The 67,081-nt window shown below is 48.4% G+C and overlaps 2 protein-coding genes across 2 annotated transcripts; both read right to left on the bottom strand.

The window, feature by feature from the left end:
- Positions 1 to 910: 910 nt before the first annotated feature.
- On the bottom strand, positions 911 to 32,022 carry WNT8B (Wnt family member 8B; the record flags this gene model as incomplete). The annotated part of the gene is made up of 8 exons (XM_082054185.1): positions 911 to 1,468; positions 1,897 to 2,039; positions 4,114 to 4,239; positions 5,614 to 5,752; positions 7,048 to 7,130; positions 29,713 to 29,846; positions 31,666 to 31,747; positions 31,977 to 32,022. The coding sequence occupies 8 exons, from the start codon at positions 32,020 to 32,022 to the stop codon at positions 911 to 913; spliced, it is 1,311 nt and encodes a 436-aa protein (XP_081910311.1).
- A 6,952-nt stretch (positions 32,023 to 38,974) lies between these two features.
- On the bottom strand, positions 38,975 to 60,460 carry SCD (stearoyl-CoA desaturase). Its single transcript, XM_082052307.1, has 6 exons — positions 60,010 to 60,460; positions 55,955 to 56,240; positions 49,110 to 49,240; positions 45,474 to 45,679; positions 43,970 to 44,202; positions 38,975 to 42,736 (listed from the first exon to the last, which is right to left on the bottom strand). The coding sequence occupies exons 1-6, from the start codon at positions 60,034 to 60,036 to the stop codon at positions 42,537 to 42,539; spliced, it is 1,083 nt and encodes a 360-aa protein (XP_081908433.1). The 5' UTR covers positions 60,037 to 60,460; the 3' UTR covers positions 38,975 to 42,536.
- Between the last annotated feature and the right edge of the window lie 6,621 nt (positions 60,461 to 67,081).

A 67,081-nucleotide genomic window follows, 5' to 3' on the forward strand; every position in this document is an offset into this window, starting at 1 on the left:
GTAAGAGTGCTTGGCAAGTACACCAGGAGGCGGGGAACGGACTCAGCTGGCAGCTCCTCTCTGGGAGAGATTTGGGAGGAACGAGGGACTGGAGAAGCGTGAGGGCATCTTTATGGCACCAATCAAGGGCTTTGGCAGGGGTGCAGGGGTGAAAAGGGAGACCAGACCTGGAGGCTTAGAAGATACAGAGTGTAAAAAGCAAGTGATGGAACTCCTTTTTCAGATGGCAGTTCAATAGGCAGGTGAAGCAGCAGCTTCAGTCTTGCTGTTGCCATCTCAAATGCAAAGTAAGCACTGAAGAGCTTAGCAAAGCTGTCAAAGGATGGGGAGCAATGCTGTGGCCTCCTGGAGGCTGGCTTACTGCAAGAAGGAACTTCATACTTTTCTCTCATAGTGTAGGGCTTAATAAGGGACAATAACAATTTTATCTGAGTGCCTCTATTTTTTGGGGGGTACTAGATGCCTCTTCTGTTTTAGGGATTACCACTCTGAGTTGCCATCTCGGCTTCCTTGTGCTTTCCTAAGTGTTGATCTCACTCAAAAGCCCAGAGCAGGTGCTTGTCTGGGGAACTGACAAACTCAAAAGAGCAGGAGCCACCGAGACCAGCTGTGTTTTCAGCCATAAAACGATACTCACTGGATAGAGTGACTCTGAGTTGAAGGGACCAAATCTCACCTCGTTTTGTCAACATTTGAGGGTCTTCCCAGAAGTCATCACCCACTGCACTAATGGGAAATGCCCTGTATGGCCAAGGGCTATGGCCTCATGCAAGCCCTTTTGCCTTGCCCCAGCCCCCGTGAGGTGCAACGGGAATAGCCAAAACTAAGCCAAAGGGAACTGGTGCCGGGGGCTGGTGGGGAAGGCAGGAGAGGAGAGGGGCAGACAGGACCGTGGAGGAGCAGAGGCAAGCTAGAGTTTTCTCTTGAGCTTGCGGCTGGCCCCGCCACCCCCGCTCCGCTCCCGCTTCTCCTTGCGGACGCAGAAGTACTTGGTGACCCTCTTGCGGCACTGCTCGCACCGCACAGCGCAGCACCAGTGGAACTTGCAATTGCAGCTGGACACCATCTCAGCTCGCCGCTCCTCCACCGCCAGCCCGCAGTCCCCGCACAGCCGCCGGCAGCTCCGCTTCTCCCACTTGCTGAGCGCCTTGCCCCTCTTCAGGCACTCCCTGCCCTCTGTGCCCAGCAGCCCCAGCGTCTTGTTCTCCAGGCAGTAGTCGGGAGAGTCTTCTAAATGGACCAGCTCCTTCTTGGAGATGGAGCTGAAGGTCTCGGCGATGGCACCTCGGTTAGCAGCGCTGTTCCCCGCCCCCTGCAGCAAGTCCACCTTCAGGGCTTTGTGGTACCTCTCCTTGAGGTAAGTGCCAACCTCCCGAAACTCGGGCAGCTGTAGCCAGCAGGTCTGGGTGGTGCAGCTCCCTGACACTCCATGGCATTTGCAAGTCCGCTTCATGGTCCCTTTCACAGCCTACAGGGTGAGGAGAGAGAGGGGGTTCAGGAAAAAGCCCAGAGGGGTCATTTCTGTACTGCAGCACATGGAGAAACATGGCTCAGGTCTGTGGAGGAGTTTGTCATGGACCCTCCCTGTGCAGTAGCCCTGTCTGGGGTGGTTGGTTTAAAGCTCACAGATTTGCTTCTCCAAGGTACTCCCCAGTTTGAACTGGGAGAAAGAAAACGACTGAAGCCATTAACAGTGTAATCATGGAAAGTTCTATACCGTGGACCAAACACCACGCACCATGTCAGTATTGCTGCCATGCCCCACTTTCTCCTCAGAGGGGTAGTTGTTTCTTCTGGACACATGCTTGTAGCCACAGCAAGTTGTGACTCTTCACAGTGAACAGCCAGAGCAAATCTGGTAGGTGCTGTCAGGTCTGGAGGGAGGGAAGAGCTCACCTTTCTACCTGCCTCGTTGTTATGCAGGTTCATAGCAGCTCTGGCATCTTGTCCAGTCTCCAGGGCATCCACAAACTGCTTGGAAATGGCTTCCCCAAAGCCCACGTTATCGCTGCAGCCTCCCCACAGCCAGCCTTGCCCCCCTATGAAAGGAGATGAGATGCGCACTGTGAGGGAAACAGCCCCTCGCCCGCCTGGCTTGTGGCTCTGGGGATAAGACGGTGTCTCAGAAGGGATGGGAGGGAACAAAGGCTGTGGGGCAAATCCAGCCATTCGCCTTGCAATGCTCTCCGAATTTCCCCCGCTTGGGATTTCTGCCGAGGCCTGGGCAGTAAGCAGCAGCTCATGCCGGCAGTGAAGGGCTATGTCCCACATGACAAACAGGGATTTATGGACTAGAGCAGGATTCCTAGAGCAGGATTCAGAAGCTGTTTATTATGGATTAGCAGTCATCTAGACGAGACTTTGGGTCTTTAATCACCTTCACTCAAACCCTGACTTGAATTGATTCCGTCTGACTTGCAAGGACAGCATCTTGCTAATGTGGGTTAGCAAACTGCAGCACGCGTCCTGGTCAGAGGGGACAGATTCCCCTCTGCTAGGAAACAGCCCAAGTCTGGCACACATGTATCGAGGAGGTCCTCTTTTTTGTACACCCGGAATCCTGGGATGACCTTGGGCATTTCAGAAGGGTCTGATTTTGCAGTTATCATAAAGAAACAAAGGAGTCAGCACAGAGCGGGGAAACTGCACAGCAAGATGTGGAGGGTACTTTTCTTAACTGCATGAGAGGTTGATAACTTAGCTCAGCTGCCTAGAAAAACATCATGTGGTTTGCTGCTTTTCCTCCGAGAGAAAAAGGCCAAATTCTTTATGAAGATTTTAAATCTGGAATATTCTGACCCTAATGTGCCTTGGCGGTACATCTTGGGATCTGTGTCTTAATGGCCTTGTGCCTCTCTTCTCCCTGAAAGACATGGCCATTGCTCAGACGTCCCCAGAGCATTGCAGTCCCCTCTTCCCAGAGAAGACAGTGCTGTCTCACGGGAGGTGGGTAGTAGCAGCAGATGATGAAGTCCTAATGAAGAACCAGGGCCAAAGGGAGAACGGAAAGCTTGTAACCAACCTGGGGTCAGCACAACAGCATGTAAAATTGAATCACGCTGTTTCAGACAAGCCCAAAAGTTTCCTTTGCCTTCCATGGTTTTTAAGTTTATGATGGAAAATTTTCATTAAAAATAGATATTTTTGGGGAAAAGAATTGTAGTGTGACTAACTCAGTTTTCCGGAGAACATAAAATTTGGTGTGTCATTGCCTGAACATCTTGCTCTGCTAGAGATGGGCCATCCCATGCCTTGGACACCTAAGAAGCAGAGGCTGTTTTTAAAACTATTAGCCAATAAAGCAAATTACTAAATAATGGGCGCTCTAGCAGAGTTTGTCATAAACTGACATGTACCAACTGTCCAGTACATCTGGGCAGGGAAGGGCTTTTAAAACATTTTGATAATTTGAAATGTGACTTCTGTCCATTCAAAACAAAACACCAAAATGTCAATGTTTTCTGTGAAAGTGGAGCAGAGAGCTTGAGCGGTGCATCTGGGGGTTCCGCACCCAGGGGTGCCTGGCAGCTGTGGGCCTGGGCACCGCTGCGATTGACAGGGTGAAGGCCTTGGGCTGCCACAGTGGTTCTCCTGGTTGTGCTTTCGTGTGCCTGCCATGCCGACAAACACTGGCGGGGTCTTATAGGTGCCACCCTGCTTTGCCTCCTCGTAATTCTGCTCTGTGGCCACCCTGGTCCTGCAGACCCTGGAAGCCCCGAGGTCCCTGATCAGTGCTGCTCTAACCAGACTTGCCATTTAGATGCACAGCATCAGATCTTCTCTGCCTGTATGATGTGGTCATTCCACCCAGCAGCTTAAACAGAGTTGCTCTTGATATGAACCAGGGAAACAGCAACCCCTTCTACTTTCCTTCTCATTTACAAAGTAATGGTAGACATTAAGGGCTCAGCTTCAGCTGATTGTAAATTGAAGGTGGCCCCATTAGTGTCCACAGAGCTATTTTGGTTTGAGCCAGGCAAAGCTCTGCTCTGGGCATTATTTCCAGGTGTGGGGACCAGGAGAAGGAGTTGTTTCTGCATGCCTCAGTGGAGAGAGTAGCTGTCTCTTGCTGCCTGGGTCATGAGAGAGGGATGGCAGCTCGACTCTCCTTACCCAGCTGTCCATTGCGGGAGTCGTCACAGCCACAGTTGTCAAAGTCCCCCAGACTGCAGTTCCGGGTCAGCGTGTACATGACGCCCGCAGAGCTGATGGCATGGACAAAAGCAGTTTCTCGGTTTGCTGTCAAGTGGGAATACAGGGAGAGCAGACATACTAAATATTTCATGGCTAGACCAGTGTTAGAAACTACTCCTGCCATGCAGGAGGGTGTGTAGGAAGAGATTTGCAATAGGCAGGGCTTTGTGCGGTGGGGAGGAGGCTCTCCATGTCAGCTTAGCTTAGTCTTGGCTTGAACTGCATGAAGACAGAAGCTCCCAAATTGAATCCAGACTCATACCATTTCCAAGGGCATGGATGAGTTTAGCAGTGGAAGTTCGACAGTGGGGATACAGCACAGACAGCCAAATGTCCCCCACATTTCACTAATACATCCCAGAGGAGAAGGGGCCCTCTCCAAGGGTCAAAGAGCTCCTTCCCCACAGCCCCCTCAAGCCTTCCCTTCTGCTGGGCACTGTGCAGGGCTCAGGGCAGTGGCCATACCTACCACCAGCATCAGTGTGCTGATCAGCAGCTCACTTTGCTGAGCCTTTGCCTTTCACTTAATACCAGCAAGGTCTAGATTTGAGCAGATAACCTTGATGGGAACAGTTCAGGGACTCACTCCCAGTGACAGGGTGTTATTTTGTGGTGCAATTTCCTCCTCAAGGCCCCACTTTGAAACGTCTGCCTGGGGCCCTCGTCCCTTGTCTGCTGCCAGTCCCTCCAGGGGCTCTCCTACAAACTAAGATCCTGCTTATACAGGACACAGATGAGCTCAGCCCAGCAGCATACACAGGTCTAAAGGACCACATATGTACTGAAACATTTCCTGGCACCTGCAAATGGGTAAGGAATGGGATGCAGTGACAAGACCACAGCCCCACACCTTGTGGTGGGTCAGGTCATGGATGCTGGAGTTCTCCCCAAGGTGATTCTGACATCAGGAAGCTGTGGGAAGACTTTGCTCCTGCCTCTTGGCCAGAGCACAGCTGCTGATGAACTCTTTCCTGCCCTGTTTAGCCATATCCCTCTGCTTGCCACCCCACCACCCCGTGCTGGTTCTCAGCCTCCCTGGGACACCCTGGTGAGAGGCACCACTCAGACATGATGTGTCCAGCAGCTCATGTCACGGGTTGTGGTGATGCATCCTTGTGGGGAGCCAGTTTTGCAAGGCTTGGTGGGACACTCCTATCCTGCACCAGTTGGGGCTTGGCAGGTCTGGAGGTGACTCTGGCATTGCAGGGCTGCCTTGTCTTGAAGCCAGCTCCCAATGTGTGTCTGGGAGCTGACGGGTGAAGGGGTGTGCTGGAAAGATATCTCCTGGGCATTCCGGGGAAAGGGACATTCCGGGTGGGCATGGGGAAGAAAAGGAGGCACTTGGGAAGAGAGGAGGCGCCCACAGGCTCCAACCTGCAGTGAGGGGGTCCCCTTAGTGGTATCCAATGCTTTCCTTACCACTGCGCAGCCCACCATGGCTGGAAAGCTGCAGTGCCCTCTCAGGGCAGTTCCAGCGGTCCCAGGCGAACTGGAACTTGCACTCCTCAATGCCGCTCTGTGCCCCGGCTGCCACGCTGCTGGAGTAGATGAGATAGGCCTAGGAGCAGAGCAGCAGGTCAGGAGTGGGGACAATGTGTGCCCTACTTCAGCCCCCCAGCATTAGGCATTAGCTTGCAAAACCAAGTGAGGATGAGTTGGCCAGCAAGCAGGATCAGCCTTGTGAGCAACAGGCTGGGACTGTCCCAGGCTGCTCCCAGGGTCCAGGAGAGTCACTCAGCAGCTCTAGTTTCCATCACAGGCAGTGTAAAGCTGGTGTAGCCCCAGCTGCTGCCCACACAGCGCTGTGGCTGATGCAGGCGCAGCTTTCCTGTACTGCATATCGTGGGCCCTCCTGCTTTGGAGTCTAGAAGGATGTGGAAGCACAGTGCAAAACACGAGGGCCCAGGCTCCCAGGAGGCTGGCATTCAGCTGAAAATAACCTGCATGCCACCTTAAGGAGACAAGATGTAGAGAGCTGAGGAGGTCTCTCAGGCTTGGCTCCCCTGGGGAGCGGTGAGCAGCAGCAGCAGGGAATGCATTTTCTGCTGTGCTGGGTCAGAGTCTGAGCCTCCCTGGGAGAGAAGGCCAAGCAGAACTGTTGGCTGTTAGCCACATTAGGAGATGTGCCAGCCAGTCTCTGTGATGGGAAACCCTTTATCTCTCCAGTGTGAGAGGAGGCAGAGTCTTCTGCTCAGAGACCAGGGAGCCTACAGGCCAGCAGGTGCCCCAGCCTGCCTCCTCCTTCCCTAGAGCCCCAGGAGGACAGCCAGTGCTTTGGGGCAAGGTTGCTCCTCCACAGCATCGAGAGCTGTAGCAAGAGCTAGATGGGCTTGGGGTGTTCCTGGGGAACAGTCAGGAACAAAAATTGGGTGATTTTACAGTTAGTCCAAGCTAGGAGGAAAAAAAAAAATAGCCGCTGAACAAAGGGTGCAAGGAGGAAAGGAATCAGAAACACTGAAAAAGGTCCTGGAAATTCCAGTTGTGCTTCTCAGGGAAGTATGTTTTGTAGGACCTACAGAAAGTGGCCTTCCAGCTGGCTGAATGTGGGTCCTGATGCTAACCTGATCATCAGGAAGCAACAGATGACAGGTGAGATGCCGAGCTGCTGCCAATAGACACATCTGCAGAATCTGGCCCCAACCAGCTTAAAAGGACCCCAAGCCAGCTTTGCTGAGGGCTGACACAGTCCAGGGAGCTGCAGCTTGTAGGAGGTCATTTCTGGCTCTTTGCATTTTGGTGCTGGAAACCTGGGGGTGAGGGGAGCTCTGGCTCAAGAAGTGGAGCCTCTCCCTCCCTCCCTCCCTTCCCTGCTTTAGTGGAATCAGGGACAGAGATCAAAGGGATTTCTCTTACCTTGGGGCCCGTCATCAGGAAATTATTCACTGACCTGGAAGACAGAGACAGTGTCAGCAGGGAGGGGGCGATGGTGGAGGGGTCTAGGGAATGCCAGGCATCTCAGGGCTCTCCCCTCGCCCCCAACAGCCTGCCTGTCTCCTGCCTGCAGGCACCTTTGGTCTCTCCCCCTGTGTCTGCCCACTGCTCCCTGCAAGCCAGGATGGTGCATTCTCCATCTCCCCAGCCAGGCTGTACCAGTCTGCAACCCCCTCACCGCTCCCTCCTTTTGCTTTCTTCCGCACAGCTGCCTTTCCTACCAATCCCCTTTTTTTAGGGTTTTCCTGTTCCCTCGGCATTGCTTTTTGTCTTACCAAGCTGCTGCTCAGCTTAACTTAGAGTAGCATTGCCTCTAGCTCTGGGAGCGCCCCGGTTTGTCCCGCAGCCCCAGGAGATGAGCTGTGTGCCAGCACTGCGCTCCCCACGGGACCATGCCGAGAGAACAGGAAGGTCACACCGCTGCTCCCTCACAGTGGGTGTCCTGGCAGCAACCCCGCAGATCATGGTCCCTCGTTACCCTGTGGTGCCAGCTCTGGCTGCCCACATTCTGCTCTGGTCACGTTAGGGTGATGGCTGAGCACAAACACACTGGTCCTTCCCATCCTGCTGGGCAATGTGCGGGGAATAGTAGGGGCACAAGTGAAGTAGTCCTACCCAAAATTAAACTTTCTGGTGTTTTCCAGCTAAAACATGAAAAATTGATGTGAACAGTTTCCAGAAGTGCTTACTTTAAAGTATTTCTGTGAAATGTTTAACTCTGCCACTGTCCATGGAAAACTGTTCTACTGGAAATGCCAAGGTCTGTTCCAGTAATCTTAAATTTCAGGCTCCTGAAACCTCCAGCTCTGGGGGCCTCATGATCTCTCTCTTTGTTCTATAGGTCAGTAACTCCTTGTATGGAAGAGGAACACTGGAGGCCAGAGAGGTGGCACGAGCTGATTGAGATCTTGCAGTGAGTGAGTGATAGGGCAAAAGCTAGAGCATGCACTGAGAGAAGCTGGGCTCTTCAGCTTCCTCTTGAAATGATGTCCTACTTCAAAGGCTGGTCACCTCCCAGTGGGGAATGCCTCTTATTTTCAGCAAGCCTTAACTCACACTGTGTCCCCTCAGCAGAGCTGCATGCTCTGCTCTGCAGTTGGGCTACCTGGCATGCAGTGATGCCTGCTGCTTTTCTAGCTTCTCTCCAGTCCCTGAAAATCCCAAGGTGGACCTTGGCTGGATGAATGGGGAGAAAGGCGCAGGTTAGGGTAAGGTATTTTTCCTCCCTGTGTGTCTTCAAGCGACGTATCCCTAGTAAGGGAGAGAAAGGCGCTGTCCTGTTGTGCACGGACAGTGCAAGGGCATCCCAAGGTGGACTTGAGCACAGGCAAAAGCAGGCATAGCTGTCCCAAGCCAGGGGACAAAGCGTAGCTGTGCTGCAATCCTGCCATGGACACACACTGACAGGGTGTAGCTTGGTCAAAACCTCAAAACAGCTGGTCTTTGCTATTACTCACAGTTGAGAGAACTGGTTTGCAAAGTTTCACTCTGACAAGTCTAACTTTTCTTTTTGGTGGAATTGTGTCCATATTGATAAATCTTGTGCTGGGAAAGACTCCCTTGAGTCAAAACGGAAGGGAGAGGGCTGTCCCATGGTACCGCGAGAGCAGGAGATCCTTTCCCTTTGTTCCAGGCCTGGTATTCAGACCCGGCTGCGCTTCAGCCCCTGTGGGTACTTTAGCACGAAGTCGATGGCTGTTTTGCAGAGGAATTTTCCTTTGGGAGCCGCTTCTGCATTGTACAGCTAATTAAATATTTCCTGGGACTTGGAGAGACGGCATCTGTAGCCGAGTGATTAGAGCATCGGGTGACCTGAATCACACAGGGCCATGAACCTGGAGCTTTTCAGACTGTGTAAGCTCTGTGGGTCCCCATCCTAATGCAACTGGGTAGCAGCATGAACAAGTCATTTTTCCATCTGGTTTCCCTCCTGTCCTTTGCCTTGCCCTTAAGTGCTTTGCTATGGGGACCACACTCAGGATGGCGTCAGCGTGAATCTGAGTCCCTGCCAGTGGCTGTGAGAAAACTTTGGTAAAATGCTCCTGTGTAGGCAAGATCTAGAGAATTGCAAGTCCTCTCTTATCTTGCTTTTGTGACCAAAACAAGAGATACATCCCATCTGCATTGCTTCCCGCCTCGGTAGGAAAAGCCAAATTCACAGTGTGCAAGAAGGATTTGCTTCAAACTTTGCTGGCCTCATCTTGGATTAGGAACATCTGAGCAGTTGCAGGAGTGGTTTTAGGAGAGGACAGTAATCCACAAGTTCAGGGTTTACAGCAAACCAGCCTGTTAGCAGGTGTCATTTGACATAACTGCATTGAAGCATGGGATCTGTTCCTCCGGGATAAACCTCAAGGTTCACAAGAAGGCCAAGTTCAGGATATGCCAATTCTCCATCTGCAGCTGAGCAAATGGTACAGTAGCAATTTCCCAGCAGGATATTCTAAACATTTTTATTAAGTCAGAGAGACAGAAGGCATTTTGCCTGAGCTCTCTGATCAACAGGCAGGCACGCTGCTGGGCGGGTTTGTAGGACTTAGACAAGTGAAGGATTCATTTAGACTGGTATACTTGACCCCCCACATTTAACTCTTGCAGCTCCAAGTAGATTCAGGAGAAAGGGTGATAGAATTGCCATATGGCTGGAGGCTAGCTGAGACTTTTCTTATTTATGCTGAGAGAGAAGGAAAGATAATAATGGAGACAAAATCTGCACGCTTTTTCTTTGCTTCTCTAGCTGAGAAAAATGCATCTCTATTCTGGATATAGTCTTCAGCAAGGGCAGAGCGTAATTAAGCCACTTGTTTCACAGATGTAGTACAATATAGACAATGCCGTGAGAATCATCTCTGTGCTGCAACTAGGAAAATGAATTTCTTTTTATTTTTGCCTCTGTAGTGTGATTTTCTTTATTTATTTATTTCTACTAATTTTCTATACTACTTTAAAGGAAAGCAGAATGTAATCCTAACCTAACTAGCTAGCTACATCCACCATGGGTGTAAAGCAGCCCAATTCGATGACTTGGGTGTCACCATACTGATTTAAAACTTTTTGAAATCACATACATGAAAGGAAATGCTTGAAATTATTTCACTTCTCTGAGAAAGATACAGGGTTTCTAGCTATCTAAATAAACCCCTTTACGTCCACCTTCAAACTCCAGGACAGCGTTGCACAGACTGAAGTGGAGCAGAGACAGACCTGAACGGGTAGCGAGAGGGTCCCACTGAGTCCTGGGGCCCTGGGCAGGGCGCGCTGCTTCCCTCACTGCGACTCTGTGCTTCCAGGTAAAAGGCAAATCTCAGGCAAGTCATTTTTGTTGCATCCGGTATTAGCAAATTACCTCAAAGTTAATGAATATTTATAGCAGGAGTTCTGTATCATAGTTTTATTGAAACTGAAAGCAAATAACCATGCCAAGCAGCTGTCCCATTATATTTTACACATATCAAATACTAATAAGCCTCTGATAATTTCTGCTCAGTTATGACTTTAACCAATAACAGCACTCCGCTGCTTAGTTTAATATGCCCCAAGAGCCTTATTGAATGTCCCATTAAAGTATTTGTTTGATACCTGATCACCCACCCATGCTACTGTGCTGCCAGTTCAGCTCTTTAGAAAATTGTAAAGCTATATTTAGATCTTCACTGTCATTATTGTAAATAGAGAATGGGTACAATTTCACTTTGGATCTGAGTTTCGTTCTCAAGTACAAATGCCCCCAAGTTATTAGAAAACCAGTGACACTGGAAACTAAAGGCAATCCCACAGCTGAAGTGTAAAAATCCATCTATAAACAAGCTGCTGCATTAGAGATTTTTACATTATTCGCACAGGATAATAGACCAGGAGGCAGCTCATTAACATTTGGAGCTTTAACTTTTTGTTTTTCTTTTTTTCTTCTCCCTTCATTTCTCTCTATTTTATTCTATTTATTAGTTTTTTCAGTTCCTAAATGGAACCCTGACATTTTGCTCATCCAGAATCATGCTGACCATTCAACCTAGCTGACATGGCAGAATCCAATCCACACTCACAGAAGGAAAATGGCCGCATATATATAAAAAAATAAAATTGTTGATCTATATTGCCCCCCGCTCCCCATTCTCGTGATTAAATAACAGGAAAAAATAATCTTGTTGCATTTTAAGCTGTTGGATCAGATAAAGAAGACCAGCAAGAACTGCAAGCAGGATTATTGCATGTTTCCCACGAACCTCACTTTTTTCTCCTCAAGAGTTAAGGAACAGGGTCTGTAACATGATAATTTCAAATACAGTTTGCAGTTTTCCTTTCTTTCAGGAAACCATGACCTATGAACAACATGCAGAGAGAAGCAGAGCTATCTTGATTTATAAACTTTTCTCTGAGATAAAAAATTCTGAAAGGCAGATAGGGAATTTAGACATCAAATGTCCATTGAAAATGTCTGTGAATTCTGTATTTAAATCTACTTTGGGCTCTGAAATTTCTCTTCTTTGAACTATTTTTTTTAAATGCTAATTTCCACCCCCTCCCTCCTTTTAATATATTCTAAACCTGTTGAAATTGAGGAAAGCAAGAGACATATACAGAGCAGGAAATAAAGTCAGTGTGAGTTCTTGCACAACCGCTCTGCATAACATACATATTCACCTTGTTCCAGAAGGGAGTTTTATCTTGAGCTTGCTACTGTATAATATTTATACATATACAAACTGTTGCACATTCCTTTAACAAAGCGGGGAGAAAATCTCTGAAATAACATAAATTTCACTCCTAGCATAGCAGAAATGGGCTCCTGTTTAGCTGAGTTTCTCTTTCTGTAATTTTAGTTTCTCCATCCATGGTAATAACCCTAGTGATCTGCTATGGGGGAGGCAGGGGATTTTAATAATTGACCAGGAAGACACTCCTTGCTGTTCGGGATAAATCTGTAACCCACTGAGCAGATTCCCCAGGGCACCACAGAAATGCAAGAATAAAGTTTGGGTACTCAGTAAAAATTACATAGGAAAAAACACCTATAGAGGCAGGTCATTTGAGTCCATCTCCATCTGAGCATGGGATAGATACATTCCACAAGGAATGATACGAGATTTTGTGCAAGTGTAACCTCTTTCTGTTCACCCTTATAAAACATTTCTGGAAATAAATGTAAAAGCACATAGCAAGAGGCCCACAGGAGACAAGCACAGGTTTGTGCACAGGGGGACTGGTCTGACGGGACCCGGCCGGTTGGGAGCCAAGCCGTAGCAATCTCCATATCGAAAGCTTCTCCCCAGGAAATCCTAATACATGAATTTCAGACATGTGTAATCCTGACCCTGTGCCTGCCAAGGCGCCCGGGTCTCCAGCTGCTCCTCTGGAGTGACTCTCCTGTGGGTCTAACTCACCCCGCCAGCTCTGAGCTCTTAATCGGGGACTGTCCTCCTCAGGGAGTGTGGGAGAAGCCTCATTTGATTTGATTAAGACAAGAGACAAGCAGACTGAGAGCCTCTGGAAAAACAGAAATCCTTGTCTGTCCTGTTGGGTTATCTTCCCAGCTGGAAGTGAGGGGCTAGATCTTACACTCTCCTCTGCTCTGTTTTACTCAGGATTTGGCCCATGGAGTTATTGCTGGGAGGAGAGGGGGGAAAAGGGGACTTTCTCTGCTCAGATTTAATCTCTGCCAGTGAGTGTGTTGAGACTTAGTTAAATGTCTGGTCCCATTAAAGACCAGAACTGAGCTAAGTGGAAAAGAGGGGACATTTAGGAAGGTGAAGAGGAATTTCCTTAGGGTGTCCGGGAAGAGCACCTGCCTGTGATACAGACTGAGGTGCTCTTGATACTCACCAGGCACAGCAGGACTGGAAGAAGGGAGTGAGGAAGAAGATGCCCAGATAAGGGTCCATGTGAAATATAACATCCAAATAAAGAAGGAAAAAGGAGATTCTAAAAAACCCCAAACTTGGGTACCACCACCACCAGAGAAAAGGAAAAAAAAAAAAAAAAAAGAGAAAAAGACAACAAAACCAGGGAAGGGATGGATGGAGTTATTTTCCACCCGGCGCTCCTGGTGTGATGAAGAGGCGTATGCCCCCTGAATCCCAACTTCTGCGAAGGGTAACCAATCCTAAAGTAAGAGCTAAAGGGGGTTGGTGAAATGGAGCCGCAGAACTTCCTAAGAAGAGATTATCTACTTAATTAAAGATTTTTTTTTTCCCTAAGTCCTTCAGCCAATCAGGACTCAAGTGCCAGAGAGAGATTGAACTGATGAAAAGAACACCCCAGGTTCCTCGAAGACAAATGCACCACGAAAGGGATAAGTAAGAGGGAGGGAAAAGGGGAAAACAAAAAAAAAGAAAAGAAAAAGAGAGAGAGGGATAAGGAAAGAGACAGCAAATCCCTTAAAGTAATCACTAGAATCAATTTCCACCAGCACTGCCCTGCCTCTCCATCCCCTGGAAGGGCTGCTTTTGGCATGCCCTCGCCTCCTCCTGCCTTGGAGACATCGCTGAAGCTGGGGTGTGCTGGGTGCCACGGGATGGGGAGCTTGGGTTCGAGCTGTCACGCCTGCTTTGTGGAGGCCATGCAGCATACTTCAGGGAGAAGCTGGGAAGCAGATATGTGAACATCATCTCTGCCTCAGCCCCCCCCAGAAGGCTGAGAATTGGGGCCCTTCCTACCTTCATCTGCTATTCCTTCACCACGATGACCTGCTCTTTCTTCCCACCTCCTCTTTGCAACATGCCATCCTCACCCTGGGAGAAAGGCCTCTGACTGAACCTTAACTTTTTGCTTTTAAGGTTTCAAATAAAGTCCATGAGAGGGGTTCTTCGGTTTGGAAGCATCAGCAGTCTCCCAGTGAGAGCTACTTAGAAGTGCATCCAGACTGTCTATTCTGGCCATGTGGGACATCCCATTTATGACCACACTGCCCACCACAGCCACTCCGACCAGCCCCAGGGCAACAGGACCAATCTTGCCACCCTGTCCCAGAGCTGTAGGAGCATCCTCACCACGCTGCACAGCTGATTTTTGTGCTGTGAATGCTACCAGCTAAAATGTGGGCTGAGACCACTCAAACTCCTTCTACCAGGGGTGCAGCCACTGGGTAAAAAGGCCAGGCCAGGGCAGGATTTGAAGGGGTGTAAGACTGCATGGCTGGGTCATCAGGCAGGGCTGGCTGGAGGCTGAACTTTGCTCAGGACCACCTCAGGCAGATAAAATGTCCCTCCTGTGTTGCACAGTATCAGAGACAGAAACCTGCCCAGCAGAGATTTGCTCTCAGCTGGACTTTGGCCATGGCAAGACAAGCTCTGGCAGGGCACAGCACGCTGGCAAAACCCTACCCTTGCCGCAAGCACTGCCCACCCAGCCAGGGGGGACTCTCACCCTGGGAGGCAGCTGGGCAGTTTGCAAGCACACAGGTGAGGAGAAAATGCAGCCACGAGCAATTGCTCCCAGGGCCAGCTGTGCCTGTCAGCTGCATCCTATCACAGCAAGACTGATGGTATTTGCACTAATTAAAGCCCCAGATCCTGGAGCCATGAGCATTTTAAAGACCAAGGTGTTACACTGAAAAAAAGCTTGAAAATTTATCTAGTAGAAGATAAAGCCCCAGAAACTGAAAGGAAAGGGAAATAACTCCTTTAATTTTTTTTTTTAGTATTTGTTATATTGAAATAGTATTTCAATGCTGTGATGTTTATCACAGTTTAATAGCTTTGATGGGCTAATTCAAGTACTGAGGGTACTGTGGTCTCCCTGCCAGAAGAGGCTGTCCCTGGTCTGTTGTAGGGAGCAGCTGCAGAGGCTGATGCTTCCCTGGGGAAGCTGAGGGGCTGCTGAGAGGTTGCTCACCCTGTGGAGCTCAGCCCCACCAGGACAGTGCTGGTGGGATGCAGGGGATGCTGCCACTCTCCACTTGGCATTTATTTCTGATGGCAGGAAGAAGGATTTTCTGTTGTTTCTTGTAATTGCCCAAATGTCTGTTTCAGGACTCTTGAACCAGAGTTTTCTCATTCCTCAGGTCCAGAAGAAACAGCATTTTGAAATCATGCAACGCTTCAGACATGTCTTGACCAACAGGAAAGGAAGGACACACTGGGTCTGCTGGGGTGAGGTATTTTTGTTTACTCCCACACAAATTAAGTAAGGGGATTGCTAAAAATAGGAAAGAAATAATTGTGGGTGGGTCAAAAATAGAGAGGAGGAAATTATTTTTTATTAGCTGTTACAAGAGGCAGCCGGGCCTTCTTCCAAGCTTACAGAAGCACCGGCAGCACCAGGGTGCTTTGGAGCCAGCAGCGTCCCCAGTCAGCTTCTAATTTCAATTAAATGCTATAGTCACTTTCCTGGAAATAAGCAAGTTTTTCAAGCCAAAGAGGCTGGAGGCAAAGACTGAAACAAAACTGTCCCAAACATGTTTCAAAGCAATTAATTACAGTTTTCAAAGGCTGTTTCATAGACTCTATGAGTTACTCTCTAAAGAAATGGGATCCAAAAGTGTTTTATAATGTCCCTCAGATTTTCTTATTGTTACTAACAAAAGTTCTGTAAATTTTCTGAAATGGGCCCAGAGAGCATTAAAATACATTTTATGGCCAGAGGGACTTGTATATTATCACATCTGATCTGTTGGCCAATACAGATCTCTACTGACCTTTGCACTGAGTGCTGTAATATATATTTGACTATTTGCTCATCTCCCAGAATTGCAGACGTGGTTTGAGGACAACATAAGATAGGGAACCTACCACCATCTATGGTAATTTGTTCCAGATTGTTAAAAAAACAAATTGTTAATATAAGACATCAAGGTTTAACTTCCAGAGTACAAAGAAGATCTGAACTGTCCTAAATGACCTTGTACAAATAATCACAGAAAGACTAAAAAATAAAGCCTCTGTTGCTCTTCCTGCATTTCACCCTGGTATCAATGCAATGGATGGATATAAAAAATGAGGTTAAGAAGTTGGGGTAAAAATTCCAAACCTGGCTCACAGATATCCCAAAAATTTCTTGGTGTCAATGCAAAGTGCCCAAAGGGCAGATTTATTTAATTTTTTAATGACCATTATCTCTTATTTTAAAAGATATACAAAAGGTATGAGACAAAAATAAAAAGAAAGTAACCTTCTCTAGAGAACACACAGAATTCAACCTTGAAAGAGCTGAAAAAGTCTCAGGAAGATCTGGCTTCCCAGAGCAGTAAGCAGACTTTGACAGACTTGACTGTAGCTTTGCCTTCCACATCAGCTAAATGTGGCTTCAGTAGTACCTAATGCCTGCAAAAACATCTGCCAGGACCCTATAAAAGTGTAAGTGTTCCTTGCAGTCCTGTACTAAACATGCCCTGTGCTATTCTCCTCCTGCAGTCAAGTGGTTCCAGAAGAAGAGCAAGAAAAAGGCTGTGGGTGTTTTATAGCTTTTGTAAGAACAATTGATATGCAATGGAAGAAGCAGACATGTATTTTGAACATTTTTGCTCTGAAGAGGCATGTAAGGTGCTGGTGTGCCCAGAAGCCTGTCTATTTTTTATTTTTAGCTATATCAATGTGAGATTTAGCTGTCGAAGATGGTATTGACACACAAGGACATGCGAACAGCTGCGTGCCCACTTCACTGTAAGCTTGACTGTGTAACTTTCGTGTTCCCTAACACTGTTCTCTGCGTAGGTGATGCACACTGAGCAGCCTCCCATAAGGTCTGCTTGTGCATTACCAGTATGGAACATATCCTTACATTTGCAGGTTCTCCTTACGGCTCATGCAGGGACAGCTGAGGGGATCCTTCCCTACTGCAGTGAGCTGTGTGACTGGACACATCCATCACACATCTCCTAGGAAGTTACTTCTGTCAAACTGGGGAAAGGCAGGAGGGGCAGATGTTTAGGCTCTTCTTCAGTTGCTAGAGAAAAGCTTAAGGTGTGTGCAAGAAACCAATAAAATTATTTTATATTAAAAGAGATAGAAAAGTTACAGTGTTTACAGAGGCTCTGTTCAGGGTTCAGGGTGTGGACATTTACAAAGCAGCCAGTTTCAAGGAAAAGCCAAAGATCTCTTGGGAAACAACCTCTTTAGCTGTGATTCTTAGAAGCAGGTTGTGCCCCCAAGCAAGTGAGCTTAGAGCGCTTCAAAAGCTCCAGTTCTTACTTAGCCTGCACTACAATGGTTGCTTTATCGTATACTCTCATTTATAGTACCAGAGAATATTCACTCTGAATGGTCTTGACTTGCCATGGCAGTGACTTGCACAGGCTCATGCTGTGTTGCCCAAAAAATATTTCTTTTGAGAGTCCAGAAAGCAAGTATGGGTCCAGGGCGTCTTTTGCCAGCACCCACTGACCAGGTGGCTGAGGGCTGTGAGAAGAAGAAGGACAGAAGGTGGGGTATCTGGGGCTGAAAATGGAAGGAATGTGAGGAGGTGGTGTGCCATTAAAGGACAAGCAACATCAGCTTGGAGAGAAGGGACTGTGAAGGTGGGAGGGGAGTTATGGATAGCACTCCTGGAAGATATAATTAGGAGGAGCAGGACTGAGCGAGTCAAAGCACATTCTCACAGAATCTCATTGCTGGCTGACTGGCAGGAGGTGAGATAACCCTGCAGGTGAGAAGGACCATAGTGAGCTCCCAGGTCTAGCAACATACCGCTTGCCAGCCACACCTCGCTCCTGTCCCTGTGCACCTCAAAGGAAAGCCAGATTCCCATGCAGAGCAGCAGCTGCAGCCAGAGGATGAGGTGGATAAAGCAGGAAAATGGGTCAGCAGAGTGGTGTGAATAATTGCTAGTTTGGGTCTTTGGCAGATCTGAGGAACCCAAGAAAAATCTACACAGGAGCCGCTTAAATGGATCCACTGTTGCACCAGAGACATACATTTTGTTTCCTTTTCAGGCTCCCTGTGCTTCCCTCAATACTATTATTAATAGGAATATTTGGAAACAAAACCACATTTCAAACAGAACAAAATCAAGCCTTTTTATTAAGCAAACTGCCTAGTGACATGCTTTGATCTTTTTTAGTTGAAACCATCCATGAGCTCTGCAGTAGCTGTAAATAGCTCCAGCTGGCTTAAAACAGGATATCCTTCACCCAAGCGATTTTGCTCAGCTCTAGTGCAGAGAGACTGGTTTGGAGCCCCTTTTGTAATGCAGACAGAAGGAGGTTTAGCTGCGGATTTTACACAAACCTGTGGTCTTTTTCATCTGTAATTTGCTATGTGGCTTAATGACCGTGCAGCGGCGTACGGCATACGTAGCTCTGAATCACCCTGCAATTTGTCCCTCTGAGCCAGCTCACTGTTTCGCAGCCAGCAGATGGTGCTCCCGGCTCGGCTGGGGCTCAGTGCTGCTGCTGCAGAGCATCGCTGGATCCCGGGGTGCAGGGAAATGAGCCTGTGCTGGGCATCGTCACATTCAGCAAAGACAACAGGCTTTGCAGAGCATCCGGATTTAAAAATCTCCTCTCCTCCTCCCGCCTTCTCTAGACCAAACACCTTGAGGCCTCAGCAGGGGCTACGTCCAAAGACGATAATGAATGATTCCATGTTCATAGCAGAGGTGGAAAGGCCAGCAGTGCCCTGATGTGAGCTCTCTGCCATGGTGTGCCTTGGTGCAGCCACCACTCATGTACTGTGGCACATGTCCCTGTGGGCCAGCCACTGCGGCAGCCAGTGAGCCTCCTACCAACACCTGGCCCTGTCTCAGGAAGGATCAAGTGCTCAGCCACCCTCAGCAGAGATATGGATATAAAACCATCAGAGGCAGGCACAGAAGATCTGGATCCACCCTTTTTCACAGCTGTGGCCCCTAATAGGTCCTAGGATAAATCTGAAGGTCAAAGACCTGGCTTAGTTCTCTGCCCTAAAACAGCAATAAAAAAGGCACTGGTGTAAGTCTAGTGAGGTCCTTCCTCTTTGTCTGGAGATGACTAACATGACCAGCCCTCAGCATTTACCCGGAATGAGTCAGGCCTGCAAAATTATGAGACTGGCTTGAAAATAATACACAGTGGGAGCTATTTGTGTCCAAGACTTTATGGTACTCTTGGGGCTTGTTTCATCTGGAATCGGCAGGGCTGGGAACATGCTGTTCTCTCGCACGAAAGGTAAGCTGACAGTCTTGGGCTGTGGCTGATTTGGCTTTCTGATGAACACCGAACGTCAAAACACTTGCCACAAATCACGGGAGGTAGTGAAGCTGAGAAGGAACATAGGACCTCTCTGCATTGCCCAAAACTTGCTGAGTGTGGGTCCTGGCTGTTTGCCTGAGAGATCTCATATGTTCAGTGTTTGTACATTAAAATAGTGGATCTTTTGTGCTCTGCCCTTGGCCAAGAACTCCTCTTGGCCTTCAGTGTGTTACTTGTTGCTACTCTTCACCAGGGGAGTGGCTGTGATTCAGTGGTGAACATTAGATTAGCCCACAGGGTACTGTAAGGAAAGTTGAATTGTTTCCCAATAAAACCCAAGGCTCAAGATCTGGCTCCAGCTCCAGTGTTCCCCAGTGTCATCTGCACTGCCTGGGACCAGCTCTTATGCCAAAATAGTCAGTCAGTCAGTCCCAATAAATTGTGATGATGATGATGAATTTGGGGGCTGAATCAGACAGCCAAGATGAAGAAACAGCTTCTAGACAGCCAGGATAAACTAGCACCACAAAATCTATCACCAGTCCTTTGCAAATGCCATTGCTGATAGAGCCAGAATCCAGCTTCCTGTCAAAATCTTAAGCACAAGGCACTTTTATTGATGGTTGTTGGACAAACGTGACGCCAATCTACAGGAAAGACTGGAAGAAGGATTTGGGGAATTACAGGCCTGTCAATCTGACCTTGGTGCCAGGGAAGGTCATGGAACAGATAATCCTGAGTGCCATCACACAGCACACAGAAGACAACCAAGCAATCAGGCCCAGTCACCATGGGTTTATGAAAGGCAGGTCCTGCTTGACCAACCGGATCTCCTTCTGTGACAAGGTGACCCCCTCAGTGGATGAGGGAAAGGCAGTGGATGTTGTGTACATAGACTTTAGTAAAGCCTTTGACACTGTTTCCCACAACATTCTCCCGCAGAAGCTGGCAGCTCGTGGCTTAGATGTTGGCCTGTTGGGGACAAGTCCCTTCGCTTTCATAGTGTTAGCCTGGACAAGGTTTCACCACTGATGTGGGCCACCACAAAGAGGTGCTTTATTGAAGCATAGCACTCTCTGAAGGAGGTGTTTCTTTTCCTGTCTGAAGGGACAAGACATTTTGGTTACACACTAAGTGCATGGTCTGTGGCCTGATCAAGATTTTTCACCAAGCCATAAAAAACAATAACCCTTTTCTGAGTGCCAGTGTGGAAGGAGCCAGAAAAGAGGGCTTCATGCTGGTCAGGTGCTGCTGAGGGGAGTCAATCCATTCCAGTGAACTTTGTTCTGGCCGATTATGTTCATTTGTCACAACTGATACCTGTCAAGCTTGCTTTCTCCGGATGTTTTACAAAGTCATCCTTATCTGACCTCCATCACTGCAGCATCCCAGGACATGGTCTACTGCAACCTCTCAGTGCACCTATGAACTGTCACCTGTTGGCTAGAGGCTGGTAAATGGGGCATGGCACAGATTACGACTTGGCCAGACTCAGGCAGCGAGATGGTGTATTGTATGATGCATTTGAGCTGAAAACAGACCAGAGAATAGCCTGCTACTAGGGAGAGGAAGAGTAGGGTATTCCTACAACATGTCAATACTGAGAAGTGGGGTACTGTACTGAAGAAGATGCAAGAACATCCTGGCTTCTGGCCAGAGGTTGCTGGGACCCCAGTGTAAGAGTACATTATGCACTTTAGGTAGTTTTGTCCTTACCTGTTGCACTGTGAAAGATGTGTTAACTCCCAACTTTCTGCTGTCAGATTTCATTGCAGTACCTGCTTGGAGGCAGAGTTCCACCCTTTCTCTTCTAATTTTTCAGAAATATGGCAACATGATTCAGACCTCATGCCATCAGGCTGAGCAAAGAGGAATATATAACACACAGTGGCACTAAAGGCACCAATTTCTGATGCATTTCCCCTGCAGTTCCCTCTCCAACTCAGGGATGGCGATGCTGCCTCAGCTCTTAATTCAGCTAATAATGCACACTGTGCACTCTGGGAAGGGGTTTTTTTGTTAGCACCACAGAGTGTGCTGATAGATGACTGCATGTGACAGGAGTCATTCTCACAGCCGCAGCCCGCCTGCTGTTGCTATGTCCAAAGTCTTGCACGCAACTGCTGGAACAGCCCTTACCTGCTTTTTTTGTAACCACAAAAAGAACAAAACGTTCTCAGGAATTAAGTGTGGCTTGTTTCTGGGTGGCCTTTTATTACAGGTATTTACATGCCGTATCAGTCATTGGTAGGTGGTGATGCTAAGAGAAGATAGCAGATCCCACTCAGTACACACGGGCTTCTAATTTCAGCTCAGCCTTTAACCATAGGCAATTATTCCTTTTTCACATGCCTCAGTCTCCTCCCCATTCAAGTATCTACTTAGACTGTAAGGTTTTGGGGTCAGTAAAGTATCTCCCAGCATGGGTTTGTACAGCACCCAGCACAACGGAGATATTAATCTTGATGGCAGCATTCACTCATTATCCTAATAATGAGTATCAAAGTCTTCATATGAATTAATTTACCTGAACAATCCTTTGGCTATATTGACTCCAGATCATGTGTGATAAGAAATGACAGAGGAAAGTGTGTGTGTAAAACCACTTTCTGGGTTTGGAGTGACTGAAGGTGTAACACCTGGGTTGTGAGTGGAGGAGAGTGCCCTCCACAGGGCAGCGCTGCACCTCAGACACGATGTGTGTGCCGTCTCCACTGCCTGCTGGAAGCTGTCATCTGTGTGGGAAGAAGTCAGCTCCTGATCTTAGATCCCAAAGTGCAATTTTGTGGCAATTGTGGCGGTTCTCCGCAGAGAGCAACACCTTAGGGAGCAGGGCTAAGAGCACACTGGCACCGGAGAATGAATTGGTACCTTCATTACAAAGGGATATCCTTGACCTGTCTGAAGAGGGAGCAAAAACCAAAGGTTTGAGGACCCTCCAGTGCCTTGTCCGTTTTTAACCACTCACTAGAAACACCATGGGAGGTGGGAGGTATCAGTTCATAAGGGAAACTCTCCTTTGTCTAAAAGAAGCCAGACAAATGACATTTTAAACAGGGGGGTTTTGTCGGTTACCATAAATAGTTTGAGGACCACTAATACTGCTCTGTTTGTCAGTAAGAGAGTGAACTTCCCATCCAGCTTGGTGGAAGAGTGGACACCACTGTGGACCTCACCTCCAATGGCATCTCTCCTAGCTTTGTTGGGCTGCAAGGAGCAGACCTGTGTGCAGCCTCTACCAGAAAGAGCCTGTTTCCTTGGCTTACCATCTCTCTTGATCAAGACATCAATCGGTTATCCAAAAGACCTGGTGCTTTTCACTGTACTTCCTCAGGCCAATCTTGTGTCTCCTGTGTCTCCTCTGCCCCAGCTTAGAAGGCCCACATTAGCACTGTGCATAATCTTTCTGGCAACACGAGGCATCCCAAAGTGACAGAGAACCTCTGTTCCTCATCTGCCAGACAGTTTCTAATCCAAGCCTTGCTATTTTTTATCTGGTTAGGATTTCTTCACTCCCTTAATAAATATGTAATGTGGCACTCTATAAAATGTCTGGCCAAGGTAGAGCAGTTGGCAATCATTTCTGGCCATACCAGCACAGAAAACAACTGACTAATCAAATGGCATCTTGTTTGCTGAGTTGACTCCAATGGCAAAGTCTCCTCTCAGAGGAAGGTTCTGGATATCAGGAGTCTGTCAGCATTTCCACCAAAGTGGGGGTCTCTCCCCTTTCTCCCAAAGCAATTGCATTAATGATATAACACAGGAGAGTTCAACAGCATCCTACCATGCCCACCGTCTTCCCCATGCGCTGAAGGAGCAAGTGCCCCACACGTCACAGGTAAGGTTATAGGAGCTCAAATAAAATCACTCAGTCCTCTGAGATTTCTGCCCTCAATGTCCCAACAAATGGGAACAGTGTCCACTGCCATGTCCTCTCATAACCTCAGGCCCAGCATCTCTTTCATGAGTTATCTCTCATGCAGAGCTGACTCTTCTGTTTGGACCACCAGCAGACATTGCTGGGGCTTAATGTGAGCTGAGTCAAAGCACACACATTCAGAATGTCATAAGCCCTATAAAACAGAAAGAAGCTAGCCTTAAATATGTTGTTTGTAGCATCAGCTAAACAGCAATTTGGCGCTGTTCTTCCTCCCCATTTGCTGGACTATTTTGAGAGGATAAATGCCAGAATTCCTAAGGAACTAGTGATTTCTTGTGAGTTTCCAAGAACAGAACTCAGAAACATCTAAGGAAAAAAAGATATCATAAAACCCTTTGTAATCCAGATTTCCAGAAAAAAAAAAAAAATAGAGCCCTTCCCCCCTCCTCTTAAAACTGGGTACTTCACAGTATCTCACTACAAGAAAGACATCGATGTGCTGGAGAGAGTTTGGAGAAGGGCAGCGAAGCTGAAGCACCAGCAAAGCTGGTGGAGCACAAGTCTGATGAGGAGCGGCTGAAGGAACTGGGGCTGTTCAGCCTGGAGAAAAGGAGGCTGAGGAGAGACCTTATGACTGTCTACAACTACCTGAAATGAGGCTGTAGCATGGAGGGTGTTGGTCTCTTCTCCCAAGTAACATGTGATAGGATGAGAGGAAATGGCCTTAGGTTGCACCAGGGAAGGTTCAGATTGGATATTAGGAAACATTTCTTCATGGAAAGGGTTGTAAAGCATCAGAACAGGCTGCCCAGGGAAGTGGTGGAATTGCCATCCCTGGAGGTGTTTAAATGACATATAGATGAGACTCTTAGGGACATGGTTTAGTGTTAGATTTAGGTTATGGCTGGACTTGATGATCTTGAGGGTCTCTTCCAACGAAAATAATTCTATGATTCTATGATCTTTGGCAGGATTTCCAAAATCACCTTCTGCATATGTAAAACTTGGGCTGGATGCCCTCTATGCAAGCCTAAGAGGTAGATCATTCTCTTATGCTCACCCAAATATGCTAATATATTTATTTCGGGCATAGTTAGGAGCTCAGCCTGTGCATTTTTGAGAGCTTGTACTAAAATTAGCATAAGTTTCTAACTTCTCTGCTGAGGAAAGGTGGACTGAGCCCTTGGGAGGACCCAGGCTGAGCCTCAGCTGTGCCTGCTCCCCACTTCCAGATGGGGGGATCAGCAGAGGGTAGAGGGCAGCTGAGCAGTGGGGCTTTCATATAAAAGGAGCCTCCTGGGATAGGAGCTTCTGGAAGGTTATCTGGGAAATAAGAGTATGTAGCTGATATTATGTGCTGGGAAAATGATGGGCTGCAGCAAAACTCTAGTGCAGGTTTAGAGATTAAGCTTCAGAAATTCTGGCTGTGGTTTAGGCAGTTGTTTAAGCCGCTGCTAGAGAAAAGGGGAAGCAGATGTATTTGGGGACTATCTATTAGAACTAGTGCCATGTAGGTGAAGGGGAGCCAAGCGATTCATAGTCTGCTCTCAGGAAAGAAAGTATACTTTGAGTAAGGAGCTACCTATTTTCTGGGATTAGGTAGGCTCTGGGCAATGTGAAAGAGAAACTTTTAGGCTCTGATATTGGGAACCTGAAGCAGACATGAGGCTCAGGAGCCTGTATGTGTTTCTGAAAGTGGAGTCTCTTGTCCTTGGGGAATGCAGTGCTTTTGTGTCCCTGGCCTTACATGCAGTCAAGGCTTCTGAAAGTCTCTCTTCTGATGATGATGCGACAGTCTGGCCCCTTACATGGCATTTCTCTGCTTGTTCTTGGGATATCATTAGGGTCTAGAAGGTTATGAATTAGTTTTGGGGAGCTGCTATTTTAAGTGTCTTTGTTCACTCTCCCGGGGGCATAGGAGAGCTTTGTTTCTGGGGTCTCTGAACAACTTAGTAATTGATCTGCAGGTTCTTCCCTATGCCAGAACAGGTTTACCGTGGGGTCTCTTTGGCCATGTCAGGACTATTTTTCAGCTGATGACCTCACAGATACTGGAGTGGAGGTGCAGAGCTCAGGAGGTGTTACCTGAGGAGGTCTGTCCCTGAGCTGCTATCTTGGTTGGGTGATTTCAGCCATGGTGTTTGTGTGCTGGCAGTGGCTGATCAGGTCATTTCACTTAAGTAACCCCTTGTTCCTCCCATGTGTGTGAAGTGAGTGAGCATCAGTCAGCTGCTTTCCTCGTTGCCTGGCACCAGTCTTATCACCCATGAAGTTTACTGTTCTCAGGCTTTCTGTGGTCAGCCAAAGATTTAGCAACTCTCTGGTGCTTGCAGACAAACAGAAAATCTGTCACTTTTGTTAGTGTGACCATGTCCCTGAAGTGGTTGGCAGGATGAGGGAAAGTTACAGGTGTTTGGTTTTCAAACAGTGTCCATAGGGAATCTGACTACATCTGAACAGCTACCAGCTCTTCTGATATCTCAAGAACAGATATCTTAGCTGAAAGGCTTCCAGTGGCTATATCCTCTGCTGTTTCATCACTAAGCAAATAAACCTGTTGCAAACCTTTATCCTACTTAATGATGTCAAAGTTTTAAAAGGATTTTGATCTGAAATTGATATATCTTTTTCTCCATCTGCAAAAACATCTTACTCAAGAATGCAGAATCAAATAGGCCTTGGGATGGTTCAAACCCAACTAATTCCCAAGTCTCTAGCCATCTAGGACAGGCCCAATTATTCCTTTAATGGGTGCAGCAGTATCACAAAATCTGCAGGAGGGGCATGTTGCATAAGGCTCAGTGAAGTGGGGATTATTCCTTCTTGTGAAGAACAAACAAGAGGGCATGGCCAGAGTTGCCAGCTGATCAGTGGCAGAGTGGGAAGGAGCATCGGAACTTCCTGAGCCCCAGTCCTGTGCAGGTTTCATGCATCAGGTGAAAAACAAAACAAACAAAAAACAACAAAAACATTTTTAACCTCATCAGAATGAGGGAGAGAAAGGGGAGTCAGGAATTTTTACCCTGTTGGTGAAGAAGCTGGTATGTTCACCTTGTTACCTTGTTGTATACAGGCACAAACCAGAGACACTTCTCTGAGGGGAGGGAATGGATGTCACAGGGGCTTAACTTGAGTAGGTGTATTGCTTGATTACTTCATGCAGGTTCTCTCACACACTCCATCTGGACTGTAATTAATTAAATTCCTAAAGTGATGGGATTTAATCTTAAGGTTCCTGTTGGCGCCTCTCTAGCATGTCTGGTGATACAGCTTTAGGGAACTCCCACTTGATACCCTGTGGGTTTCTAAATGCCACCTTGCCAGACAAAGGTGGCATCTGCTTGGGTGCCTCAGTTTGGAAGCTTAGAGGGCACTGGAGCCATGCCATCAGCCACCCTGCTAGCTGATGCACAGGGGGAGGCAGAGGAAAAGGCATGTTGGTTTCTGAAGTAGGAAGGCTTCTGCTTGAAATGTGGGGATTTGACAATATTTTGACACTGGTAGAGAGGATTGGAAAGGAGTCCCTTTAGCTTTAGAGCTGCTGACATCCCACAGGCTTTCCTTGAACTCTCAGGTAAAGGTGGATGTGTCAAAGGTAAGCAAAGTATTCAGGATTGCCTCAGCAGGGTTGACATCACCTATGTTTCACACAGATGAAAGAGATAAGAGGGGAAAAAAGGAAAGCAAGCTTTGAGAACTTTGAGTAAAATTCATGACTAATATCATTAAAGCAGAGCTGAGCCATCTCACTTTTCTCCCGTTCTTCAATCACACACAATTTGACTTCTTCTATTCAGGCACGGAACAAATCCAACAGCTGTAGGCCATGCATGGGCTTAGGAAGTCCCATGGGCTGAGGGACCTTCTTTTGCCCTTGGGGCAAGGTGCTGGGCACAAAATTGAAGCACTTCATTGTCTGCCTGAGCAGGCAAGTGACAGTGGGAGGTCAGCTGCTGATGGCAAATGTTTGCTGACCACAGCTCACCAGGGGTGCCAGCTCCAGGTGCCTGAACACAGAAATCTCTCAAAGCCAGGATGTCATCAGTGATGACAATGGCATTTGGGCGGAAAAGAACTCACTGAAAAAACACTGCTCCACATCTTAATAAATAAGGATGTTGCAGATATCAGTGGGCTGGGATTGAAGGAGTTACTGGAGACAAGAGGAAGTACGGTCATCAAGCAGAAAGTTTTGCTTGAATGGTGTTTCAGTGAGGTGTGTGTTAGCACCGTGCTCACGTGCTCACAGAGGACAGGTGTGCACGTGAAATTTCAGTGATCAAGGCTGGAACACTGCCAGAAAATCTGGAAGGAAGTTTCACATGTCAAAGCCTTTGTTTCTTTAGTTCGATAATTTCCATCATGTTTTGGACAGACGGTTTTGAAAATACAACCCAGTTTCAAGAGACTGCATTTGATTCTCAGCTTTGCCATGAATGCTTCTGGCTGCCTCTTGCAAGGCATCTCTGTGCCCACATCTGTGTATGGGGGTTTTGCCTCTTGGGTTAAAAACTCTCTGTAGGGTAGGAGCTGCTTTTATGTGCAAGACTGTGTGATCTGGTTCAAGCCTTTAAGCACCAGGAATGCTTCACAGAGGATGAGGCTTTTGGTAGTTATTAAAAATAAAGGTCCAGATACAATCTGACCGTTCTTCTGATAGGCCTCTAAGCATCTGCTGCTGGCTGTGGTTACCAGAGGTGGGAACGCAGGTTAGCTGGAGGCAGATTGAGGGGGAGGCTTACAAGATAAAATGTTGTGGATCTCATTTTTTTGTGGCAGTGTGACTTGCAACACGTGATGTTTTTCTGCATTACGAGTGCTGAGTCTGCATAGTTTCTCTGGACATCAGTGGCGGTTGCGGGGCATCACCTAAGAAGATGCTTTAGAAAAACAGCAGACTCAAGCAACAACCTATGTCTGTAGAGTGACTACATGGCAGAGTTGGGTCTGTCAGTTCATGGTCCCCAGCAATAGATTGAAGCAGGCAGAGAAGACAATGTGTGGGTGATGGAGCAGACAGTGGTTATCACAGTATCACAGTATGTTTGGGATTGGAAGGGACCTCAAAAGATCATCTAGTCCAATCCCCCTGCTGGAGCAGGAATCCCCCTGTTAGCTGGCTTTTATGTGGGACCTTCTGCCTTTGAACAGATCTTGCCATTACAAATGTGCATATGGATCTTGTCAAGTCCCTGCACAGGGCCTCATTTCACTGAATTTCCTGTAATACATTTCAAGAGGAGGAATATATTCCCCACAGCCACCTATTTCCTCTGGCAAGCAGTGGCAAGGATTTCACTGCAATTTCAACTAACTGTTTAATGGCTACTGGGTTGTTTGGTCAAAGAAGCAGTCCTGTGCTAACGCTGTCTGTCCTAGCTGGGTCTGCAGGTCCCACCATGAAGAGGTATGAGTGACACACTGTCTTTAGCATGTTTCTCCCAAACAGGTGGTATACATTCATTTTTCCTTGATAGGGGATAGTGTTGAGGGAAAACAGAGATTACAACCGGTATTTCTTACAATATCTTTTATTAATTAGCTGCTGTTGTTAATAGAATCAATGTGTTATTAGTAACAGCAGATAACTATTCACATAATACACCATTCATTCATCTTCACTCATTATCTGGAGCAACCATTGGGAGGCCAACCCCTGTGTGCACCCTCAGAAGGTCATCCTGATGCACCAGTGGTTTCTAGGTAGGTCTTTAGAAATTCCTTCAGAGGGCACTTAGTTTCACCACCCGTATACATAACTGTAGTCTTCATCTATGTAGAGCAGCCACTGCCCTCCTGGGTGTGGTCCAAGTTATACAACCTGTTGTCGATGCTGATGTGTGCTAGCAGCCTTGTACAGCATTAGACTCTGGAGGTCTAAGTTTATCAGTTCTTGCAAATTCATCAGGATTGCTTGTCTCTAAAGCTTATCAGTCCTTGGGAAACTTTCATATAATATCTTCTTAGCATATATCTTTCTTTGGCTTGTGGTATTTTCTGGTAACTATTTCTCCACCCGAATCTATAGAAACATATAGAACTTAAACACACGAACTTGTACAAAGAGGGCTTTTATGATACCAGGAGGTAGCGCTTTACTGGGGTGGTAGATGATATATGTCCTTGGCAGAGTATGTGATAGTGTGGCATGAGGTGGGCTCAAATTCATAGGGAGTCAGCTGGATGGATCAGTACTTGGGCACACTGACACTATCAGCTTTACATGGATGTAGTGGACATTTATCTACTCCAACTGGTCTAAAAGCCTGTATGTGACACAAAAAAAAGACCCCCTGCAACAGCTCTCCTTTACGTTTTGCAGACTGTTTGGGGACCCCCTTTGCTGTTCCCTGGATCTCTCCATCCATGGAGATGCAGTTCCCTTCCCATTTTAAAGTGTGTGCTCAGGCTTGTGACCAACCCTACAACAAATCTTCCTGTATCCTCTGTTGACCAAAATAATTCAGTTATAACCTTCAGAGATATATAAACACGTAACAAGCTCAGATAGACCAATTCTGGTTCCTGATTTTTAATAGTATCTATGGACTTTTGCCCTGTCTCAGCATTTCTGTTTTCAGGACACTCCTTCTAACACACTTACGGAATCGAATCTGGAAATGCAGAGGTTTTTCCTGGTGGTCTAGCCATCTCATATATGGAGCGATGGCCTCCTCTGATAGCTGTGTTGTAATGCCCAGCCTGACTGCTGGTGAAGAACAGAGCTTCTTGCAGACTCTAGAAGGGTTAAGAGAAGCACTGTAACTCAGCACCTAGAAAATTACATCTCTGCCATACATGGGAATGTAGTAGACAGGGATGGCCCACGCTTTCAAACCAGGAGCAAGCTCTCTGGGATCTTAGCCATACAGCATGCTGTGCTGATTACTTGTGAAGAGGTTCACTTGAGGGTTTTCTGCATATGTGGTTAATGAGGTAGTCTACTCCTTCAGCAGGTCTCAATTAGTCTGGCTACTTTGTGAGCAGCACTGGCTCACTCTGGCAGCTTCACCAATGGTCTTGGTTGGCTCTCTCTGGTTTTGCCCAGACAAGTCTTGGTCTCCTGTTGCTGAAAGAGGAAACACCTTTGCTGGCTGCACAGCAAGGGTCTCCAAAGAAGTATGGGCTGTAGTTGATGTGTAGCTGGCAAGCCTGAATTAAACGCCAGCCAGCAAGCCTGGAGAAAGGAGTGTTTATCATCTTGGGTGTTCACAGAGGAGGAAATGGGTAAGTGCTCTGAAACTCTTCCTAATTCCAGCCCTGCCTTTTCCCCTCCATGGAGTCTGACCCTCCAAAAGGGCTCCTGCCCTGAGCCGCCAAAGCGGCTGGGAATAAGGGCTGGGTGAAGGGACACTGTATCAGAAAAGTCTGTGGGCTCCTGGTCACTATTACATGGGCCCTTCCTACTGCAGGATCCCTCGGGTCTTGTTCCTCGTTTTACCAGGAGGGCTGGCTTTCAGGGCGACTGGAGCAGCCAGCAGGGAGCAAGGACCCAGTCAGTCTGATATGCCAGCAGCCCCATGCTCTGACCCACGTCATGGTCAGCTGCAGGGAACACAGGGAGACTCTCATTAGTGTAACCAAGAAAACAGGAGAAGCTGGCCTTTTAGAGGAAACCGGAATGGAGTAACACTTGGAATTAATAACTTCATTTTTGGTGGGGAAAATTGAGAGGGTTGTACTGCTGTGTTTGGCAGCTAGCTGTGCGGCTGTTACCTGTGATAGTGGAGGTGAGGATGGCAGGTGTGTAGGTTAGCATATGTTGCATGTCTTTATACTGCTGGTGTTTTCTGTTAGGTTTTAAAAACATTCAGAAGTCCCCCACAGAATTATAAATTTAAAACTGGTGATGGTTTGTGGTTCATATGATAAAAAGTATAAATCACCAGGAAAGAATGAAAAGGCCATGCTGACATGTCAGTGAAGTCACTAGCTGTGGATTTAAGCGCTAAGTGAAGTGCTACAGGTTGTTTCACAAAGCCAAGTTTCTTACTCAGCTTATTACAGAGCCGTCATTTGAGAAATCAGAGGCATGTGCAGCCCTTATTGACAGACCTTGCTTTGCATGGACTTTGCTGGTGGCTTGCAGTGCCAAGACCCTTCTCTTTTTTATTTGTTTATGTCACTGTGAGAGACTCCCTGCCAGCCATGGCAACTGTGCCATTTGTTACCTGTCATGCCCTTAACTTGAATTAGCTCCCACCCCCGTTTCCCTGCTGGCTCAGTCAAACAGCTCATCAGCAGCCAGGTTATTTCTCAGCCTCTGCTACTGGTTTCTTGGAGATGGTATTCTCGTAATCACTATCTTGAACTAAGAACATTTTTGTATCCATGCCCCCATCTGCCCCAACAGGAAGAGCTGTCTAACCCTGTCCTCTCAGCCATGGAAAAGCTATTTCCAAATAAAGCAGGAAGGAGGCACTTTTTCAGTAGATAAAAATCTGAGCTTTTACTGGGATGCTTTATCTATGCTAGCTAATCTAGAGTGTCCCAGTATTTTTTACTGAGGATGGGGGGAATTATCTGTGAGGAGGTGGACTACTTTAAGCTAACTCACTCTCTAAGCGAGCACTGCTCTCTTTTACTGCTGTGCTGGGGTCCCCTCATGACCAGGAATGGATTCTTTTCTCCCCAGTAGCCTTTTAAAGAAGGGAAGAGAGTGCATTTAATAGGGTAAAGTGCTCTGAAGTGGGGTTTGCATGAAAGAAGCAATGCCTGATCCCAGCCTGACCTTATAAAGATTTGCTACTTGATATGCCTTGAGCAGTCCTATGCATTTAATCATGGCAGTGAACAGCAAGCACATGTGTGGTACTACCCCTTGTGATAGAACTGAAGTCATGAGGCCAGGAAAGCTATCTGCCCTACCTCTGGGAGACCAGAGAAGGTCGGGGGCCATTGGCACCGACACCATCTGCTATGCCCAGGCAAATATTTGGGTTTGAAATATTTGCATGTGCTAGCCATATGGAAAGGAGGTGTATCTTTATTGTGCAACTAAAGGGTAAAGAGCCTGTCCTGAGCATTCACTGAAGAGTTTGCCTGTTCCCCAGCTCAGTGACTGTGCCGCTGGGTGGTAGAGTAGGGCTGGGCAGGAGACAGAGAAGGGTTTCTTCAGTTGAATAGAAATCTGTTACAAGACAACATGATACTATGGCTGAATGAAAGTAGCTCAGTGGGCCAGGGAAAATTCAGCTGTGCTGGTTACTGACAAAGACGTGTCTGGCAACTAGTAATCCCTGCAGTATGTCGTGTACCTGCTCAGGTAGAAGGAGGAGCTGACAGTAAACATGCTGCTAAGGAATTAAATGTGTCCTGCTCCCATGGCAGAGATATTTGTTATCAGTCTGTGCTTGTTTTGTTAGTTTGAGACATCCAGATGAGGATGCAGGAATAGAACACACCAGGTATTAGGAGAGCTGTACCTTAACCCATCAATCATTCAAAAGCATTAAGTATTTAAATGTGCAGTTATAACTGATTTGAGTCTCTTGAGAGAAAAACCTCTGTGTGCACCTTCTAGGAGAGGGTGCTTTAGTTTCAGTGCTTCAGTGTTTCACATTGCATGGGAGTTTGGTTCTGTCAAGGATTTCTGCAGCAGCAAAGGATGAGATACTATTCTGCTCTGGTTTTCCTCAAAGGCTGAGGGATAGCCCAAGGACCTGCCTTATGAACCTCACAGAAATGGGAATGGCTGAACTCTACACAGAGCAGATAAAACAGAGGTTTCTACCATGGATATTTTGGTTATAACATCCTTAACCACACTCTGGCTTTCCTGTGCTGGATGTGGAATGTGAAGTCTCTCCTCCACATAGCACAACAGGAAATCCGGGAAGGAGGAAAGCAGCACCTGCACCACTTCCTGGAGCATTAGGAGACATGCCCAGTATCCTGTAAGAACCGTCAGCAGAGTGGGAACTAAACAAATGCATTAATAGTGATTCAGACTCCAGGCTGGCCCAGCCTAAGGGGTATAAACTACATCATCCTGACCAGATAAATTCCACTGAGGAGAGGATTTCTTGCCAGTAGAAAATGTGGTCATCATAACTGAAACACTGCCTGAAACCAGAAATATCATCTTAGAGGAGAAAAAAAATGTTCTAGCTATTTTGAAATGTTCTGGTTGTGGTATTTTCAAAATAAAAGGCTTGTTGATTTTGCTTGGAAAAGACTTTTCAGCTCTGTTTGTGTCCAAATGTGCTGATTGTGTATATTATGATGAAAGGAGTCAAATCAAAAAGAAAGGAAGAAAAACACTGTTGAGGCTGAAAGAGACAGGAGTCTCAGGAACAAGCAACCAGACAAGACATCTGGGAGACGGTATCTTTTTGTCTGCATTCAGATAAATCTGAAAAGACTGGAAGTTTTTCCTTTGTTTTTCCACCTTTCTGATTCCAAATGAAAGCCAGTAGTGGTATCGATAGTTTCTGAGAAACAAAAATTTCCATTTTTTATGCTTCTCTAATACAACTCTTTATGCTCTGCCTGCACATGACTCAGCTTAATTGCTATTGGAGAGACTAGAGACAAAGAAAAATCTCATAAACACTGAAAATAAATCCCACACGGATATTAAAACAAAGCTAGTGCATTGTTAGTAGCGGTTCTAAAGAGCCTTGATATTTCCTGAAAACTCCCATGTGTCTGCAATATCTTCCACAACATCAATCCCAGCATGTTATGTGGTCATTAGTCCAAAGAACATACTCATTCATTTATGAGTTTGAGATGGGCTTGTTAGTCAGGAGTGGCAAACTGAGTTACGAGCTTCATTCCCAAAGATTCAATATTTATTGTGTGCCATCAGACATCTTGATAATTTGATGGCTGGACTTCTCAGAAGCCTGCAGTATTAAAAACAAAGCCTGGGGGAAGTGAACTGGAAATCTGGAAGGAATTACATGGGAGAAGAGGAGTGCTACGTCCAAAGCCAGGTGGGATCCTGGGGCTGTGACTCCAGCCCTCTGTGTCCCCATGCTGCAACAGGGGCCATCATGAGAGCAGAATTTAGAGGAGGGTAAGTACTGGCAACTGTTCCTCATCTTGCTGTACCTGCCTGACAACAGTGTGAAGACTTAGCATTGATGATCCATCCTGGCCCATGTCATTATCTGCCACCAGTGGCAACTGGAGAGGTTACTTAGGGAGACGCTGCAAGCCTGGGGGCTGTTTGCTGCACTTAGACCTGTGTCCGCAAACCTTTTGCATTTGCGTGTTAGAGGGCACATCTCTACTTTTACCATCTCATTATGGACCTTGTTTACTGTGAGTGTCTCTAAGCCCTTTGTGAACCTATTGATGCTGTCTGCAGCCACAACATCTTATGGCAACAATCTCCAGAAGTTTATCACCTCTTGTGTAAAAACCAAAAGTACTCTTATCCGTGAAGTGCATCTAAAATTTTCCAGTTTCAAGTTTCCAGAAGTTCTTGGGTCATTTTGAATCTCTTTAGCTCCACACAAGAAAGCTGAGACGCAGACCAAAGCCACCAGGATGCCTCAGATGACGTTTCTCGCTCTGAGCACTCAGAGCTTGCACTTTTGCAGGTCACTGCTGGAGAGCTGAGGGCTCTCTTCATTAAAATCCAAGTGTGGGACTCAATGCACCAAACTCATCACCTAAGAGACAGCCATCCAACAACTAATCCAGGTATCCGTATATAGAAATTACAGATGCATCAGCAGCAGGTGATTCATGCTTTTCTAAAACAGGTATCTCAGATTACTGCTGTGAGTCACTGCAGGAACCGCCTCCCTGTCTCTCTTGACTCTAGAGGATGCTTATTTAACCAGAGTGGATTTCATACGTAAGTTAAAAATTGCTGAAGTTAGTTGAAACCTGCCCGCACCATTTTTGCCATGTGAAAAGAGATACCTGAACTCTAAGTCAGCTTGGAAGAATTTTGGCTGAAGGGGGATCAGTGGGGAGCTGAGTGCAGGGCAGCTTAATGCTCCATCACCTGCTTGAGGTGGCAAAACATCCTGACCTCAGTCAAAGCTGTAGCCTTTCAGGGCATTTAAACTAATTATCTTGGCTTTCTAATGATGGACTTCCCAGTGGTCACCCAAGAACAATGTATTTAAGCGTAGTTCCTTTGGGATTCAGGGTCAGGCAAAATCTATTGTAGGTGATAAAATGGCAGTTAAATGCATGATATTTGAATCACCAGTATAAGTCAACCCAAAAAGGCAAGGAAGAAAAGCAATATTGTGACTAAGTTTCTCCTGTTTCTGAATATTAAAATCACATGGCAGGTGTCACAAGAATAAGGTAATTAGCTAAAATACCATGAATTTTATATATCTGTGTGAACATGACAGAATGTGAATCCTCTTTGTAGACAGACAGACAGGTATTTACAATCATTTTGTCAAAATGACAATTTCACTTAGGTTGTAAAGTGACTGAAGGTCAGCGGCATTTTCAAAAGGGGTGGGTGTTTCTTTGTTTGAGTGCTGAAGATCAGGGTTTTGTAAAATGCTATTTTAGGAGAACAGGAAAAAATGTAAAACAAGCGGATGTGTTTGCCAAATTGGCATGTAACAGCTGTCGTCATTATGGTCTCCATTATGAAATACTATTTGTTCTGCAGTTTAAAACGAAATAAAATACATAGTTTTATGTTTTTCAGTTGAGAATTCCAAGTAAGCAAGGATTTGATTGTTTTCACGTAATGCCAGCTTTCAATACACAGTCACAAAATGACCAGATTGTAACACAACTAACACTTATGTGCCTAACACTTTTAGAGCCTCTCTCCCAAATTTTGCGTTATGATTGATACTTAGTGTTTATGTATCTGTATATCCATGAGTGTGACGGTGTGTCCTCATGCATAATGGAGAGTAATTTTTTGTCTCCTGGATTTTCTGTCCTATCTCTTCAAAGCTAAAACCACAGCTCATTTTCACATTAAAGCTGAAGTACTTTTACAGGATGTTTCAAAAAGATGGACCCAGTTTCAAAACAGTACAGATTTCAAATTGGGTCCATCTTTTTGAAACGCCCTGTATTTCCCAGGACTCCAGCACCTGATGCTTTAAATCCTAACACGAGTACCAGCTGGCGGCGATTGTGCTGGATTAGAGGGGGCCGTGTTCAAGAGGGGCAGCAGGAGAGCAGCAAACGTCTTTTCCGACGGAGCAACTCGTTGGCTGCTCTCCTGGCGTGTTACTCCCCGTTCGGCTCTTGCAGCCCGTGAGCGGCCGGCGGAACGGCCGCGGGCAGCACTGGGTGGGTAAAACCCCTCCAAGCGCCGCGGGGCCCCGCAGGGCGGCACTGGCAGGGCTTCGGGCTGGGTTTTCCCGCGGGACAGCGCGTCACGGCGGCGCTGGGGCGGTGTGGGCCAGGACCCGGCCGGGGCTGCGGCGCAGGCGCCGGGGCGCGGATTGGGCCGGGAGGCATCAGCCAAGGCCGGCGCGCCGCGATTGGCCCTGCCCGGGTCAGGCGCTGTGGGCTGCGGCGGTGACCGGCAGTAACCCTCCGGGAAACCCAGCCCACTGCGTGGTTGGTTTGGGTTGGTTTTTTTCGCTTTCCGCTTTGTGCACCGTCAGCCGGTTGCAGCCCAGCCAATGGCCGGGGGGTGCGCGTGGCAGGTCCCCACTCGCCCTCGGCGGCCAAGCGAGGGGCACAGCTGGCGCGGCCGCTCCGGCCAAACCTTCTTTTGTGCCAGTGGCTCTTTCAAGCCCGAGCAGGTGGGGCTCCCCTCCTTTGTGTAAGCCAGCACCGCGGGAGGTGGGCGTTTGTGGTGGGTCGAGCGTCCCCCGAGGCTGTGTTAGTGCGGGGTACAGCCTGCGGACACCCACAGCCCCACTGCTGGCAGTGGCAGCCACGCGTTGGAGCGTGCCGGGTGGCTGCCAGGCTCCCCAGGAGAAAGGGTCCGTCTGGGGCAGGGCTGAGGCTATTTGGCTGGTCATTAAGCAAATGCCGCCCACTCCTCCATGTGGCGCGCACGGCTGCTGTGGTGCCATCTCCTCTGCATAACTCCACTGGACCTTGTCCGCTTTCCCCGCCCTGCCCCCCAGGAGGTCCTCACAGCCTTTCTGGGTACTTCGCTTCGGAGGCGTAGCTGCAGCTGCTGGGTTCTTGCTGCGGTGGGAGCCTGTGGCTCGGTGCAGAGCTGGCACCCAGCAGTGCTGCTCGGCAGCTCCCAATGGGACTGCTGCCCTCCCCAAAGCACTCTCCCCTGGTCCTGCTCCCAGGGTCCTGGGCTGGCGATGCCGGGCTCCTCGCAGCTGTGGTCACTGCATCCCAGCCTTGGAGTGGGAGTTGCAGCTGAGGCTTGTTTTCCCCCCACCCCCCAAAGACCACACTGGCATCCCCTGCATGTTGTGTCCTGGGTAAGAAGATGCAGCAAACCGTCCACCTCGGTGCTGACAGCCAGCAGTGCCAGCCGCAGCCTTTCCTAAGCTCACTTGGCTGGATCTGAACAAGCAAGCACTTGTTTGTCTGTCCTCTCTTCCCAGCAGAGCTGGCAGGCGTATTAACCCTCCTCCTTCCTCCTCTTCCCTAGCAGGTGGGAGATCTTCAGAGGAACAAAGTTGGGGTACATGGGGATTGCAACCCTAATTCGTGGATTACAGAGGAAACCAGAAGCATTGATTGTGCAGAAAACAATTCCACACAACAAGCTCAAAATGCTGAGCTGGTGCTGCTGAAGAGCTTGATAGTACAGGAAAACATATTTTGGGCAGGGGATTTAATAATAGCTTTTACAAAGAGGGAGAGGCTGAGATCTGATTTCCACTCATGAAATCCAGACAGAGGGATAATTAACTTTATTTTTAGGCTTGGCTGAATAATCAGGAAGTTTGAGGGTTTGCCTTCGTGTCGCTTGTTTGAGGAGGGGCTGTGCTGGCATAGCTGGGATCAAAAGCACACCGGATTATCGGAAGCAGCACCTCTCCGTCACTGCTAGGGATGGACTTCTGTGACTAGAGCATTTCTACAGCTGCAGGGCAGCCACACATCACATTGCCTGGGCTGGTCATGCACCTGCAGGTTGGAGAATGTGACTGTGGAAGAGCCCAGACTTTCCTCCCAAATTACCCTCTTCTTCCTCCCTCCCTCCTGCAGGCACAGGCTCCCATGCTCTGATTTGCAGTCCTCTGGCTTTTCCACCCAAAGGGCTTTCTGGCAGCAGAAGATGCAGCTGGAAAACAAAGCGTGGGCGAATTTTGCTGAGGAATTTAGCATGCCAGCTGCAAGGAGCTGGCCGTGCCAGTGACTGTGGGCTGGCTCAGCAGTCCCAGGGTGCTACAGGTGGTGAAGTTGCTGCAGACAAAGCCATCCCCGCTGCCTGCTCCCTCATGGAGCAAAGTGGTGCCATGCAGAGGAGGCCTTATTCGTCACTACCATCAGCTGTTCAAAAAGCGGTTGGGTGGGGGTGTGGGGAAGCAAACATCAATTAAAGTGAGATTTGGTCTGGGGATTTCCCCCTTCGTCTTTCGCTTCCCGCCAGATGTAAAAGGGGTGGGGAGATCAGGGATGATCACTCTTGCAGGATGGAAATTCCCCCTCCCTGAGTTTAATGAACCCGCCTGACACAGTGGCAGCCGTGCCGTGCTGTGGAGATGGGCTGCCGGTATTACGTGTTATGCTGCATGTATATCCGCCAGCCGCAAGGCTCTGGCAAGAGGCCCCGGCTGGAATTAACCTGCAGTAACCCCGCAGCGCAGGGGCAGCCTGGGCGGGTGTGCCGGCTGCGCTGCGCCCGACTATGAAAGCATTATAATCCACTCATTCAGGGCCCTTAAGGAGCCAGAGGTTTTTTTCACTGGTTCTACTGGAAGGGAGGAGGGTTTGGGAAATGGTAATGTGTAGCCTTCTCCAACCCCAGCCTGCCATGTCATCAGTCCAACAAGTTTTAAAGTAACATTTTTATTATGAACAAATAAAATTTCAGATAGCACAACCAGATGTCTGTTTCCATATTAGTAGAAATTATTTCAAAAAGGTTTTTTGTTTTCCAGTACACAAAACAGAGATACTACTATGCAGATATCCCTAAGCTGTGAAAAATAGTATCCTACTCACATTTCAACAGTGACAGAGCTTAGACAATGTGCAGATTCAACTTTCCAATCCTTCTCTGAACACCCAACACTCGGACATCTGCTCTTCACAATACCAGCGGCGCTGGGAACAGTTTTGGAAAACAAACCGGGCCGTGCTTCTGCGGGCAGCAGTGTGCGTGTGGTACGTACGCGTCCCTGCCCTGCGCTCGGCCGGTCGGCAGCGAGCCTCGCCACACACCTGGGGGGCAGGGTGTTGCCCCCTGCTACGGATAGGAGAAACTGAGGCACAGAGAATTTTTAAGTGACTGTCCCAAATCACGCAGTGAGCGAGTAGCTGAGCTGTGAACGGGTCCCCGGAGAACAGCTGCTCACTCTAGCCGCATGTTCCCACTGCTGCCTTCTCTGCTTCCACGTCTCTCAGACTCATTTAAGCTAAACATACAGACAACGCGTCCAGGATACAAACATGCCACCAAAAATATATATATATATTTATAGTTGTGTGTATATATATATATATCTCAAACAAAGTTCTACTTGAAGTGTTGTATCTGTTTCTTAATCTAACAAAAATTCTAACTCAAATACATTCAAAATCACCTGCACCCACAGTTCAATGTAGGCAATTAAATAATTAAGAAACCCCTCAAATGTTCATAATTCAGAAAAACAAAACAAAACCAAAACCACAACAGCCAGTATCTGTCAATACTCCTATGTATATTAAAGAAAGATTTAAGGCACCCAGAGATATTTGCCAATCTACCTTTAAAGCGACTGGGCAAACACCAGGACTGTTTGGTTACCGCTCCTCATCTTCTACCCTAATTCCAGATTCCGGACCCAAATCAGCACTTGAAATTTGAAAGGAACCCTTGATGTCAAACCCTGCTTCTCTGCTGAGAGGATGTGAACTATTGCAACATGTCACAGCACGCTTCCATACTGTAGGGTATGCCACACAACATGTAAATGGCACCAGGAGCAAGGAAATAATTCTCACCTGCTCTGCTCCACCACACACCCCTTTCCAATGACTGGGTGGAGCATATTTATCCTCTGGAGACTTTCCATGAGTTGAGAGGGGTTTAGACTGCAGCAAAGTCAGCCTGAAACTACAGAGCTAACACTGTTTGTTTTGTTTTTTTTGTTGTTGTTTTTGAGGGCTTTTTCTTTTTTAATGGTAGGATACAATTCCAGCCACAACCCCTTTGCCCCAGGCAGTCATGAGCCTCACAGCACAAAGGATGCTGTCTCCTGACACCATGAGCTGCAGGGTTCACTGCTCCATTCCTCCCTGTGGTACCTCTCGGTTTGAGACCACATGGCTCCTAATGGCTCAAAGCCTTGGAGGATGCCATTGCTAAGCAGTAAAAAGGCTGTGGCAGTGGCAGGGAAGGGAAGGGAGAGGACTTCTTTTCCCAGTAACAAGCATGCTCTTGTTAAGGAGAGCATCGCAGAGCTGTCGTGGCTTCTGGTGAGTTTCACAGCAGGAGAAGAAAGCAAAGCTGCAGAGACTTGCTCCTGTGAAGCTTACCTGGCTGCTATGTGGCAAAGGTGATGTGAGGAACCTAGCATCTGCTCTGCCTCTGCCCTCCCTGGCCTGCCTGAATAAGGGAGATGCTGCAAACCCCACTCCAACATGACCTCGTTCCAGCCACCTCCTGTGCTTTCCTCCAGCTCAATTTGATGCATTTAAGCAACAAAAATTATACTATTGCTACAACTAATAATAATAATAAAAATTAATACTAATAAGTGGAGTTAAGAGGGGACAAAAAAAGCAAGTGCAGCCCAGTGAGGGGCTCAGGGCCATGATGCCCAGAATCTAACCCACTATCTGAACTCAAGCTGTGGTCTCTGCAACTTGCAGGAAACAACGCCCACAAGGACTTTTTCCCCCAGCACACCCTCCAGCTGTATGCCCACATCAGCTCGGTGATACAACTGACCTTTCTGCAGGCTCAGCCGCCTTGCTGCCTGCCTTGTGGGCAAAGAAATGAGGTGGTGAGATTGCTTGCTGAGGGGGCTGCGAGTCAGGCTAAGGGACAAATGAGGAGCCGCTTTCTCCTTCCCTTCCCGCTCCCTCAGGAGAGACCAGAGGTGGCCCATGCTGGCAGCAGTGCCTTGCATTGGTGCTCTCGACTCCCTTGAGACCTCTGTGCTACTTGGCCCTGTGTTGGTTTTTCTCAGGCACTTGTTAATTGACCGAGCAGAGCCCACGTGGAGGGAGACTACTCCCGTGGACACGCTCACCCTCCCTATGCCACAGGTGCTCCTGTGCCCCACCCCTGTGCTCAGCTCAGGATGTGGATCTGCAGGACAGGCACAGACACCAGGACATCCACCTGCCACCCAGAGGGGAGCCGGTTCCTCCAGCACGTAAAGCAGCTTAACTCAGCAGTGGAGCTCTGGTTTACATCCTTTTCCCCCTTTCCATTTTGGAAAAGTCACATTTGCAAGCAAAAATCTTGTCGTTGTTGGTGAACAAAACCAGTCTGGGTTGGTGCTGCCCCACGGCACTGGCAGCACACCCCTCTGTCTGTCCCCCTCGCCGCTGTGGCTCTCCAAAGGGGCCGTGGAGCTCAGAGCCAGGCTCCGCCTTCAGTCCCTGGTGGCGTGAGGCACGGAGGGCAGTGCAGGGAGGGAAGCTGTGATGCCAGAGGGAGGAGGTAATATGGCCACCAAGGCTGCCCCTCCAGTGCCCGCTGCTGCCACCAGACCCTCCTGGCCTCCAGCAGGCCTGGCTCTGAGAGACACTGGGGGCTCTCATCTCCCCAGCCAGAGAGGCTGTGGCAGTGGGGAGGAGGAGAGAACACTTCCCAAGAGACACCTTGGAAAGAGACAACTCTCTTTCTGAGGCAAGGGAAGGGACAGGGCTGCTTTTCCCAGGGAGAGCAATTCAGCCATGCTACGTCTGTCAGCAGCCCTTGAGAAAGAACGAGGGACAGAGGAAGGAGTTTTGGGGGGAAGGTGGTGGGGAGAGGCTCACTGACTTTGGCTCAACTCTTCAGCTGGCTGGTACAGGCTTCCATTAACTCCATGGTACACAGCCGGCTGTGAAGGGCCACCCTGGGCTGCTTCCTATCAGTTCCTCTGCTAGGGAGAGACTGGGGGGACGTAAAGTGGGAGATGGGCTAGAGGGGCCAGAGAGAAAGAATAGAAAAGAAAAGGAGAGAAGGGAAGAGGGTGGCCTTGCGTTATAAAGGCAGAGTCCTAGATCATCACATAAAACACAGCATGGAAGGGGGGTTAAAACTCATCAGTAATTAAGCAAACTGGTAACATTATTCAGTAGTTAGTAAACAGAACATTAAACCTTTGTCCAGCGTATTTGGAGGGGTCGGGAAGGGAGAAAAAAGGAGGAAGGAGAGGTGTGGATGTGTGCGTGAAGGGAAGCAGGAACTCAGCCACTCTTGTGACTTCCATCTCCAGTCCGCATTTTCCGAGCCAGGATGACCTCCTTGGAGACCCTCTTGCGATCGCTGGCCAGCCCCAGTAGGCACATGAGGTCAATGAAGGCTGTGGTTAAGTTGAAGCGCCAGCCAAACTCACTTGTGGAGTAGTCATAGGGGAAGGTGTGGTGGTAGTTATGGAAGCCTTCTCCTGCAAAACATGACCAGGGAGAGGATATTGCAGAGCTATAGATGATGACCCCCTTTTCTCTTGGCCCAAAGCACTGCATTCCTGAAACAGGCTCTGAATTAAATCCAGGTTCCTTTCTCCACTCAGCACAATTTCACCTCTCTACAATCTACCCTGTCTCATTTGGGCATGCTCCAGCATGCCCAGGCTGGCGCAGATGAGGCAATGACAGTCATAGAGAACCTATGGTGTTTTAGAGGAAAACGAGCATGTGGCAAGGAACTGAGAAAGGCTCTGGCTCGCTGACTGCACCAAAACACCAGGGGAATCCTAACGGCTTTTCCTCTGTCACCACAAGAAACCTTCTTGTACTGAGCTATCAGCTAGACCTGCAGCAAGTCCCCAACAAGCCAGGCCAATCAACACTCCAACACTGTCAGTGCTAATGCCAAAACACAAAAGGTGTTTCCAGATGGGAGTAATGCAGACAGACTTCCACTAAGCAATCTACCCCAGTCAGCCACCCTCTGCTCCGAACATTGTCAATGCTGGCTTCAGTGCTCACCGCTTCAGTGACATTGGCTGGACTCCTGCTCCCAACCCAGAGTCTCTGCAGTTCAAATCACTCCCTACCAAAAATCCAGGAGCACATCCTTCAGTGGTGGAAACCAGTGCAGCCCCAGGGACATACAGTGATGCAAACCAGCTGAAGATTTGGGCTTGGGAGAACAGATCAGGGCAAATGCTGACCCTGGGATGTACTTTTCTGAGTCCTCAAAATTTCAGGGAAACACATGAGTTGATCTGGCTTGTCTAATCCTCAAATACCCCCAAAATTACCAGCTGCCCTGCAAACATGTCCAAATTCGCATCTGCTGGTTTTCAAGTTGACAAATCTAAGACAGATAAGCAGAGACCACAGCACACATTTTTCAATCTGGTGAATGGGGCAGAGAGACCTTCGATCAGGGTAAATAAAATATTGCTATTGAGATAAAGAGGTGCTAAGTGTAGCTGAGTCCTTTCCAGCCTGGAGAGAGGCTGGTGGGAGCTGATAACCCCACTGCCCTTATGTACTCACTGGCCAGCCTGCAACTGGCCACCCCTACATAGATGCAAAAGCTGGAAGAGAAGGGTGCGGGGGGAAATGGGGACACCTGGATTCACAGAAATTCTTAGAAGCAGCTGTAGCCCAAAGGGGCAGTCCCCACTCTACAGTCTACCCACAGCAAAAGAGACAGATACTGAACATACCTAGAGCCCCCAGGCTGACTAGGGGGTTCTCCCGTGGGTTGATGTACTGATCATACGGCCGGTTGCCAAACATGTGAGCAGCACTGTTCACTAGCCAAGTGGCATTGAGCCCTAAGGCGTAGCGCAGGATGGTTGGAATGAAGAAGCTGATGACGATGGATTCATCCCAGAAGTACCAGGGCACTAGAGTGGGCATCACGAAGCACAGCAACACCACCGAGGGCTTGTAGTATCTGGAAAGGAAGGGACCAGGAGGAGAGTGCTCAGTGGCAGAGGCAGGACAGGAAGAGTTGGTTCAGTCCTCCCTTTGGAGGATTCATGCTCAGCTATACAGGGGAAATCATATGCAGAAATACCTCACCCCTGAGCCCTGTATCATTTGCCCTGGATGCACAGAAGCCATTCCTGGAGACTTATCTCCAGGGTCTTATCATTTGGACTCAACTCCTGCCCTCCCTGTCTCAGTCTCATGTGTGCACAAAGCGATGTCCTCATCACCATGAGTCTGGACACCAGCTGCTGTGTTTGACCTCATCTGCCATTTTGCTTCTCAGCTATGTTGGTCCCCATAAAGGCAATCCCATTCTTTGCAGAGAAGGTCCCTTCCCTAGCACTGGCCCAGTGCTACAACTCCTCCTTGCAGACTTGGCCCTGCCTACCAATACATTACACCAACAAGTGTAAGCAAGGGATACTTGCACCATCAAACAGATAAGCGTGTGGTGTCTCTCACGCTAGAGGGATGGGAGTAGAGGAAGTTGAACCACTCTGATGACCCACAAGAAAAAATCCAGGCACAGAAAGGAGGGAAACCATAAACCTTGCTTCATTCATCCGGGACCAAACTAGGGAGCTCCCAAGTGATGGTGGTTACTATATGGGTTCAGTCTCTCATCTCTGCAGCCCTGGTGACAGACTCACCTCCTGTAGGGATCAGTCCCAGTATAGCTCCGGACAGCTGAGAGATACCCCATCCAAGAGGCACCAGTGAATCAAGCCTGTCCTTCCCAGTAACAGCCTCTCTCATGTCCCCATTTTCAACTTCTCTTTCACCACACTATTTCCAGGAGACTAATGGGAGAGGAGTAGAGGCATGGCCTGTAAAGTGCACCACAACATCTCCAAGGATGGTCCAGAGGCACCCACAGATGGGCTCCAGGCCAACCAAAGCATCAGCTGGGCTGTGGGCAGACAGGCATGGAGGTGCTTTGCGGTGGGAAGCTCAGACTGCTGGTGGCAACATGCTACAGGGCAAGCAGGCAAGAAGGAGGTGTGGGAGGGCTGGAGGTAGCACTAGGTTCTCAGTACTTCTTATAGGAGAGGCCCAACTCAGTTGTTTCAGCTCATCCCACAGCAAAGCCTTGAGTAGACCAAAGACTCACATTTTTCACAAGATCCCCAATCCCCTCATGTTCCATCAAAGGTGCTTGGGGTCCCCAGCCCATTTGCAGAGTCCCTGCTCCATCCCATGCAGTTCTGTGCTGGGGCTGACCCCACCACTCACCTCCGCTGGAACATCACCACTTTGTCAGCCTTTATGTCACTCAGGTCCAGCTTCTGGCCCTTCTCTATGACATCCGGGTGCTTGCGCACCAGCAGCCAGCCGATGTGGGAGAAGAAGAAGCCCCGCATGGCATTGTGAGGGTCTGCATCTGTCTCAGAGAACTTGTGATGGACACGGTGGTCCCGGACCCACTCATAGATGTCATTCTGCAAGGCAACAGGAGTGGAGACTTAGGGACAGGGCTGGAGATGTTCCCCTCAAATTAACAAAAGAGCCTAAAACATTTAGACTCCTAAACCCCATTGACCTGAACTCATATCAATCATTTTATCTTTCTTTAAAGTTTGGGGTTTTTGGCTTTTAAAAGAGGGGCTGGCTCTTCCTTGCTTGACCACTTCAATTTTCTTTGAAATCTGCTTCGCTGGTGAGCCACCTTTTCTGTTTTTTTTTTTTTTAAATTTGGTTAACTTTAGGCTTTGGTTTGCACAACCTCTACAGCATCACAGGCTCTGATTTATCAGCCTGTTCCCCCACCCTGCAATAGCCAGCCCCCATTGGTCAGGTGGTGCTTTTCCCTCACATGCTAGGCTCTTGTTGGTCACTTGTCCCCATCCCTACATGGTGCCAGCTGGGATTGATCAATCTGTCCCTTTCCTTCGCCCTGACATTTTCCATGGGTCAGCCTGCCTTGCTTTTCCTGGGATTGCCCAATCAGACACATTTGTTTAACTTGGGGCTGAGTTTTTTTAGTGATTTTTTTTTCCTTTGGAAATCAAAGAGTCTTAAAACAAAGGCCCCTCTTTAGAAATAGAATAAACACACCATTTCAATGACAGCTATCAAAAATATCCCACTTCAGCCCCATAACTGTTCTGTTTAAGATGCAAAATCAATGCAGTTTGGAAAATGTCAAAGCTTTCATCATTTGTATTAAGAAATTATTGTTTTGGTTAGTTTAAAGAGCAGATTTCAATGATCCTGCACTTATTCCTTTATACCAAGATTTCGATGTGATAAAGCCAGGTATTACACCAACCTAGAAAACAAGAAACAGAGATCCAAGCAAGCCTCTCTTGCCTGTGTTACACAAGAGGCTCCTTAATATCCTAAGTACATAGGACTTTTCCTCAAAACACTTTGAAGGCAGGGAAGTGGCATAATCATCCCTATTTCTTGCCTGGAAAGACCAAGTGACTTATCCACACAGGGAGCCTGTAGCAGAGACACAACTCCTCAAGTCCCTCTCAAATGCTGTAACCACTCCTCCTTCAACTGAGATAAAGTGATTTACCTGCAGGCCATGCAATAAAGCAATGACAGACATGGGCCAAGATTCAACTCTCAGTAATACTGGGAGCTGCTGCCTTCCTTCCAGTCAAATCCTGAGCACCTCCCTGTACCACCAGCTCTCACTGATGTTACCCAGAGCTTGGTCACTCAGCATTCTCTCAGAAGAGGGTGGCCCAGCAGCCTTCTCTATCTAGTAAACAGAGAAACACAACCACTACTCATACGGGAAATGTTTCACCTGTGACCCAAAGTCTTTTTCACATTCCAGACCCTACACAGCATCATGTAACATGAGAAAGCACAGTCTGAAGGCAGACAGACAGCTTTGGTTTGCACATCTGAAGAGACTTTTTCTGTCTCCTGGAAATCCTTTTGTTGGAGGCAGGAGGCACAGTTTTGGAAAGAGACCACGTACCACAGCTGGAGCGTGGTACCATCCCAACCCCCACACCCTGTGCACAAATACAAATCAGGGGTCTCAAAGATGAAAAGTCAATATCTTGACCCAAACTTTAGCTTTTCTACAGATCTTATTTTGGAACCACCTCTAACTGCAACACTGAAAATCGTGGCTTTCTGAGGCCAGCAAGCAGAGCATAGGAGCATAGGAGAACGCCTCCTTTCCAGCTGCAGACTATAACCAGGAGAGCTTCTGCTGTGCTGCAGTTGCCTGGTCTTGGAGGTGGAAGAGACAACTAGGGGCAGAATTCTCAAATTCTCTGCAATCACAAGCCACAGGTCTTTGAACAACAAACAGGCATTTTCTGGAGGACTCACATAAGATAATCTATAGTCTTCTCTGGCCTTAAAAGTTAGCAGTCTCATCTTAGAGCTGCTGCCACTAACAGGAATGAGATAAGTTGAAAATAAACCTTCTCTTGATCTCATTGAAAGTAACTATTAAAAAAATACATCCATAGGGAATGGTACTGAATTTTCAGCAAAACTTTGGATTAGTTCCTATTGAAGCTGAAATATCTGTCTGTCTCTCATCTTTGTCTATTACTATCCCCTACAACAATAGCTCAGCAAATTCTTTCCCCCTCTGCCCTATAACCCTGTGAAAGATGGTCATTGTATGGGACTAGCCAACACACAGCAAACCATCCCATTCCCTTGCTGAGTGCTGGACCAGTAGCTGGAATCAGCAGCTTGGTCCTGCCTCTTCCCCATGAAAGATTCTGGTTTGGTACTAACAGACAACAGGAAAGTGAATGGTGTTTTTGAAAGTTTTCCAATGCTGAAAAAGCCCCTCCCCATCCTGTTCTGATTACATGTCAGTGTCCTCTATGGCTACACCGGGAGGGGGAGCGGGGGGGAAGAAGATAATGCCTCTAAAATACCTGGTCCACTTGGGCTTTACCCTTCCCCCATACTTAAGCTGGAGAATTACCTATGGGCACAGCACTGGTACTTTTCTGTTCACCTTCTTGTAGCAGTAAGTGCTGCACCTTGCCACCCTCCAAGGTACCTCCTACACATGATCAAGCCTGTATGAAGTCCCTTCAAGTACAGTTGAAGGATGGAGTGCCATTAGAGCTGCCTCACAGCAGCAAATCCGAGAGACTGCCAGGATTTTTTGCCATGCTAACCTGGGTTTTCACTGTGACTTCTAAAGGGACATCTCTGCTACTTTCCACAATTCCTAAGGACTTCCTGGTTTGTCTGCATTGTGGACTGTGCAGTGCTCTCATGAGTGGTTAGGCAATACCCTGAGGTGCTTATCACCTGGGCTGCTCTGAATGGGCTCAGCCCTCCTCTCCTGGAAACATCACTGACCTGGGATGACCCTCTGGTAGCCAATGGTGTGACTTATAACTGGGTTATTCCTAAGTATCACTCTTCCGAACCAGAGAAGCATCCCCCTAACTGCATAATCTCAACAAGTTCTTGGTCCTTCTGCAGCAACAAGTTCCACAGCCTAGCTCCCTGGGCTGCGCAGGTGTCCCCCCCCTTATCAGCCATGCAGCAAGAGGAATGTGAAGCAATTGGAACGCCAGGAGAGCACTCTGCACTTCCACGCCTCTTTCACAGGACCTGAAGCAAGTAGAGGGAGACCACACCTCGAGGGAAGGGTACATTCCTGCTTTGGAGAGCTTTCCTACCCAGGTCTTGCCAACAGTCCTCTCCTCACCCAGTTTGTCTCAGTCACCCTCTGATGAGACAAGGTGAAGATAAGAAGAAGGACTCTAGCATCACAGTGTTAGATGGAAAGGGCTGGTTGTTTCCTAATAAGAGGCAGTAGGAGAGAGGAACTTCTCCATCAGCTTGTGCCCGGTCTCTGAGACAGGGATTCAGGGGAGCACTTCCTTCTGAGGACCAGTGGCACACTGAGGAGGTGCTTACCTGGAAGGCCATGGAGTTTACAATAGTCAAGAAGATCCGAAGGGGCAGCGTGGCTTTGTAGGACCGATGGCTCCAGAGGCGGTGAGATCCAGCTGTTATTCCCAGAGCACTCAACACGAAACACAGGACACCTGGAGAAGAACATAAAGTGTTGGAGCAGTTAGAGCAAGTTGGCCTGCAGCAAAGTTGCCCCAGTCTGTGCTCCCCATGGGTGAGCAGCTTATACAGCTCCAGGGGAAGGCCTGCCTTTTTATTGCTCTGCACCATTTACAGAAGGAAACTTCAATGCCAGCAATTCATTGCAAGTCATGCCCAAGGCAGAGGCATATGCTGCTGGGCCCAGTTGAGCTTCCAGGCTGCTTCATGTATTCCCTCTCCACACAGGTCAGAAGGAATTCCTTGCTCCTCTGATAGTTAGTAAAAAATCACATCCCTTTCCCTCTGGATCATATGTTCAGGTCTGCCCTGGTCTGTGTGTTCGCACATGTCCTCCTGGGACCTCTGGAATTTAACCTGGGTTCCAGCATCTGGTTATAGAGCTAAAATGGAGAAAAAGCCCTGATAGGGTCATAGCAGCAATACACTCAGAAGCTAAGGATAAGGAGAAAATTTGATCTGAAAATTAACTCTTTCTGTAGGAAGGAAGAGTCAGGAACTCCGGCAGATAGGAATCACTGGTATGCTTGACAATACCATTCAGTCAAGACAAATGGCTCTAATCAACCTTATGCTGAACCCAGAAAATAGATGCTCTGCCAGACACTTGTCTGGAATCAGAGACCTGAGACATGCAAGGCATTGTCGCCCTGTTCTTTCATTCAAATAACCCACACTTTATTTCCTACTATCTCCTGCTCCCTCTTCCTCCTGTCACCTCCTTTTTGTTTTTGTACATTCCAAACCTAATTTCTTATCCACTAAAAGCTGGCCTCTGCTGATTTAACATCCTCCTCTAAACCCCTAAAGTTGCATGAGCCCTCCTCACTCCCATCCTGCTGTATGACAGTGACCTTCCCTGTCGGCTGATCTGACTGTGACTTCCCATCCCCAACTTTTCCCTTGGCTTCCCCACCTGCTGCCAAGCCTCAGACCAGCACACCTCTGCCTTGTGTCTCCCAGCACCTCTGCAGTCTCTCAGAGGAGCCAAGCGGTCACTGGTCATAGCTGATTTATAGGGCATGAAGAGGGATGAAAAGGCATGCAAATGCAGCAGGATCCAGCCTTTGCAAGAGACAATGGAGCTGAGCAAAGCAGAAATCTGGCCAAGCCAGGAAGGGGAGAAGGGAGGGATGCTGGAGCAACGTGTTTTTTTAAGGTCTCCCTTTGGCCTTACTGACAGAAAAGTACTTATGCTGGACAGCTTGAAGGTCTCATCCAACCCCACGATACTGACTTGAAACTTATAAACTAGCTCATGACCAGTTCCCCGTTGGTTCTAGATTTTTAAGTCTCATTTTAAACCAGTCACTATCCCCACAGATTCATGCAGAAGAGCAAACCTTGAAAAAGAACCTAACATACAACTGATTTGCAGAACCTCTCTGGCCTCAGACACTGCAAGAACAACAAACCCCACTCCTGGATGTTTCAGACACTTCCTACTAGCAGAAGAGGTGTGACGTACCACCATTCTCCCTTCAACATAAGCAGCTCTGGGCAACTTCACACCCATGGTACACACCTCAGTAGCTGAGATAGATTTCGAAGGGTGACAAGCAGTTCATGGCAGAGCTGAGAGCAGCATCTAGGAGTCTGCATTTAACCTCCAACCTATACAGAGAAGGTTGCCATGGATATTGGATCAAGGATGTAGAGGCAACTTGCTGGGTTAAGAGCCCAGCTCTGCACTGTGGGGCAAGCAGGCATGAGTTAATGGTGCTCTGAGGACAGAAAAGCACTATGCAATCTTTCATGATCTTCAATGGCACTAGAAAGTAAAATCCAAGTTAGGCGAGTACAGGGCCTGAGTTCAGGCTTCCCTCTCTAGTGAATCCTCACAGGCCGACTGGGAATTTTTTGGTAGAGGCCTCCCCGAAGATGACTCTGGCTGAGGACTGTGGTATTTAAGCTTTGCAAAAAGGAATCTCATCTGTATCTCTTTTATACAAGCAATTCTCAACGCCTCAGGAAAAGATGACACCAGTAACAAAGACATATGAGCAAGCACAAGGAATCACAAAAGAGACATGGCGGGAACACTGACAGACCCAGAAACCACGCAACCCAGTATTTGCTTTCGGGTAGCTTTTGTTAAAAATTTGGAAGTATAACCACTGCTTTTGGGTGCCCTTGCACAAAACAGTCACGATCCTCATCCAGAGCCCATTAACTTCGGCAGCTTACGTTGACTTCTCTTGGGGCTGCATCCCAGATCAGTAAAACGGACACAACTCTCTAATTATAAACCTGTGCTGCCTTGTCTCTTCCCCATATACAGCAGTTGTAATTTATCTTTCTGTGGGAAAGGAGCTGATTCTCAGTCTATGCATACATGGCACCTAACTCTACAGAAACCCAAACACTACTTGGGGGCTATTAGCTCCATCAGACATACCTAAGAGATGTTGTGACAGTGACAGGATATGGACAATAACATTGAAAAGCCTGGTGGAAAACAGAAAAATCCACCACCCTAATGATTCAGTGAGTTCATCACTGCAAACAGGTACAATGATGATCACTGCATATCCAAGGAAGGAGCATCACATGGGGAAAAGAGAAGAAAAGCTTTTCCAAGATCATCCACTCAGAATGAAATTGGAAAGGTATAGAGAAGGTGAAATAAAGTACCACAGGTTTTCGTAGGTGCCTTGTGAAGATGCCCCAGACTGAAAGATTTAGGGACTATCAGCTGAGGGTTCAAAGTCATTTTTCACACCATGCTTTGAAGTACCCAAGTCCAAAAGATTGTCAATTCACAGGTGATGTTCCCAATGACCCATTCAACTGGAATACAATGAATCATGACCACCAGCATGTGATGCATGCACTCAGTGCTCCAAAAATTAAACCCAAAACATTCTGGATTCAGTCATGTCTATATGACTCGCTAGTCTTTATGTTTTCAGGGCCCTGATTCAGACCTCACGTTATGATGGGAAGCCAGGAATGTGCTAAAGGCATTGTTACCTGCAGTCAACACCAAAGATGTTTACATGAAGAGGTGTCCCTGCTCCAGCAAGTTTCCTTGGACTTCTGCTCAGTGCAAGGGAAAACTACAGCTTTAGACTGTTCTCTCCTTGCCTCTCAGCCCTGCTAGCCAGGTGGGTCATGCTACTCTCAGGAGAAAGATACCAAGAGCAAGAAAATGTGTGTGGGCTCTGTATGTGGGACAATGTTTAGGAGGAACAATAGGAGCTACTGTTGCTAAAACCTAACTTCCCTATCTGGCAAAATCAGAACTTCCCTCCACGCTCAGAGAAGCACACCACCTGCTAGTTAAGCCTGGAGAGGACACTAAGTGGTGAAGTGTTGACAACAGTAGTCTTGATGGGCAAGTGACAAAAACCATGTGTAAACATTTTGCTGGACACATCCCTGGGGGTAGTACTGGCTGAGATTTTCAGGCTGTCAAAATTGCCTAAATTATCCAGCAAGATTCTCCTTGGTCCAAAGCAGCAACAAAAAAAAAATGTATTAACCCCTGTTGCTGCCACTGCTGGCACTGCACTGTCAGAGCACCACATCAGAAGGAACTGTCACTGTTCTATAGACATTGCTGGCCAGGGCAACAGAGGTTAACACAAATATAATTGGTCTGCTGCACCTGAGGGCCAGAAGACAACCTGAAAATCATGTTTCCAGGGAGGCTCAGAGCAGCTAAAGAAGAAACTGCCAATCACCTTTGCATCCTGCCCTTCCAGATGCAGTCTCCACGGTGTTTGGCAAATGGCTTGAAATCTGCCCTTGATCCCTGAAAAGGCCGTGCAAGACTTTATCAAGTACAGTGGAGAAGACAGCAAATAAAAGGGGAGCTGGGTGGAAAGCCATAGTGCTGGAAGGGCTTGGAGAGCTCTTTTTATGGTGAGCTCTCACCTGATCAACAACCCCAGCTCGTTCTGGGAAGCTCTGTACCAGAAAGAGATCAGGGGATACAATGCACACAGCAGTGCAGAACAGCAAACAATGATGAAGGCAGGGCTGGAGAGCTTGAGAGACAAAGAGGAATTAGCACACAGAGAAATGAAAACAAAAGAGGACACAGTCACCAATATAACTGGTTTCAGAGGGGCAGGAACATCAAGGAGATGGTGGCCTGGATGAAGAGGGTGTAAGCAGCGGTTTGCTCCTTATAATAAAATACAGAAGGCAGATCAGCTATGAGGCACCACAGCTGCCTGTAGTGTCACAGCAGAGAACATCTGGGGCCATGTTAATTTTATATTTTATATACACAGCCTAAAGAAGGAACGATCTGAAAAACAAACAAAGAAACAAGCAAAAACCCCACTAGCAGAGCTGCTCTGCCATGAGCCCATGTTGTATTGCTGGGAGCAAACTAAGTCTCTGCTGCTTTGCCCTTGTGCGTAAAATGGGAACTGTAGTCCTCTCCTTGCTACCAGAGGGTGCTGGGAACATGACAGCACATCACTGAGATGGCAGCCACAGTTGCCTTGTATGTGCTAAAGAAAAGTATGAGCTGAGAAAAGGGCAATGCAAGGAGCAAGGAGCTTTTTTGAGAAGCCAGGCCTGTGGAGGATCAGACTATGCCAGTTCCAGTTAGTGCTGGTGGAGAATGGACCATAGGAGAAAGCTCTGACTTGCCTGCAGGGTGCAGGGAAGGGTGGTCCCTTCTCAAACCAAGTGCCAGGGATGCAGGACAGGGAGCTCTGTGGAGCTACTCCAGCTTTGGTAAGGCAGGATGGAACTTCAGCCAGTCCAAGACAGTGCAGTTCCCCAAAACTCCCTGTCCTTTTCCCATTCCCAGAGAATCTGTCACTGCAGAAGCCACCGAGGAATTTCACAGTGCCTCACTGTGGCAGGAGAGCAACTTGGCACTTCAGCATCAGAGCTGACTGAGGGAGGGGAGCAGGAGGGGCTCGCATCAGGTGAAGAGCAAGGCAGATTCCCACGAAATGCCATGGGATGCCATACAGACATCTCAGGCATGTGGTTGCAAAAACATTGCCTCAGAGACCATTTTAGGGTAACGTGGGGGTTAGCAGAATGCAAAGCAGCATTAACCTTCTGGATCAAGATGCTTGAGCTCACTCAAGTACTGCAGGGAAGCTCAAGGGAGAAGGGTTGGATGGATTTGTAAATCACAGTGCATCTCAGCAGCTTGAAATGAAAACAGTAAATCCGACTCACCTTTTCCCTCCTCCTTGCCCCAGTGCCCTGAGGATATTTGGCTGGGGTTGGAGGACACAGGCTCTCAGCAAAGTGAGTGAGAGAAGGCAGCAGCTTCTGCTGAGCTGACAGCTGACAGCCCAGGGATGAGACTCACAGAGCAGGACCGAGAGCCCTGAAATGCCCCTTCAAGGTCATGCTGAGGCTGCATGTTCTGCCCAGCCCTTCCACCCTGGGAAGAGTGCAGCCTGTTAGTTTTTCACAAGGGAAAGGCCCAGCAAATCATTCGTATCAGCCCCTTGAAAGGCCACACTGGCTGCACAGGGAACACATTGGTGCCTCCGCTTTTGCAGATGCTGTAGCCGGGCTCTGAACGAGTCCAGTGGCCTCCAGTGATGCTTATCCCTCAGGCCTCTGCTTGTGAGAAGCTGAGGTGATCCAGGAGGGAAAGAGCCAGTCTGGTCACCTGGGGAATGAATCATCTCTTTCCCAGTCCAGCTGTGATCCTTGTTGCTCACAGCCATTGGGGGAACAGACTTTGAGAGTGTGACAGACCAGGTGGATATCCCCAAGGCCTGTCCACAGCTGGGCTGGCCAGGACCCTGATCCCAGATAAGCACTTCACAGGAGCACTGCTGAAACCAAAAGCCATGCCAGCAGGTCTCAATTAGACTTTCTGACGCTTACTGTTGCAGGATGCTCTGTTTCACAGGAAGGCAGGAGCTGGATGCAATCTCTCCACCTCCCCACTGGGAGCCATTTGGCTTCTTGACTCTTCCAGGAGCTCACACAATGCTCCTGGAAAGCGAGGCTCCCCTGCAGCCTGGGCCCCGCGCCCAGCTCTCTTTCGAGCAGTCAAAGGAGAAGTTTGGTTCCTACCCAGGGCAAGGTCTCTGAGAAAGGGGACCTTCGCCTAGCTACCTTCTGCTGGGTTGTGCTTTTCATTGGAATTTGCTGCCTGGAGAGACGCTTATTTATTTTTTGAAAGTTGTCAGGCTTAGTTCCGGGATGATGGGGGCTAATCTGTGCTTTTGTAAGAATGATGAAAGACCTGAGCTTCAGACTTAACTCTTGACTCTTATCTTCAGCACAACTGAATTTTGTCTCTTTCCCTTCACACACACATGGAGGCTCTGCAGAATTGTTAAGGATAGGAATGTTTCTTCTCTTTGGGCAGAAAAGTCAGGCCCTGTACCTTGCCTCCCCAGCCACCCCTTCAAGTGCTCCTTCTTCCTGACTTTCTGGGCCTGCCACAGTACTCCATCAAACATTTTCTGTGCTTCATCCCTGAAGTGGCTGCACATTCAGATGTGGGCTACTTCCAAGCCTAATGCCTGTGAATCAAGTTTCCTTTTCAGGCAGCCAAGCAGTCCCCTGCCAAATCCTTCCCTCATACTACCAAGACCTCCCACAGCTTGCTATGAAGCTGGCCGAGTGGCTTCTTCTAACAGAAGACCTTCACTTCCTTCTTTCTCCTGGTGGGCCTGGAGGAAAAAGAGTATCACCCAACAAATGGGTTTGCAGATGCCAGGAAACAAGTGGAAAAAAGTGCTTACCCCATGCCAACGTCTGGATCTTTGCAGAAGGTATCAGCGTCAACCCGAACAGGGCCCCTAGATGCAGCAGGCTCATGAGGATGATATTCCTCCAGACGTATCGCATGGGGGGCTTGGGGCCCTCCTTCTCCTGGTAGGTCTCATCAAAGATATCGTCTATCATGCCCCGGTCTCCTGCCAAGTCCTCGTGATTGGGTAAGTCCTTCTCCATGACGGCATCCCCATTCCTGGTCACCCGGGAGGTGACGGTGCCAACCATGGTGGTGCTGGAAGTGGAGGAGAACTCCTTGGAGAGGCAGCAATGAATATTTTCAAGAAAAGAAAAAGGGAAAACAAAACAAGAAGTTGGTGGTTACCAATGCAGGGAATTGAAACACAAACAGTTAGGCTGGCAGTACCAAGACCTGCAGCCTGCAGTTTCCCTGGCAGGCTGAGCCCTTGGCACCAAGAAGAGCCTGTTCTGGCCCCATGGAGTCATAGCCTGGAATGGAGAGGGCCTGATCTTTCTGGGGAGAGGGGGTGAATGGTGGACAGGATGCACAAAGTTAAGACTTGGAAAACACTCTTTTTTTCCACTGGTGGCTTTGGTGATATCATTTGCAAGCTGCAAGGATTTTCTTTTTCTTTCAGTTTTATTAGTAGGCGTTTTTAGGTGGGCTTGTAGTCTGGGCTTGTGCATAAGCAGACAACAATAAAGGAAATCCTGTGAATGAACAAAGAGGTGGGAGAGAAATACAGTCTGAAACTCAGTTTTATAATAAATAATTGTGCTGCTCCTGATATCCTGGCTCTTTGTGTCACCCCACTAGGGATCACTGGAGGAACATCAGGAAGATCCATAGGGGGATTCCTCTGGGGTGCTTCAACTCCCCCTGCCTCATCTTCCAGGCTGGGACATGGCAAGACCAATACACTTGGAGATCAGCAGATGGAAGCAGTTAAGTGGTGTGCTTCCAGTTAGACATCCTATCTCATGGCTGCTGCTAAGCCTCTTATCCCTCTCCTCTTTCCACTTACAGGTAAACTGAGGCACGGGAAGACAATCCTCTAAGCTGAGGCCACCAGCAAGTAGAGGAAGTATTAAGCTGCAGGTTGTCTCAGCGTGGCTCCCTCCTGTAACTGTGACACAACATTCCCTCTGCACACGCTTGTTTGTCCTGGCTGAGTGACAGCCTGCCCCATCAGGCATGCATGACGAAAGGAGCAGGCAGAACTGACCCTAATGAGACAGGTCACTGAACCCTGAATCACCGATTTCCATCTCCATCATGACAGCCACGTGCTTGCTGGTGCTCACAACCCTTTGTCGGGCCCAAGCCCAAGTGCCCAACTGGGCTCGACACGGGGGTGCCCAGCACGTGGGATGTGAGTGGTGGCAGGGCATGCTGCCCCCATCCCCTCGCTGGTCGGGAACCTGCCCAAAGGACACGTCCCTCCGCTGTCCCCACCACTGCCCCCATCTGCAAAGAGGCACTAACGGTCAGCAGCAGGAATGGCAGAGCCGGGACCATGGGAGGAAGCATGGCCAAGCCAGGAAAGCTCCTTCCCCACTAGAAATCTCTCTTGAATTAACACCAGATTCCCACCCAGGTACCCGGGATTCATAAAAGACCATCGTCCTGCCATGGCCTAATTTTCCTGAGGGAGGCATTAAAATCAGTCCAAGCAGCTTACGTGGCCACCCCAACTCCTCCCTTTCCCAAGGGTAGAAACTAGAGAGTTACAGACATACCTTCCTACGGGGAGGAGCTGGCAAAGCTGACAGATTCCCCATGGTTTGGGAAATAAAATGATCTCTACAGAGGGAGCCATCTAAGTTTTTCCTTCTGGAATCAAAGGTTAGAAAGGAAAAAAACTGAACATGAAGCATCCTGCTGCTTTCACTGAACCCAGGCAGCTGCTGAGCTCGGGACCGGCTATAGGCTCCTCTGCACCCCAGCTATGAGCTGTCTCTGCCTGCTTTCCTAATTAACGATACTCTGAGCTGCTGGAGAATTTAGAAGCAAGTCCCCCAAAAGAAGAGCCATGAGAAATGTCTTTTAATGCAGAGATTAGGCAAGGAAAAGTCCTGCCATTCCAGAGTGTCAAGATATTCTGATCTGGCATTTTGTCAGGAAGGCAAAATTTTCTTCCTTGGCTGGAAGACAATCTACCAAAAAGACCTAAGACTTGTCTATGCAGGAAAAATTCCCAACAGAGATCTGGTGGTATAATTAGACGGGTAGCACTCCCCATATGGACATGCTGCTTCCAGAGTAAGAATGTGGGGTTGGAGCTGCATTTTTCTCCTCCATGATAGCTTATGTCACTGTCAAAGTTGCACAGGGGCACAGGAGGAGGAGGGAGACCACAAAGGAAACAGCAGAGACGAAAAAAACCTCTTCTTCCAGACTTGTAGTAGCTGCATGGGGAATTTTACCAGCATACCTATGCTGCTGGAATTACACTGATAAAATCAAACTGGTCATTTCTAACATGTAAACTAACCTTAAATCAAAAGGGCTTTAAATCAGCTGTGAAAGTCAGCTCCACCATTGCAGACTTGGTGAGGAGAGCATGGGGGGAAGAGGGAGGGAGAGTGGGCAGTTATTTAGCTGGAGACCAGGGAAATGAGGAGGAAAGGAGGACAATTTTTACCCCCTCATGGCCATAGTGGCTCCTGTGGCTCCTACTCAGAAAAATGGGGTGGGGATTGATATGAGGTCTAGAGCTGAGGAGGAAGCCAACTAAATCATTTTCATGAGCTCTCCATCATTTCTGAATGACTTTGCAGCTCTCATCTGCAGAACAGATGTGTCCCCCCTCACCACCCCCACCACTCTACCAGCATTGAACATGCCATAGGTGATCCTGGCATGCATCCAGCTTATACAACCAACTGCAGCTCAAAGGCTCCCGTGCTGGGTTCAGCCTAGGGGCCCCAGGGCACTCGATCTTGAGTCAAGTATATTTGAATATGCCCAACATGAGCCAGGGACAAGTTTCTTTCCAGCCTCCAGGATATGCCCCAAAATACATGTCAAGACCATGAAATGTGGTCTAAGCACACTGTCCTTGGCATCTGTTCCAGGTGAGGAGAGGAGTAAAGTTCTTTACATCACAGCATGCTTGGAAGGTCAGAGCACCTGCACAAAGGACCAGGGGAGACCCCACATGCTGGCAACAGGCAAGAGAGCAGGGCTGTGATTTACCTTTACTCCTCAGCATAGGTAGAACTGGGAAGTATGACAAGGTGAGAGCATGAATACCAGAATCAAGCCTCTGCCTCCCCTTGGGCAAAGGGTGGCTGCCAGAAGGCACAAAAATAAAATCTCTACAGGTTGTTATTCAGACCTTCTTATGCCAAAAATGGGCAGTCTCCCTATTGTATGTTTGCTTGGCTCAGGCAATGCAGACACAGTCATTCATTTAATCTGGGCAGCTGGCCACTTTCACCTTGTGTCTGTCCTAGAGACACTCCCTGCTGCAACATTTGCCTTAAAAACGCTGTAAGTGAAAGCCCTTTCTTATTTAAAAACAAAAACAAAAACAACAAACACACACTCACACAAAAAACACACAAAGAAAAACAACAACAAAACACAAAAAAACCCAAAACAAAACAAAAACCCTAAAAAATCACAGTCTGAACATTACCAAAAACCCCATGACTTTTCGGCACAGACGACCTTCCTGAACAGCCGTTACCAGCATGCTTAGATGGATATTTTTAAGAGGAAGCTGTATTTCATGCTCAGTCTATCCGAGGGCATAGGCTCTGCGGAGATAATCGCAGCAGCGGAGATCCCCACTTCAATTATGGTCCCCCCTGGGGCTTGGGTGATGTCTTAAGTTAGCAGTGAATGACTTGCCTGATGGCTGAGATGCGGCACAGAGAAGGCATACGCACACACATATATGTGCGTACGTGTGTGCATGGTCACGCGTGGATGCCCAGACCCTTTTTTCCCAAGAGAGCAGCAGCGCTGCGCTGCCGGAGCCGCAGAGATGGAGGATGGGGCGAGGGGAAGACAAAGCACTCACACCCCCCGGCCCGCCGGCAGCCCCCCGCTTACCTCCTCCTGCAGCAAGTGCGCAGGCATGGGGCGGCCCTGTCTCTGCTCCTCGGCGGCGGTATGCGGGCGCGCAAGTCCCCGGCGGTGGCGGCGCGGGGAGGCTGGTTCTTATCGGCCCCTCGCCCGGCGAGCTGTGCGGCCCGGGGAGGCGGGCGCGGAGGTTTTTAAGCGGGGTTGCTCGCTCGGCGGCTGGCGGGGCCGGACTTTCTGCGCCCCGGCCTCCCGGTGACCCCCTGCCCGCAGTCGGGATGCGCGGGGTCAGCACGGAGGGCGGCGAGTCGCGGCGGGGGCCCGGCTCTCGGCGTACCCGGGAGGGGAGGCGGGGCGGGCTGGGGGGCGGGAGGAAGGATGCTGAGGAAGAGGAGGATGGCGAGGGCCAGGCTCTCTCATGATGCCTGGCTGCTTTTTTTCTTTTTTTTTTTTCTGTATTTTTTTTTTTCCCCTCCGCCTCGCCAGCCAATTGGCTGAGGGAAATTTGGTGCCACCTCGGCCTGCCCTCGCCATTGGCTGCCCGCAATCTGCTGTTCGCTCCCCGCGGCGCGCACCCTGCGCTCCCGCCGCTATCTGCGCGCACCGCTCCGCGCACGCCCGGGGGGGCGCGGCCGGGACGGGGGGGCTGCGCCCCTGCGCGGGGCGCCGGGGGTGGGCAGCCGGCCCTCCGCACCCCCCCTGCAACGCGGGGGATGCCCCTGGTGAAATCAGAGGCGCCCGTGGGGTGCCGGGGAGCAGCGATGGAGCCCCGCACCCCTTCCCCAGATGGCTGTGGATGCGGCGGCAAAAGGAGGGGGTTCGGGGTAAAACATCTGCCCTGTACAGGCTGGCTTTATGGGGAGCATGATATATATATATGTGTAAATAAATCATATATCTCTGCAAAGAAAAACACACCCATAACGTCTGGGTAAGCATGTATATCTCTGTAGGTGTTCATCTTGATATGCAAAAACAGTCTGGAAAATGTTGGCTGTAATGTCTTTAAAAGAATCCTGGCCGTTTTCCCCCAGAACAGTTGATTTTGGTGGAGGGCGGAAGGAAAAAGGAGCAGCTCGGTTTACTATCAGCTGTTTTCCATAACAACCTCCTCGCTAGCCAGTAATGCCAGCAACAGGAAAATCCAAGCTCTATACCAAGGAAACCTTCACCATTAAAAGTGAAAAAGAGAGTTCTTAAAAATAAAACTTTGCCAGTGGCAAAGCCTGGAGGCAGCTCTCCTAACCCCACCATGTGGTTACTGCGTCAGGCACCCTCATCTGTTTAGCACCAAGGCTTGGTGTGCTGTAGTGCCCTCACCCTGGTCAAGACCTGTTTCAGGTCCTTGCCCCACTAATGGTGTGTCCCGTGTTCAGTCTCTGCCCCCTGCTAACATGAGTCATTCTGGGAGCAGAACAGGAATGTCAAAAGCCATTTTGAAGTGTGCCCGTATCCTCTCACACATATCCTGGCCAGGCAGCTATCCTGTAGTGATGGAGCCGACCACAGGAGGTGCAGACAGACAACCAAGATCTTGCAGGGTCTGTCCCTGGGCTGATCCTGCTCTGACATAGTGGGGCTGAGTCAGTGGAAGCTGTCAAAAGTGAGCTGCATTGTACTCACTGGGATGGAAAAATGACAATGAAAAATAACAGTAGCACATTTGTTCGCTGGATTTAGAGGTGTCCAGCAAAGGGGGGAAAATAGGTGTCTCCTTTTTCATTTCACTGTGATGGATAAAGAGGTCTGAGAAGAGTTTGTGGTTTAGTTTTACATTAGGAACTCAAGCCTTGCCTACTTTCTGAGACACAGTATTAGAACAGAGAACCCACGTCAGAAGATGTTCCTAGATGGTGAAAGCTGACATGAGTCAGAGAGGGACTTCTAACCATTCCTTTTAAGACTCCCTGTTAATTATTTGGTTAGCAACACTGAGGGTTACTGAACACTGGGGAGAAATGTTGTTTTAATTAAAGATTCTACCTACTTTCTATGTGAGTATTGGAAAAAACTATGAACTGCTAAAAACTACCCTAAGTAAATCAGACTCCTGCTATTTCCAAAAGAAAAACAGAAAGCAAATAAATAAATAAATAAATAAATAATGAAAAAAAGGTAGTACATGGAGAAAAAAAATCTGCAGCTCATGCCACATGGGGAAAATAATCTCAGTGCCATGAACCAGGGGGAGAACTGGAAATGCTGCTGGTGGTTGACAATAAGGCTTTTGGGGATTTAAGGTTTGCCATTTTTCAGATATTCAGACCCACCAGAGCCCTTTCCTTTCCCACCGGTCTCTTTCCCCAGATGCAGTGGAAGGCTAAGAGGGAACTTACAGAGCAGCTAGTCTTAGTCATCCTCTAAAATTAACACCACAGCTGGCTGCTCCCGCACAACAGGACTAAGTTTTCTGAACACTCCCCTGCATGTTATCCTGGGAGGTGAACACCACATTTTTTCTTGGACAGAGGGAGAGATGGATCTTGACCATCACTGGGGCTGTGCTCACCAGGCAGGTTTCAAGTCTTATGCAGTAAACATAGCCCTGAGGAAGGCCTTTCACAGCATAGTCAGTTTCTCAAGCTGGCATTTTGATCACTTTTGAAACAGGTTAATGCTCTTGAATGTGGCCACGAGGTTCAGGCATTAACTTCTTGTCAAGGTGCTCAGGGTAGTTTGTTTTTCCAGTGTTTAAATTGCAGCAGCTGCAGCCTTGCCTGTCAAAAGGCATTTGGGCCATTTGCTGCCTGGAGGCTTGGCTGCACCGTGCATGGAATGCTGCTGGCCGGGGCGATGGCCAGCACCCCAGCCAGAATTCTTCCCATGGAGGGCTGATGGTCGGGGCGATGGACAGCACCCTGTGCACCCCTGGCCCCACAGCTGGGCCCTGCCCATCTGAGTCTCTGCTGCAGACTCCTGCCCCAGCTCTGCTGCTCAAGGCTTGAGACAAAAAGGGGGATCCCTGGTCAGCCCAGGTGGGAAACCAGAAATGTCTAGTGTAGATACAGCTTAAGCTGGGCTTTTTCTGCTCTTATTTGTATCTCTCCAGACAGGCTTTTGTCTCCATCCAGGGAGAGCTGCCCAGCTGAGCCTTCAGCAGAAGTATGTTGCTGGTGGAGTTCACTGACACTGCTTAGCAAAGATTTGTCTTCAGACGTTGTCCCCAAGGAAACGAATTCAATTCTTCTGCATCTGGTGACTGCTGCCTGAGGTCATGATCTTTCACAAATGAGCTGATGCAATGCCGGGGCCATGGCACGGGGCAGTGATGGGCAGAGCCATGCCATGGGCAGCACAGTCCGTGAACTTCAACATGGGATTTATTTAGAAACGCATGGTCTAATGTATGACTCTTTCCACCTTCCTGAGAAGTCCTTCCCACAGATTCATGATCCAGCCAAGGCACTGTGCTAGTGAAAAGCTCTCGAAGAGTACTTTTTGTCAGAGAGTCTCAAAGTTTTTTATCAAGATTGGGGCAAATAGAGGCACAAACCAGCAGTGGGGTTTATCACAAGACACTGTCTGTGATCAGAGCCCAGGTGAGAAAGAACGGTTGCATCCCTCTCCCAGGATACACTAACCAGCCTGGGTTTGCTTCCACAGTGCTAGGATGCAGAAGGAAAACATCAAGCTAAGGATGTTTCACCAAAACGTTTTCCTCCCTACTCTCCACGCCCGGAAAAAAGAAAAAAAAAGTATTGTTTTTCCAAGTAGCAGTAAGTTTTGCAAGGAGATTTCATCTGGTGTTGACATCTTGGAAATTTTAGTGAATCTCCTCAGTTACCCCCTCCAAAAATAATGAAAAAGCCACACACACAGAAAGGCTTGCTGCAAGGGCTTTTTGCAAGGTTTGTTTCATGTTATTTTTATTTTCTTTAACAGCATTCCCTGTCTCCTCCTTTTCCTTCTATTTCACAACTTGAAGTTGAAAAAAAAAAAAAAAAAAGAAAAGAAAAAAAAAAGAGATTGAAATAAGGAGGGAATTGGCTGAAAACTGGGGAAAGAGCCAGCCACTACCCCTTCCCCTCTGCTACAAAGAAAAGTTTTCAAAAATTCTCCTAGAATTATTTTCTGCATCTTCTGCATTGTTTTTCTGAAGAAGTATGAAGCAATTTCAGGTTTAGAGCTTTTTCTAAGGGTAGGAGAATTATGTCATGGGCTTTTCATCCGAGGAGATGAAAAGGAGATGGCTTTCTGTCATTTCACTGATCCTCCTTTCTTCCTCTTCCTTCTTCTCTTGAAGAATCTGCCCTTCAAAGGCATCGAGCCCTCTGTGCAAAGCCAATGAACACCAGTGCGGCTCATCACTGCTGCCAGCAGTTTCAGAGGATACTGTTCCCCCTGCTTTTGACAGGGTTGACTTCTGGGCACAGTTAAGTGTTGCAGAGAAATGAGGTGGTGGCCCATGGCTACAGAATGAGTTGGGACAAGACCTTCCTCAGACTACAGGAGTTCAGAGTTTATGCCTGCTTGAACGATAAGGTGATGGCAGCTGCAGCTCTTTCAGGATTGTCAGTCACAGGAGTCCAGATGCCAAGGGATCAGACGCCAGCTCACGGGGTCTCCACCCTTGTTTAATGTTGCTTTCTGCCCCATGCTCTCTTTTGGGATCTGGTGACCCTGTGTTATATTTTCACATGCTCTGCCTTGGCCAGGAGAGGTAGCAAATGGCTTTCCTTTTGAAATGGAAAGCTGACTCCTGTGTGGTCACCTGGTTACAGAAACTGCAACTTGAGAAGTCTGATATCATGGCATTTAACAAAAGTGAGATTTAAGTTTACAAGAACTGGCATCATCTTTCTCGTTTTCTGTCATGTTTCCCCCACTCCTTAAAACATCATCTGCTGCTCTATAAATTCAGTGGATCCTACAAACTCCTGAAGATCCCCTGTTCCATCCTCAGCCTTAAAGCATGACTAAATTCAGGATGGGTTACCTGAGCAGCTCAGTTAACAGCTGCTATTGGGAGCTCCCAGTAGAACAGCAGTGGCCAAACCCCCAGCTGCCTTCACACAACTGCCTGGGGAAGAGCTAGGGCTGAAAGAAGCAGCTGATGCTCACTTTGCTACCCCACTGCTGCTGAGTGGAAATGTGGTGTTAGAGGGAGGCAATAAGGTAGCAGAAATCACTGGTGTCCCATTGCCAGGGTCAGAGGGAAAGCAGATGTAAGTGGGGTGATGGGCCATGCCTCCAGGCTGTGACCACGATGGCTAGATTCCCTGTCACTGGTGCAGTAATCTTATCAGCACCAAGAATTAGGCTGATAACAGGCTGATGACTGAGATAGGGTGCTTATCTCTACACTTTGCCCCATTGCTGCCTGGCTCAGTGTCATTACCCCTGCCCATCCTCCTCTCCTCCTGTTACCCCAAACAGGCTTTGCTCCCAGTCCTCAGGCTGCCAGCAGCAAGAACCCAGCCAGTATTGTCTAAACAGGGCCATACAATGGGCAGTATTGTTGACACTGGATTTTTGCCCTCATTAAAGATGACCTCACAGCCCACCCCTAGGCACTTCAGCCAGCCCCTCGGGACTGTGAGGCTGTCTTCTGAACTCGGGTAAATAAGTTGGGAGGGGAGGGGGAGAAAGGGATGGGGAGCAGAGGAACACAGCAGTCTTTGTGTTGCCACCCTCTCTCCAGCACTGGTGCTCTTTGGTGTCTTTCTACCCACATCAGACATGGCAGGCCAGGTGCCAAGGAGCCGGCATGCTGAGTGCCCTTCCCCACCCTCCCTGGCCTCTGTGGTTCTGCAGCCTCCCTCCTTCGGTCGGGCTGCAGTTTGCTCTGATCATTTCGGCTGTCCTTTCTACTCCTTCAGGCCTTCTGTGCCTTCCTTCCCACACCTGCAGCCCACACCTTCTGAGCCTTCTCTTCAGGCTGAGACCATCCTCTCAGCATCCCCTGCTGCCAGCACCGTGGAAGTGCCATCAGGGACCTAGGCAAATGGCACCTCCTAGTGGCAGATCTGACCCAGTTTGGGTGGCATGTGCAGTGCCACACTGTCTCCTGCTCCATGGTGTCACCCAGGTTTAGATGCACCTAAGATGCCAGATACATCTAAGGGTGACTCTGTCTGTGTGGGGAGAGAGGTGATGCTGCAGGGCTGCAAGTGTGAGCCCTGGGGCTGGATTGCCACGTAGTCAGCACAGGGGCAAACTGCAGCACCAGGAAACAATGTGGGCAAACCCAAGGTCAGTTTGCTGCTGCTCCTGTTGGGCAGAACATGGTGTTCCATGCCACTGGGACAGTAACTTGGTGAGATAGCAGCTCTGCAGAGGAGGGTCACAGCTTGGTCTCAGGAGGTGTCAGGCCCTCAGATGCAGGGACCCAGCTCTTCCCCTGATGCTGTTGGATCTATCACGGACATTTCTTTCACCGTTGGGGACAGGGTCTCTCCTCTTCAGCATGTGGGTGCTAATGTTAATCTTAGCCAGGGACTATTGGTAAAACCAGCACCAAAATGTCAGTAGTTGACACCTGAGGGAGACGGATACTCTTGCAGCATCAGAGATGCGCAAGGTTTTGCTCTGGATGTCCCTGATCAAATTGTGTCTGATCTCTAGTTTGCTCCAGACATGACAGGAACTGACAGGGCAAGTTCCCCTGGCCAGATATGAGTTACATGACAGTTAACCAGTGCTGAGGATATAGGTTTGAATTGCTAATCCAGGTTTATCCCCCCAGCCCCAGCCCTTGGACTTTCCCTAACTTATCTGCATGGGATATCTGCATTGCCTGCCCCTGCCAGAAGGCCCTGAGAGGTGGAAGTGTTCCCCAGGTCTCTTGACCAGCCCCTCTCAACATGTAATGGTTTAACTGCAAAGTCCCTGGCAACTTTCAGCAGGTGGCTGCTGGTGGGTACTGTGGTACTGCCCTCCATGGCATGTGTCTGCTCCTCACACTGCAGCATGTGGGTGATGTGCAGGGAGCAGCAAACTGCCAGAAAAAGCTTTCCCAGGTGGAATAAATTGCACTCCCTTCATTCCAAACACCTGCACTTGTCCTCAGGCACGATTGACAGCTGAGTGTTCTGCCTAGCTCTTGAAGAAGACTGGCTGCCTTTCACCTAGTAGGCAGATGTCTCTGTAGCTCTGTCCTGGT

The sequence above is a fragment of the Streptopelia decaocto genome (assembly GCF_964273445.1).
Source record: "Streptopelia decaocto genome assembly, chromosome: 5".
NCBI lineage: Eukaryota > Metazoa > Chordata > Aves > Columbiformes > Columbidae > Streptopelia > Streptopelia decaocto.

What these genes read in the sequence shown, in the direction of transcription:
- SCD (XM_082052307.1), bottom strand. Translation starts at nt 60,036, where the DNA reads ATGCCTGCGCACTTGCTGCAGGAGGAG. An exon ending in GATCCAGACGTTGGCATGGG is followed by an intron (nt 49,241 to 55,954) that starts GTAAGCACTTTT and finishes GTTCTTCTCCAG; the next exon opens with GTGTCCTGTGTTTCGTGTTG. An exon ending in TAAACTCCATGGCCTTCCAG is followed by an intron (nt 45,680 to 49,109) that starts GTAAGCACCTCC and finishes GTTGCCTTGCAG; the next exon opens with AATGACATCTATGAGTGGGT.